General features: G+C 47.5%; 2 protein-coding genes and 1 pseudogene across 14 annotated transcripts; 1 reads left to right on the forward strand and 2 right to left on the reverse strand.

The window, feature by feature from the left end:
* The first annotated feature begins 2,234 nt into the window (after nucleotides 1–2,234).
* RNF10 (ring finger protein 10) lies at nucleotides 2,235–48,050 on the forward strand. Of its 12 annotated transcripts, none has more exons than XM_063785102.1 (18): nucleotides 2,269–2,908; nucleotides 7,299–7,399; nucleotides 14,459–14,655; nucleotides 20,532–20,731; nucleotides 22,706–22,796; nucleotides 25,293–25,477; nucleotides 25,557–25,693; nucleotides 28,727–28,887; nucleotides 30,951–31,076; nucleotides 31,353–31,629; nucleotides 31,816–31,949; nucleotides 35,940–36,057; nucleotides 36,296–36,397; nucleotides 37,701–37,856; nucleotides 42,387–42,487; nucleotides 46,819–46,876; nucleotides 46,980–47,138; nucleotides 47,752–48,050. In XM_063785102.1, the coding sequence occupies exons 2-18, from the start codon at nucleotides 7,393–7,395 to the stop codon at nucleotides 47,826–47,828; spliced, it is 2,286 nt and encodes a 761-aa protein (XP_063641172.1). In that variant the 5' UTR covers nucleotides 2,269–2,908; nucleotides 7,299–7,392; the 3' UTR covers nucleotides 47,829–48,050. The 12 variants fall into 12 exon arrangements, 7 of the variants coding, with proteins under 7 accessions (XP_001161754.2, XP_054519656.1, XP_063641172.1 ...); XM_063785103.1 differs by having other exon boundaries at nucleotides 2,273–2,908; nucleotides 47,258–48,050; XM_063785101.1 differs by having other exon boundaries at nucleotides 2,296–2,908; nucleotides 31,338–31,629.
* Nucleotides 48,051–50,203: 2,153 nt separating this feature from the next.
* POP5 (POP5 homolog, ribonuclease P/MRP subunit) lies at nucleotides 50,204–52,561 on the reverse strand. 2 transcript variants are annotated; one of them, XM_509430.8, is made up of 5 exons: nucleotides 52,497–52,561; nucleotides 52,269–52,411; nucleotides 50,932–51,081; nucleotides 50,672–50,755; nucleotides 50,204–50,570 (listed from the first exon to the last, which is right to left on the reverse strand). In XM_509430.8, exons 1-5 carry the CDS (start codon nucleotides 52,514–52,516, stop codon nucleotides 50,476–50,478), a joined length of 492 nt encoding a protein of 163 aa, XP_509430.6. In that variant the 5' UTR covers nucleotides 52,517–52,561; the 3' UTR covers nucleotides 50,204–50,475. The 2 variants fall into 2 exon arrangements, with proteins under 2 accessions (XP_509430.6, XP_009424676.4); XM_009426401.4 differs by lacking the exon at nucleotides 50,932–51,081.
* Nucleotides 52,562–65,162: 12,601 nt separating this feature from the next.
* Nucleotides 65,163–69,773, reverse strand: part of LOC101058439 (large ribosomal subunit protein uL5-like) — an 18,621-nt pseudogene continuing 14,010 nt past the window's right edge.

A 69,773-nucleotide genomic window follows, 5' to 3' on the forward strand; every position in this document is an offset into this window, starting at 1 on the left:
TCGAACTCCCAAAAAGTGCTGGGATTACATTGCACCTGACCCACATACATTATTTTCTTTCTTCTTTTTTTTTTTTGAGATGGAGTCTCGCTCTGTTGCCCAGGCTGGAATACAGTGGCGCAGTCTTGGCTCCCTGCAACCTGTGCCTTCTGGGTTCAAGTGATTCTCCTGCCTCAGCCTCCTCAGTAGCTGAGATTACAGGCGCGCACCACCACGCCTGGCTAATTTTTTTGTATTTTTAGTAGAGACGGGGTTTCACTATGTTGGTCAGGCTGGTCTCGATCTCCTGACCTGTTGATCCACCCGGCTCGGCCTCCCAAAGTGCTGGGGTTACAGGTGTGAGCCACCATGCCCGGCCCCATATGCATGATTTTCTAAATCTCAGTCTGTATCTGTAAAATGAGGAACTGCTTGTCTCATAGGTAAGAACATCACTTGTTAGCTATGTGATAATAGGCAAATTATCTGGACTTTTGGAGTCCATTTACTCATCTTTAAATTTTATTTATTTAGGGACGGAGTCTTGTTGTGTTACCCAGGCTGGATTCATACTCTTGGGCTCAAGTGATCATCCCTCCTCAGCCTCCTGAGTAGCTGGGACTACAGGCACACTTAGTCTAAAATTTAGTTATTGAGAAGATTAAATGTGATAATGTTAACAGCTGTTAAATACAATTTATAGGAGCCCATTGTCTTGCACTGAGCTTCAGCACAGTAGACCAAACCAAAACAGAGTTACTCAAGGTAAATTTCTACCCAACCACGCCTAAACGAAATTGTTTATCTGACCTTCTGAGAAATCATCATATCCCCAAACTGGTCAGTTTTACCCCACATAAGGAAGTCCATTCTGCTTAAACCTTTACAAGAAAAGTAATTTTGAAATGACTAATCTGCTTTTTGTTCTCTGTTTCTACTTTTTAAAAAAAAGTTTAGACAGGGTCTCCCTCTCTGTCACTCATACTGGAGTGCACTGGCACGATCGTATCTCACTGCAACCTCCAACTGCTGGGCTCAGGTGATCCTCCCACCTCAGTTTCCTGAGTAGCTAGAACTACAGGTGTGCAGCCACAGCCACTATGCTTGGCTAATTTTTTTTTCTTTCTCTCTTTTAAAGTTAGTTTTATTCAAACTATTTTATTCAGAGCCCAGCTAATTTTTGTATTTTTAATAGGGTCCGGATTTTGCTATGTTGGCCAGGCTGGTCTTGAACTCCTGGCCTCAAGTGATCTGCCCCCGCCTCAGACTCCCAAAGGGCTGGAATTACAGGTGTGAGCCACCACGCCCGGCTGCCCAACTAATTTTTTAAAAAATATTTTTATTCTTTAGAGACAGGGGTCTCGCTATATTCCCCAGGCTGGTCTGGAACTCCTGGCCTCCAAGGATCCTTCCACCTCTGCCTCCCAAAGTGTTGGGATTACACGCATGAACCACTGCCTACTGCCTGTTTCCGCCTCTGTCTCCTGAGTAATGGGGACCACAGGTGCGCACTGCCACGCCAGGCTAAAGAAATAAAGTGATGTACTGTATGAAGAAGTGCCGTAAAGTGATATTAAATGTAAGGTATTGTCATTATTAACGTTATTATTATTATTCCTAATATGAGATAGACTAAAGGCCATAAATCAATTGGTATTAACGCTAGAATAAGAACCATAAATTGGCCGGGCGCGGTGGCTCACGCCTGTAATCCCAGCACTTCGGGAGGCCGAGGTGGGCGGATCACGAGGTCAGGAGATCAAGACCATCCTGGCTAACACGGTGAAACCGTGTCTCTACTAAAAATACGAAAAATTAGCCGGGCGTGGTGGCGGGCGCCTGTGGTCCCAGCTACTCGGGAGGCTGAGGCAGGAGAATGGCGTGAACCCGGGAGGCGGAGCTTGCAGTCAGCCCAGATCGCGCCACTGGACTCTAGCCTGGGCGACAGAGCGACTCCGCCTCAAAAAAAAAAAAAAAAAAGAACCATAAATCAAACGAGTCTATAAAGGAGTTCCACAGGTATTCCAATGTTTGGCTACATTATTATCAGTGTATATTATTATTGTTACTGTATTTTTAGTGTACTAAGTGAAAAACCTGGACTTGGAGCAACTGCAAGTCCCGTTATTTTGAATGCCCTCACAGTGGGGTTGGGGCGGAGGTGGGGGAGGAAATAAAAAAAACAAAACCAAAACAAACAAACAAACAAAAACCAAAAAACAAACCACGAGACCCGGATGTAGGCAAAAACTACATTTCCCAGAATACCTCACCCCCTCTCCACTATATATGCAGTCCATCCGGGTTCTTTGAGATGCTGTTTGGCGACTCGTCGCCATTCCCGGAGCAGGTCGGCTTCGGCCCAGGGGCGAGTATCCGTTGCTGTGTCGGAGACACTAGTCCCCGACACCAAGACAGCCAGCCCTCTCCCCTGCCTCGCGGCGGGAGAGCGTGTCCGGCTGGCCGGCCGGCGGGGCTCGCGCAACCTCCCTCGCCTCCCCTTCCCCCGCAGCCTCCGCCCCGCCAGGCCCGGCCCGGACTCCCGAGCCCCGGCCTCCTCGTCCTCGGTCGCCGCTGCCGCCGGGCTTAACAGCCCCGTCCGCCGCTTCTCTTACTAGTTTGAGAAGCCAAGGAAGGAAACAGGGAAAAATGTCGCCATGAAGGCCGAGAACCGCTGCCGCCGCCGACCCCCGCCGGCCCTGAACGCCATGAGCCTGGGTCCCCGCCGCGCCCGCTCCGCTCCGACTGCCGTCGCCGCCGAGGCCCCCGTTGATGCCGCTGAGCTCCCCCAACGCCGCCGCCACCGCCTCCGACATGGACAAGAACAGCGGCTCCAACAGCTCCTCCGCCTCTTCGGGCAGCAGCAAAGGGCAACAGCCGCCCCGCTCCGCCTCGGCGGGGCCAGCCGGCGAGTCTAAACCCAAGAGCGGTAAGGACGGGCCTGCGGCAGTGGGCGGGGGCGACTGCCCCTGCTGCTGGGGAGAGTCGTTGCTCTCATCGGCTGGGTTACTCGGGGACAGGCTCCACTTTCTTTTATAGCTCCTACCTGCCCTTTTCCATGGCTCTCATTATTTGCAGTTACATTAATGAGCGCTGTGCTGCGTGGTTTACGTGGATCATTTACATTAATACTCAAAACTGCTCGATTAAGCAGGTGCTGTTCTTATCCCCATTTTACATATGATGAGAAAGGGTAAGGTCACCCAGCTAGTATTTGGCTCACAGCAGGCCTTAAGACTTGGTTTGTGTGACTCATCAGTCCACGCTCCTAAAACCACTAAGTTGTTCTACCCTTTAATGTTGAATTAACATTGGATAGTGTTCAAGTTTAGACGGGTGGGTGAGGGCCCAAGGACCTTTCAAACTCAGATCTCTTATTTAATAACCTGGTCCCAGATCCATTCCTCTGTCGAAGAGGAAGTCATCCTTCAGTGGCTATTCATTGTGGGGTTAAGAGCGCAGACTATGAATTCAGTCTTTTTGGGTCCCAGTTTGCCAGACCTTGAGTGAGTGCCCCGAGTTTACTTACTTGTAAAGGTAGGTGGAGGTAATATAATTAAATAAACTTAAAAAACGTATTAAAAACAAAACAAATGAACTAAGGTCTTAGGGTATCTGACGTCTATTTTGCGCCAAATACACATAATGTCTATTGTTGTGTGTTGGACTATAGGATTGTCCTTTAACAGGGAAGGTTTTATTTCTGTAATCAAGTCTGTCAATATTATGACCATGTTGATAATAGCTACCTTTAATTGAGGGCTTACCATGTGCCAAGTACTAGGTGAAGTTTTTACCTCTGTTTTCACTGTGCCAGTCACTGACTTGTCTACCAGGGTGAAATTGTTCATATTTAAAGAAGGAATAAACTGAGCAGGTAGGATGTTAGGAGTTGGCAGAGGCTAGAGTCCCGGTGTTCTTCATTTTATTTCGAAGTTTGTACTAATCTCTCTTTTGTATTTCAGTTACATTAGCAGTAATAGGAAGGTATTTTCAGCGACAGTGGGGATGTTGTGGCAGAGAGGGAAATATTTGAAGTCCCTAAATGTGGAGGTCCAGTTTAAAACTTGTCAAGATTAAAAAAACTGTTTAGAGTGAGACCGGGCGCGGTGGCTCATGCCTGTAATCCGAACACTTTGGGAGGCTGAGGTGGGAGGATAGCTTGAGCCCAGGAGTTTCACACCAGCTTGGGCAAGATAGTAAGACCCTCGTCTCCATAAGAAAAAAAAAAAATTAGCCGAGTGTGGTGGCACACACCTGTAACCCTACCTACTTGGAAGGGTAAGGTGGGAGGATCGCTTAAGCTCAAGGAAGTTGAGGCTGCGGTGAGCTATATCACGATACTGCATACCATCCAGCCTGGGTAACAGAGACCCCCATCTCTTAACAGTAAAAAGAAAACTAAGGCTGACTTAAAACAAACAAAAAAAAACAGAAAATTGTAAGGTCTGCTAACTCGCTCAGAGTTCACCTGCTGGATATGGCAAACTTGTTTACCTGGTGTGAGACCATTGGAGTATGGGTTCTCGGGCCGTGTCAGGAAATGGCATGTATGCAGACTGATTTTGCAGTTCTGCACATGCGTAGCTTTGCCATAGATCCCTCAAAAGATAGAAGGTAACCAGTCCTTTTGGTCAGTGTTGGAACTGGTTTAGAGTGGTCTGTTCAAAGCAATTGATAAGTAAGTTTATTTTTGTACTCTATTCCCAGATATATGTTAAGGATTTGGTTCTCCAACTGTGAATTCTCAACTAATTTTTCTGGGGCTCCTCTTTAAGCCACTAACATACATTCATTAGTCAGTTGCAATAAATGCCTTAAGTTTATTTCTTAGCAGTAGGTGAAAGCTTGTGACAACTTAAAACAAACAAACAGGTATTTAAGGAATTTTACTGCTATGTCCTTCACTTTGAATATGTTGGTTAGTGGAATTAACTCTGATTACCCAACAAGATGATACAGAATTCTATAGTAGTTTGACCAAAGCAAGTATTTGTCGTTGTTAACATTTCAAATGGGCTGGGTGGCTATAATCCCAGCACTTTGGGAGGCTGAGGCAGGCCGATTACTTGAGCCCAGGAGTTCGAGACCCTGTCCTACAAAAAAATAAATGAGCCGGGCGTGGTGGCACGCACCTGTAGTCCCAGCTGTGAAGAGGCTGAGGCAGGGGAGGAGGAAGAGCACTTAAACCCAGAAGTTCAAGGTTGCAGTGAGCCACGATCACTCCACTGCACTCTAGCCTGGGTGGCAGAGCGAGACCCCGTCTCAAAACAAGAAAACTTCTGTAAAAACTCATGTAGGCCGGGTGCGGTGGCTCACGCCTGTAATCCCAGCACTTTGGGAGGCCGAGGCAGGTGGATCATCTGAGTTCAGGAGTTTGAGACCAGCCTGGCCAACATGGTGAAGCCCCGTCTCTACTAAAAGTACAAAAAATTAGTCCGGCGTGGTGGTGCGCACCTGTAATCCCAGCTACTCGGGGCTGAGGCAGGAGAATCCCTTGAAACCGGGAGGCGGAGGTTGCAGTAAGCCAAGATTGCACCATTGCACTCCAGCCCGTCTAAAAAAACAAAAACTCATGTAAAGGCCCTTTGTTAGATTTTACAAATACACATGTGTGCCTTGAGGCAGCATTCTTTTTTTTTGTTTAATGTGTGTGTTAGAAAGCTTGAGCATGTTTGCCACCGCCAGTGTCTGCTTTTCTGGCTTCTGCTGTGCGTGTTCGCTTAGCAAGGAAGGATGGGCTTTGTAGCCAAATCCATGCTTCTTCACTAGCCATAATCCACTGCTTGCATTTAGGAACAAATTAAAAGGCAGAATATGTGGAGATTAAAAGGTTAGGAAACTCTGGATATTGGCTGATTTTTAAAGTTGAAACTAAGCTGCCTTAGGAACGTAACAGCTAAGACCAGTGCTACTACAGCAGATACTCAGGAGCTCTGATGCAGTGACTTCACGATGAGATGGTTGCTCTAACAAAAGGGTACACTCAAGCTCCGCATAATCCCATAAAAAGATTTCTGCAGTATCTCATAAGCTGAACACTTCATATACTTGATTCTGCTGGGAATCATTGAAAGGACCTCTTGAATTACAGAGTACTGAGTTGAGGGGAAAACAAGCGTAAGGTGAAAAGATAGTTTATCTTTTGTCAAGGTGAAAAGAGCAAGACTTTTCAGTATTCAAATATTTAAGTCACTTTTTTCTCCCCCTTTTCTACCTCGTGGAAGAAAGCCCTTTGGTTTCTATTCTGTAAACTGTCATTAATGGCCATTTGCTTCCTAGCTACATGATTAATTTCTTTGAGATTTTGTTCCAGTGGCTGGCTTAAATTTGCCCTTCATTTGTATACAGGAAATATGTAAATTTGGCTACCAGGATTTTCTTGATCTTTCCAGCTAGAGTCGCATACCACAGTTTCTTTGCCTGGGCTAATTGCCCGAACATTTATATAACATTCCTTTTCTTGATTATATTCCTACAGCTTCATTCCAGTAGTGTTAATAGGTATTTCTGAGAACATGCAGCAGTAAATATCCCGTGAATATAGCTCAGAGGAGAGAAGGTGGGTTAGAAAGTGGGGAAAGTCATTTAGAGGGAGCAAAGAAAGAGAGTCAAGAGAGAAGGTAGGCCGTTTATGGGCAGGCAGTGGACTCTGGCCAGGAACCAGGCTCTTGTCCCATCCCCCTGGGCCGATAGAACTGCCAGGGAGGTTAAGGGAAGGTCAGGTATTATGAGGCAGTTATTTTGAGGTTGGTGGTATGAAGCACTGCCCTGGCATTCTTCCTGTTATTCTGGTACCAGAAACCAGGTTACTAGTGGTAATCTGCCTGGAAGAATGCCTCTGAGCTGTAAATGGACCTGGAGATTTTAATGGCTTTGAAAATTGAGGTGATTTGAAGCCTTCAGTAAAACCACTTAGAGAAATTTAAAGAATTTCAGGGCCTGTTGGCTGGATTCCTTGGTTTATATGGCTTCATTGGAAGTCTAGTGGGTGCTCTTGACAGGAACGCTTTGGATTTATTAATGATAGGCTTTCAAATCATAGTAAAACTGTGTGTCAGCCACTATGGTAGGCATTTTACAGAAGTTTTCTTTCTTAATCCTCATGATTCTATGAGGAAGTATGGTAGAATATTAGTCCTGTTTCACAGATAAGAAAATAGAGGCTTAGCAGTGTTAAGAGTGATTTGTCCAAGTAAATTTTTATGAAGTCCTAGGCGGTATTTTTCAATAAGCTTTGTATAATCACACTTAGCAAGCAGATAACTTACTGGCATGTGCATCATTCCTGATACCACCTCTCTCTTCCTTTCATTCAGAATTACTAATTTCAGCTGGATTCAATTTGTTGTCAGTTGATTCTGTAGTAAGGCCATATGTTGCCCCTCTGGAGGTGCTTGTCAACTACTCTGGATGATGGGTAAGCAACTTGCTTGTGATTACAGCATGAATCAGCAGCAGAAACTTGCTGACTGGTATTCTGACCTCTAGGCTGAGCCACCTGTTAGAACTAGAGCTAGAAATGAGGATGCCAAGTAATTTAACTGTGAAAAACTTGTGGCCCTTAATTTGGTAATGGGGGGAGGCTGAGATATACCTACTGCTACTTGGTGGAGACCTTTCCATTAGGGAAATGTGGAACAACTGAGAAGCTGGGTTAAGTTTTTAAGTCATTTATTTGTCGACTCTGGAGCCTGAGTTTAGTGGTCTTGTCCATTTTGGAATGTGTCTTGACGGTAGTTCTTGGCAGTTGTTCTCAGTGGTGGCTGTGCATCAGAATCTCCTCAGGAACTTTTTTTTTTCCCTCAAGACAGTCTTGCTCTGGCACCCAGGCTGGAGTTCAGTGGCACGATCTCAGCTCACTTTAACCTCTGCCTTCCAGGTTTAAGCAATTCTTCTGCCTCAGCCTCCTGAGTAGCGGGATTGCAGGTGTCCACCACCACACCGGCCTAATTTTTGTATTTTTAGTAGAGATGGGTTTCACCATGTTGGCCAGGCTGGTCTCAAACTCCTGACCTCATGAGGAACTTTAAAAAAAAAAAATAGGGGTGTGTGGGGCCCCTTCCTAGGAATTTATTATCTTTTTTTTTTTGTAGAGATGGGGGTCTCACCATGTTGCCCAGGCTGGTCTCAAATTCCTGGCTTCAAATGATCCTCCCACCTTAGCCTCTCAAAGTGCTGGGGTTACAGGCATAAGCCACTGTGCCTGGCCTTTTTCTGATTCTTTAAGCCTAGATTGAACCCGTGGGTCCTGGGCATTCATAATTTAAAAAGTCTGTGCAAGTGATTCTGGTGTGCAGCCAGGATTGAGAACCACCACTCTTGAGATTTAAAACTTCACCCATAGTTCCTTCTCCCAGGAACTTGATATTTTTTCTGTTTTCCAAAATCTAAAGTGGATCATCTTATCACTCCTGTTCTACCCTCGAGTTTTTCCCATGTATATCCTGGCAAGTTGTCCACAAAACATTTCAAAAATAATACTCTGAATTTTATCTCTGGGTCCCAGGCCTCATGGTACCTTCAACCTTTAGCTGCCTTTTGCCTGGGTCTAGAGATAAGAGCCAGTCTCTCACTTGACATATCTGTCTTCATACCCTTAGGTAACTGGAAGACGAGAAACGAGTTGATTTTGGCAACTAAAATCACTAATCATGATGTGGTCAGTTGTTATGTGTTTTGGAAATGAGCAGTTTACTGTCTATCAGTGAGCATTTCTGTAAGCATTATGAAACTGTTTCCTTGCCAGTGTGGTAATAAGTGAAGAAATGAAGACAGCCTTCTTGCTGAGTGCCAGTTTACTTTCTTTTTTTCTTTCTTTCTTTTTTTTTGAGACAGAGTTTTGCTCTTGTTGCCCGGGCTGGAGTGTAGTGTTGCAGTCTTGGCCTTGCCACAACCTCCACCTCCCGGGTTCAAGCTATTCTCCTGCCTCAGCCCCCGGAGTAGCTGGGATTACAGGCATGCGCCACCATGCCCAGCTAATTTTTTGTATTTTTAGTAGAGACAGGGTTTCTCCATGTTGGTCAGGCTGGTCTTGAACTCCCGACCTCAGGTGATCCGCCCGCCTTGGCCTCCCAAAGCGTTGGGATTATAGGCATGAGCCACCGTGTCTGGCCAGTTTACTTTCTTAATAAGCCCTTGCCATGTAGAATCTGGCTTTACCTAAATCTATGCAAACCGTGAGGTGCATCTTGAAAGCAGCAGTTAGGGTCAAACAGGTAGGGTCCAGGATCATCTGAAACAGTCTTGGATAATGAGGTTGGAGGATATGTGTTTTCTTTATATACCTATCCTCGTAGAATCTCCTTTGCTTGAGGTGATGTGAAATGGAGTTAAGGAAAGCAAAGCAAGAGAATGTGGCTGAGTTAGCTGGGGTTCTGCATCCCCTGAGTTTTCCTTTTTTTTTTTTTTTTTTTTGGAGACGGAGTCTCACTCTGTCGCCCAGACTGGAATGTAGTGGTGCGATCTCCGCTCACTGCAAGCCCCGCCTCCCGGGTTCACGCCATTCTCCTGCCTCAGCCTCCCGAGCAGCTGGAACTACAGGCGCCCGCCACCACGCCTGGCTAATTTTTTGTATTTTTAGTAGAGATGGGGTTTCACCATGTTAGCCAGGATGGTCTCTATCTCCTGACTTCGTGATCCACCTGCCTTGGCCTCCCAAAGTGCTGGGATTACAAGCATGAGCCATCGTGCCTGGCTTTTTTTTTTTTTTAGAGACAAGCTCTCGCTCTGTCACTTAGGCTGGCATGCAGTGGTGCAAACATAACTGACTGAAACCTTGAACTCCTTGGCTTAAGAGATCCTTGAACTCTTGAACCACTGTGCCTGGTTTATCTTTTTCTTTTTTTTTTGAGATGGAGTCTCACTGTGTCTCCCAGGCTGGAGTGCAGTGGCGCAATCTTGGCTCACTGCAAGCTCCGCCTCCCAGGTTCACACTGTTCTCCTGCCTCAGCCTCCTGAGTAGCTGGGACTACAGGCTCCCGCCACCACGCCTGGTTAATTTTTTGTATTTTTAGTAGAGACGGGGTTTCACCATGTTAGCCAGGATGGTCTTGATCTCCTGACCTCGTGATCCGCCCGCCTCAGCCTCCCAAAGTGCTGGGATTACAGGCGTGAGCCACCGTGCCTGGCCTTTTTCTTTTTTTGAGACAGAGGCTCACTCTGTAGCCCAGGGTGGAGAGCAGTGGTGCCATCATCCTTGAACTCTTGAACCACTATGCCTGGTGTATCTTTTTCTTTTTTTGAGACAGAGGCTCACTCTGTAGCCCAGGGTGGAGAGCAGTGGTGCCATCATAGCACACTGCAGCCTCAACCTTGGCTTAAGCAATCCTTCCAACTCAGCCTCTCAGCTAGGACTGCAGGTGTGTGCCACCACATTGGGCTAATTTTTAAATTTTTTGTAGAGATGGGGTCTTGCTATGTTGCCCAGGCTGGTCGCAAACTCGTGGACTCAAGTGATCCTCTTGCTTTGGCTTCCCAAAGTGTTGCGATAACCGGCATGAGCCACCAAGTCCAGCGCTGAAACTTTGCTTTCTAATTGTTACTACTAGTGCCATGTTTGACACTAACTGTTGCTAACTGAAGTAATAGGTAAAAGTTTAGTTTTTAAGTTCTAACTTTATTTATTTGTTTTTTGAGACAGAGTCTCACTCTGCTGCCCAGGCTGGAGTGCAGTGGCATGATTTCAGCTCACTGCAACCTCTGCCTCCCGGGTTCAAATGATTCTCATGCCTTAGCCTCCCAAGTAGCTGGGATTACAGGCGTGTGGCACCACACCTGGCTAATGTTTGTATTTCTAGTAAAGATGGGGCTTCACCATGTTGGCCAGGCTGGTCTCGAACTTCTGGCCTCATGTGATCTGCCTGCCTTGGCCTCCCAAAGTGCTGGGATTACAGGCATGAGCCACCATGCCTGGCCTTAAATTGTAACTAAGGTAAGGGTCACTGTCCGTAAGCAGGATTTAAGGGTAACTGGTAGGAGTGAACCTAGCCTGTTTCTGTGACTGTTCTGTTTACATTGCTGCCATTTCACATGGTTTAGATTGACTCCCAGGTTTTAGGTGGTCAGGTTTGGAGAGAATGACATCTCATTTATACAGTGAGGTTGACAGACTATGGGCGTGAAGTGGTTGCTTTCAAAATTTGGTCTCTGATTTATTAACTTACATTTTCTTCTTTCTGAGGCATTGTTTAACCTTGAATTTATTTAGCCTGCTATAAAAAGCTGGTGATTGTACTTACCAAGAAATAATTTTTTCTAAGTTTAAAAAAATTACTCAGATAATATTACAGGTCTGCAGACAGGTACTTTTGTATAGTTATATCAGAATCTTAGAGGGTGAGGCCTGAGCATAGGAATTCCGTAAAAGCTCATCTGTGTGATTCCTATGAACTGGCAAGATTGAGAATCATTGTAGTAAGATAAAAGTGGGGCCAGACCCCATGGCTCATGCTTATAATCCCAGCACTTTGGGAGGCTGAGGTGGGAAGATCACCTGAGCCTGGAGGATCGCCTGAGCCCAGGAGTTTGAGACCAGCCTGGGCAACATAGTGAGACCCCCGTCTGCACAAAAAAATTAAAAAATTAGGTCAGGCCTGATGGCTCACGCCTGTAATCCCAGCACTTTGGGAGGCTGAGGCTGGTGGATCGCTTGAGCTCAGGAGTTTGAGACCCGTCTGGGCAACATGGCAAAACCCCGTCTATATCAAAAATATAAATTAAGCCAAGAATGGTGTATATGCCTGGAGTCCCAGCTACTTGGGGGGCTGAGGCAGGAGGATTGCTTGAACCCAGGAGATGGAGGCTGCAGTAAGCCGAGATCATGCCACTGCACTCCAGCCTGGGTGACAAAAGTAAGATCCTGTCTCAAAATAAATTTAAAAATTAGCTGGGTGTGGTGGTGCACACCTGCAGTCCTAGCTGGGAGGCTGAGTTGGAAAGATGCTAAGCTGAGGTTGAGGCTGCAGTGTGCTATGATGGCACCACTGCTTTCCACCCTGGGGGAATAAAACATGCTGGGCGTGGTGGCTCATGCCTGTAATCCCAGTACTTTGGGAGGCCGAGGTGAGTGGATCACCCGAGGTCAGGAGGTCGAGACCAGCCTGGCCAATGTGGCGAAACCCCATCTCTACTAAAAATACAGAATTAGCCAGGCGTGGTGGCTCATGCCTGTAATCCTAGCTACTTGGGAGGCCAAGGCAGGAGAATTGCTGGAACCCGGGAGGTAGAGGTTGCAGTGAGCCGAGATTGCGCCACTGCACTCCAGCCTGGGCAATAGAGTGAGACTGTTAAAAACAAAAAAAAAGATAAACCAGGCATGGTGGTTCATGCCTTTAATCCTAACAGTTTGGAAGGCCGAGGCAGGATTGCTTGAGTCCAGGAGTTGGAAACCAATCAGGGTAACAAAGTGAGACCCCAACTCTACAAAAAAAAAAAAAAAAAAAATTGGCTGGGAGTGTTGGCTCATGCCTATAATACCAGCACTTTGGGAGGCCGAGCAGATGGATCACTTGAGCTCTGGAGTTTAAGACCAGCCTGGGCAACAAAGGCAAACCTCGTCTCTACAAAAAACACAAAAATCAGCTGGACATGGTGATGAGTGCCTGTAGTCTCAGCTGCTCAGGAGGCTGAAGTGGGAGGGTGGCTTGAGCCTGAGAAGTGGAGGTTGTAGTGAACGAGATTGTGCCACTGCACTCTAGCCTGGGTGACAGAGCAAAACCTTGTCTCTAAATAAATAAAGTGCATAAGTAATTATTATGTTGTTAGAGTATAAATAAATCAGTGTAACGGTTCTAGAAAGCAACCTAGGGATGTGTAAATGGCTTTAATGACCATATTTTATCTGTCAGTTCCACTTTTTGAGAATTTGACATAATCACATAAGCCTCTGTGTAAAGAGACTCCCAATGGTATTATATTAAACTAACAAAAAATTAGAAGCCACCTAAATATACAACAGTGGGGGATTGGTTACATTATTCTGTAAGTATGTGGCCAAGAAGGGTACAGCAATTAATCATGCTTCTGAAGACTAGGGATGCATAAAAATGCTCACAGAGTAGTAAGCAGAAAACAATATATCTTCTATGCTTGTCATTTTATATAAGATTTGTGACACGTATGTAAAATGGAGATTAAAAGGAAAACACTGTTAATGAGTTAGTGCTCTGTGGGTACTGGCAACTTTAAATTATTCTACACTATTTTCAGAATTGAACACATATTATAATTGAAGAGAAAAACAAGAAACATTTTTATTTTTTATTTTTTGAGACGGAGTCTCGCCCTGTCGCCCAGGCTGGAGTGCAGTGGCACGATCTCAGCTCACTGCAAGCTCTGCCTCCCGGGGTTCATGCCGTTCTCCTGCCTCAGCCTCCCGAGTAGCTGGGACTACAGGTGCCCGCCACCATGCCCGGCTAATTTTTTTTTTTTTTTTTTTTTGTATTTTTAGTAGAGACAGGATTTCACTGTGTTAGCCAGGATGGTCTCAATCTCCTGACCTCGTGATCTGCCCACCTCGGCCTCCCAAAGTGCTGGGATTACAGGCATGAGCCACCGCGCCTGGCCATTTTTAAAAAGGATATGACTCAATCTGATCCAATGTGCTTTTATTTATTTAATTAAATTTTTTTTTGAGATAATCTTGCTCTTTGCCCAGGCTAGAGTGCGGTGGCACGATCTCGGCTCACTGCAACCTCTGCCTCCCAGGTTCAAGCAGTTCTCCTGCCTCAGCCTCCCAAGTATCTGGGATTATAGGTGCCCGCCACCATGCACGGCTAATTTTTTGTATTTTTAATAGACATGGGGTTTCACCATGTTGGCCAGGCTGGTCTCAAACTCCTGACCTCAGGTGATCCACCTGCCTCGGCCTCCCAAAGTGCTGGGATTACAGGCGTGAGCCATTGCGCCCAGCCCCCAGTATGCTTTTAGAGCTCAACTTCTTTTGTTCTGTCAATTTAACAGCTTCTGAATTTGACCTCTAGAGCTTCTGTAAACACGGTTTTGCTGTTAATGCCTTTTGAATATATTTGCTAAGGCCTAGGACAACCCCTTGTAGTATAGAATCTGGTTATGTTATAGTAATTTAAAAAGGAATCTCTTCTGTCCTGTTACCAGGTAAAATACTTTTCCTTAATACAGAATGGCTGTTTCATTTCCTGTAACTTTATCTGACTGAACTTTTACAAGGACAGTGGTTAAGCTGTGTAAAGTAAAGACATTATGGATTGAGAATCCATGTGGTTTGATCTATGCTGTGTTTGTTTTGAGAGAGGGGACCCGTTAGGCTTCATTATTGCAAGAAAAAAACACTCTACTATGTGTTGTCTTGCTCAAAGCACTCATGCTCTGGCCCAAACCCAGATTCCTGAAGGTGGTCAAAGGGCCTATTCACCCTTATTTTTTGCTGGGAGGTGGAGGGCAGTTGGCTAAGTGAATGTATCAGCTTCTTAAGACGTTCTTTTGTGTTTCTTGCTTTCAGATGGAAAGAACTCCAGTGGATCCAAGCGTTATAATCGCAAACGTGAACTTTCCTACCCCAAAAATGAAAGTTTTAACAACCAGTCCCGTCGCTCCAGTTCACAGAAAAGCAAGACTTTTAACAAGATGCCTCCTCAAAGGGGCGGCGGCAGCAGCAAACTCTTTAGCTCTTCTTTTAATGGTGGAAGACGAGATGAGGTATGGAATTTGAGAATGTCCTTTCTAGAGCATAAGCATGAGATCTGATCCCATCCCCCGTCCCCCAGTTTATCAGTAGTTGAGAAGGGGAACAAGAGGTAGAGGAATAGATAATCAAAGCAGTCTTGAGTAGGCGAGAGGGTTAACCAGGTTTGAAACCTTGCCTCCTTTTTTCCCCTGAAGGTTATGAAAATTTCTTTGGAGGAAGGAAAATTTCCTTTATGACAAATTTGGGGTTCCTTAATTTGTATGGTCTTTCTGTTATCACTCTTGAATTAGAGGTACTTTTTGGAATATTTAGGTAATAAAATGACATTAATGACATTTGCCTTTGTAATCTAGCAAAATGTAAAATGCACATATCTATAGTCTCAAATTTTTTTAGGAGTTTCTTAGCTATGCTTCTGTAAGTGCATAAAGATATTTATGTACAAGGGTATTCACTGCTTTGTTTGTAGTTGCGAAATTGGGAAATAACCTAAATGCCTATCTACAAGAGACTGATAGAGTAAATTACGTTTCATACCATGCAATTATGATAGAATAAGACAGATAAAAAAATATAGACTGAGGGAAGTAAAGGGATAGAGAGTAACAAGGAAAACAGTTTTAGAAGGTGCTTTAAAGACACCTTCTCTGAGGAGGTGGATTTTGAGAGAGACCTAAAAGAAGCAAGGGAGCACACTATATGGTTGTTTTAAGATGGTCTTGCTCTGTTTTAAGATGGTCTTGCTCTGTAGTACATTGGCATGATCATGGCTCACTGCAGCCTTGACCTCCTGGGCTCAAGTGATCCTCCCACCTCAGCTTTGAGTAGCTGGAAATACAGGTGCATGCCACCATGCCTGGCTAATTTTTTTCTTTTTCTTTTGTAGAGAGTGGATCTCACTATGTTGTCTAGGCTGCTCTTGAACTCCTGGCCTTAAGCAATCCTCTCATCTTGGCCTCCCAAAGTGCTGGGATTACAGGCGTGAGCCACCACACCTGGCCATGTTACATGGTTTTGAGGCAGAGTGTCTTAGCCTGAAGGAATAGCACATGCAAGGGACGGGAGGTGGTAGTGCGTTTATTGGTTTGAGGTAAAGCAAGTAGGCTACCGTAAGTGGAGGAGGAGAGGTAGGAAATGTACCCAAAGACTAGGAAAGGGATCAGATCATGTGGGGCTTTGAAGGACTTTGGCTTTTGTTCAGAGAGATGAGAAGCCATTGAAAGGTTTAAGGAGAAAAGTAAGGTAACCTGATGCGGAGTTTTAAAGGGGAAGAGTGGAAGCAGGAAGACTAAGAGACTACAAAGATATTCTTGGTGAGAGTGATGGAAGCTTTGAAAGAGGGTGAGTGATGGAGGTGGTGAGAGACGTTAAGATTTGAGATATTACTTCCATATAGAGCCAAGACTTTTTGTTAGATGTGGGGTCTGAGCAGAGAAAAGGATGAGTAATGTTTTTGGCATAAGCCCAATTCAGGTACCTTTTGCTGGAATGGAGAACATTCTTTGAAGAAGAGCACAAAGTTGTTTTGGGAGAGGGGAATAGGGTTGAGATAAAGAACTTCAGTTTGGAAATGTTATATGTACATTGAAATTCCTATTTGATAAATATAAGCAGAATATAAGTAGAGGTAGGTAGTTAACTGTGAATCAGCAGTCAAGGAAGAGACCCAGGTTAGAGAGCTGTCAGCATACAGTTGGTGCTTAAAGCTGTGGAACTAAGTGAGATAGATTAAGGAGTGAGTGTTCCAAAAACGGATTAGGTTCAAGAACTGAACCTCTGAGTCTGGATAAGAAACCAGCAGAAGAGAGCACAGTCAGGGCGGGAGGAAAATTGCTGAAAGGTGTTGCAGAAGGTGATCACTTTTGTCAAGTGTTGCTGATAGGTTAAGAATAGGACTGAAAGTTGACCATTCGATTTGAAAATGGCATGTAGATTGGAGAGAATAGGAGGATGGGAAGAAGAAACGCAAATTTACACAGTACTTTTCAGTGGCTTTGCCCTAAAGGGGAGCAGAGATGTGAGGCGGTGCTTGAAGGGAATATGAGCTTGAGGGATTTTTTTTTCTTTCTTTTTTTTTTTTTGAGATGGAGTCTCGCTCTGTCCCCCCAGGCTGGAGAGCAGTGGCGCAATCTCGGCTCACTGCAACCTCCGCTCTTGGGTTCACGCCATTCTCCTGCCTCAGTCTCCCGAGTAGCTGGGACTACAGCTGGGACTATTAGCCCACCACCACGCCCGGCTAATTTTTTTTGTATTTTTAGTAGAGACGGGGTTTCACGGTGTTAGCCACGGTGGTCTCGATCTCCTGACCTTGTGATCCACCCGCTTTGGCCTCCCAAAGTGCTGGGATTACAGGCGTGAGCCACCGCGCCCGGCTGAGGGATTTTAAGATTAGGGAAATGATAGCATGTCTGTGCTCATGGGATGGTTCTGGTGAGAGGCAAAGTGATGTGGGGAAAAGGGAGAGAATTGCTGAGCAATGTCCTTGAGTCCTTGAGATCTAGTGAGAAGTGGAGCAGTTGTCTTAGATAGGAACTCTACCAGTTCATCCCTAGTAACAAAAGGAAGGCCTGGTGATGGAGGTGGGTTCGGAGGTAGTTGGAATTCTTTTCTGATTGTTCTAATTTTCTCAATGGAATATCTAAGGTGAGCCAAGAGGAGATTTGGAAGCCTGAGGAGTGAAGGAGTTGTCTGGGAAAGTGAGGGAATGAATGGACTGCAGAAGCGTACTAGGATTGTAGTACTTCCAGGCACATGAGGGTCTACTGTGGTGAGGCTGGTTGCTGTGGTTGTATTTGTTAGCCCTGTTTGTCTGCTCCAGGGCTGATGTGGAATAGGAAAAGAGTTGAATTAATCAGGGGAAGGTTTTGCCAGGTGAATACAGCAGATATATGAAGAAGTGGGTGATGGGGCCGGGCGCAGTGGCTCACAGCTGTAATCCCAGCACTTTGGGAGGCCAAGGAGGGTGGATCTCCTAAGGCCAGGAGTTTGAGACGGGCCTGGCTAACGTGGCAAAACTCTGTCTCTACTAAAAATACAAAAATTAACCGGGCATGATGGCAGGTGCCTGTAATTCCAGTTACTTAGGAGGCTGAGGCAGGAGAATTGCTTGAACCCAGAAGGTGAAAGGTGCAGTGACCTGAGATCACACCACTGCACTCCAGCTTGGGTGACCGAGCAAGACTCCATCTCCAAATAAATAAGTGAATAAATAAATAATAAATAAAAATTTAAAAAAGAAGTGGGCAGTGGACCACAGGATCTAAGCCAAATCTGAGGGGTTGGATCATTGATTTGGAGGTCCTAGTGGGGGTAAAGAATTGTTGGAGTCAGGACTAAACCTGGGGAAGGAGTGTATTCCTGTCTGGACAACAGAATGCTCAAAGTTAAGATAGTGGAAGAGGTTGTGGTTGTTGGTCTAGACTATAGAACACTCCTGTCTAATAGATCAAGCCATGTGTGTAATCATACATTTTCTAGCTGCCTGCGCTAGAGAAGTAAAAAGTCCATTTTAATATGTTTAATATATTAAATTCAATATATCTAAAATCTAAAAGTTTACCACGTGGTACAGCCACATTTCAAGTGCTTAGTAGCTACATGTAGCTACTGGCTGCTGTGTTGGACATTACAGCTGTAGAAGGGAAACCTGTAGGTGTGGTTGGCTGAGATGGGAGGGGCAAGCTAATTGGAAGAGAGGAGGTCAAGGACCTGGAGTTCAGGGTATTGCGAGGATAATCAGGAAGTATGAGTGGCGTCAGAGAAAGTGACAGTGGGCCAGCTAGGACAAGCTGAAGATGATCAAAGGTTGAGAATGTGGAGGATTTTGTTGACTGAGCACAAGCTCTTAGATCTAAGTTTGGGGCATTAAGGGTGGAAGACCGTTTGATTAAAGAGATCAGAGCCATGTGGAGATGAAAAATAAGGGATGACCTGGAAGTCCTGGGCTTCCTGTGTTGCACAAGCAAACAGAATGTGGAGAATGTGGCGTTTTTTTGTTTTTTGTTTGCTTTTTTTTTTTTTTTGGACGAAGTCTCGCTTTGTCGTCCAGGCTAGAGTGCAGTGGCGTGATCTCGGCTCACTGCCAGCTCTGCCTCCTGGATTCACGGCATTCTCCTGCCTCAGCCTCCCGAGTAGCTGGGACTATAGGTGCCCGCCACCATGCCCAGCTAATTTTTTGTATTTTTAGTAGAGACAGGGTTTCACTGTGTTAGCCAGGATGGTCTTGATCTCCTGACCTTGTGATCCGCCCGCCTCAGCCTCCCAAAGTGCTGGGATTACAGGCATGAGCCACCGCACCCGGCCCAGAATGCGGCGTTATCTTTAAGCTTGGTTGTTAATATAAAAAAGGAAGTTATCTGACTGGATGGTATACCACCAGTTGTATTTAATTATTTTTAATTTATTATTTTTGAGACAGGGTCTTGTGGTGTCGCCCAGGCTGGAGTGCAGTGGCATGATCGTGGCCCACTGCAGCCTTGACCTACTGGGCTCAAATTATCCTCCCACCTCAGCCTTCCAAGTAGATGGGACCACAGGCATGCATCACTAAGCCTGGCTAATTTTTAAATTTTTTGTAGAGACATGGGATCACTGTGTTGTCTAGACTGGTCTCAAACTCCTGGCCTCAAATGATCCTCCCTCCTTGGCCTCCTAAAGCACTGGGATTATAGATGTGAGCCACTGCGCCCATCCTAGTGTTTTTTTTTTTTTTTTGAAATGGAGTTTTGCTCTTGATGCCAGGCTGGAGTGCAATGGTGTGATCTTGGCTCACTGCAACCTCTGCCTCTCGGGTTCAAGCGATTCTCCTGCCTCAGCCTCCCGAGTAGCTGGTATTTCAGGCACCTGCCACTGTACCCGGCTAATTTTTTTTTTTTTTTTCAGTAGAGATGGGGTTTCACCATATTGCCCAGGCTGGTCTCGAACTCCTCACCTCAGGTGATCCGCCTACCTCAGCCTCCCAAAGAGCTGGGATTACAGGCATGAGCTACTATTCCTGGTCACCCATCCTGATTTTATTTTTAAATTTTAGATTTTATTTTTTAGACACAGAATCTCACCCTGTTGCCCAGGCTGGAGTGCAGTGGCTATTCGCAGGTGTATCATAGTGCACTGCAACCTTGAATTCCTGGGCTCAAGTGCCCCTCTTCAGCCTCCTGAGTGGCTGAGAGTGCAGGTGTGCATTACCATTGCCTAGCTTTGTATTTATTTTTAAAGACTGTATTAGTCCATTCTCTCATTGCTATTAAGAACTACCTGAGACTGGGTAATTTATGAAAAAGAGAGGCTTAATTGACTCACAGTTCTGCAGGCTGTACAGGAAACATGGCTGGGGAGCCCTCAGGGAACTTACAGCGGGAGAACGGGAAGCAGGCACATCTTAGGAGGAAGACTGCATAAGAGGAAATGCTACATACTTTTTTTTTTTTTGAGCTGAGGTCGCGCCACTGCACTCCAGCCTGGGCGACAGAGTGAGACTCTGTCTCAAAAAAAAAAAAAAAAAAAAAAAAAATTCCTCTTCCTGGCCGGGCGAGGTGGCTCATGCCTGTAATCCCAGCACTTTGGGAGGCTGAGGTGAGTGGATCACCTGAGGTCAAGAGTTGGAGACCAGCATGGTCTCTACTAAAAATACAAAAATCAGCTGGGTGTGGTTTAATCCCACACACCTGTAATCCCAGCTACTCAGGAGGCTGAGGCAGGAGAGTCACTTGAACCTGGGAGGCAGAGGTTGCAGTGAGCCAAGATCGTGCCATTGCACTCCAGCCTGGATGACAGAGTAAGACTCCATCTCAAAAAAAAAAACTGTGTAAAAGGAGGGTTATTTTTGGGTTTCTGCTATAAATCAGTGTCATCCTAATCTGAAATACTGATTCATTCTCATTCTCTCTAGGTAGCAGAGGCTCAACGGGCAGAGTTTAGCCCTGCCCAGTTCTCTGGTCCTAAGAAGATCAACCTGAACCACTTGTTGAATTTCACTTTTGAACCCCGTGGCCAGACGGGTCACTTTGAAGGCAGTGGACATGGTAGCTGGGGAAAGAGGAACAAGTGGGGACATAAGCCTTTTAACAAGGAACTCTTTTTACAGGCCAAGTGAGTATTGCTACCCCTCAGAGGAAAGGGAAAGTAGGACTCTCCGGATAGCTGTGGTGCCTCTGTGAGAGGCTTTTTTTAAGCTATTGTGGGAAAGAAGCAGAAAGGGAATTGGTCTCATTCTTTTTCTGTTCACCACTGCCCCGCCCTTCCTTTCTTTTACCCACTTTCCAGGTGGATGTTTTTGGTACTTAATATAATGCTTAAATAACTGTTAGTATCATGATAAGGTAGAAAACATGTTTGGAATTGGACCTAGATTTGAATCTTGTTTCGGCCTTTGACCTTAAGTAACTTAACAGCTTTGAGATTTAGCCTCTCCTTTATAAGGAAGAGGAAAGTTTTTTTTTTTTTTTTTTTTTTGAGGTGTAGTCTCGCTCTGTCACCCAGGCTAGAGTGCAGTGGCGTGATCTCGGCTCACTGCAACCTCTGCCTCCCGGGTTTAAGTGATTTTTTTGCCTCAGCCTCCCGAATAGCTGGGACTACAGGTGCATATCACCACCCCCGTCTAATTTTTGTATTTTTTTTTTTTTGATAGGGATGGGGTTTCACCATATTGGCCAGGCTGGTCTCAAACTCCTGACCTCGTGATCCACCTGCCTCGGCCTCCCAAAGTGCTGGGATTACAAGCATGAGCCACCATGCCCAGCCAGGAAGAGGAATTCTTTTTTTTTTTTTTTTTTTTTTGAGACAGAGTCTTGCTCTGTCACCCAGGCTGGAGTGCAGTGGCACGATCTCAGCTCGCTGCAAGCTCCGCCTCCCGGAGCTTCATGCCATTCTCCTGCCTCAGCCTCCCGAGTAGCTGGGACTACAGGCGCCCACCACCTGGCTAATTTTGTTTTTGTATTTTTAGTAGAGATAGTGTTGCACCATATTAGCCAGGATGGTCTTGATCTCCTGACTTCATGATCCACCCGCCGCGGCCTCCCAAAGTGCTGGGATTACAGGCGTGAGCCACCGCGCCCAACCAGGAAGAGAAAATTTCTTAAGAGACAATTGAATGACAAGTTGAAGTGCTTGGCATACATTTGCTCAAATATGATCCCCTTTTGTTTCCTTTTGTGTGGCCTTAGTCATAATTGAAGATTCGACTTTGGATCTAGACTGAAGTAACCGTTTTGTACTTTATGTGAACTGATGAACCGGTTTCAAATACTAATGACAGTCTTCTGTTTTTTTTTTTTTTTTGGTGACGGAGTCTCCCTCTGTCGCCCAGGCTGGAGTGTAGTGGTGTGATCTCGGCTCCCTGCAGCTTCTGCCTCTCAGGTTCAAGTGACTCCTAAGTAGCTGGGACTACAGGCGCGTGTCACCATGCCCGGCTAATTTTTTTTGTATTTTTAGTAGAGACGGGGTTTCACCGTGTTAGCCAGGATGGTCTTGATCTCCTGACCTCGTGATTCACCTGCCTCGGCCTCCCAAAGTGCTGGGATTACAGGTGTGAGCCACCACGCCTGGCCTAATTTTTCTATTTTTAGTAGAGATGGGGTTTCACCCTGTGGGCCAGGCTGGTCTCTAACTCCTGACCTCAAGTGATCCACCCACCTTGGCCTCCCCAAGTGCTGGGATTACAAGTGTGAGCCACTGTGCCTGGCCGAGAACAGTCTTTTCAACTGCCTTGAAGACTAGCCATTTTCTGGGGTTCTAAGGGGTGAGAGAGGAAATCTGGCTTACTGCTGTTTGATGGAGTCACAGTCTAGGTTAATTTTAGTTCAAGGGATGCCTTCGGGGAATTTGGCTGGACTTGGAAGCAGAAGAAAACAGTTCATGGATTTAGACTTCTGCCTGCTGAGTCTTTGGGTTCTTTCCAGAGCTGGAGCTCAGAACTGAGGCTGAGGTCCTAGTGCAGTGCCTCATGAACCAGGGCTGCTAATGGCCTGCATTTGATTTCTAAGTGAATAGATGACAATTTCTGCTGAGGGTTTATTGGTAGATCCTGACAGTCTAGCTTTTTCCTGTCTTCTTTCCTATTTCTAGCTGCCAATTTGTGGTGTCTGAAGACCAAGACTACACAGCTCATTTTGCTGATCCTGATACATTAGTTAACTGGGACTTTGTGGAACAAGTGGTGAGTAGCTCAGCCAAGCCCATAAGCTATGAATGGGAGCACTAAATAAAGGCACTGTGGTGACGCAGCAGCTGTTGGCTGTGTGCACTGCTTGATACCCTTTTCTGCCTGGCCTTTCTATAGATGTTTCCCAGAGGTCAGTTCCTGGTTCTTCCTGGAGTCCATTTTGTGACTAATTGGCCTGTTGGGATGGTGTATGAAAGGCTCTGATCTGAAGATGTGTAAGCTGGGAAGTAGTAACCCCTTACCCTCCTGACCTGGGTTGGGCTCATTACAGGGCCATTGCTTCATTGGCAGCCATTCGTAGCAATCACTATCAAAGTAGGCCTCAGCCTTGTGGCAGGGAGGCACATGAATGAGCCACACAGTTGTACTTTTCTTTTTTGAGAAAGAGTCTCACTCTGTTGCCCAGGCTGGAGTACAGTGGTGTGATCTTGGCTCACTGCAACCTCTGCCTCCAGGGTTCAAGCAATTCTCATGCCTCAGCCTCCTGAGTAGCTGGGATTACAGGCACCCGCCACCACGCCTGGCTAATTTTTGTATTTTTAGTAGAGACGGGGTTTCACCTTGTTGGCCAGGCTGTTTTTGAACTCCTGACTGCAAGTGATCCACCCACCTTGGCCTCCCAAAGTGTTGGGGTTACAGGCGTGAGCCACTCTATCTGGCCCAGTTGTACTTTTTTTTTTTTGAGACGGAGTTTCGCTCTTGTTGCCCAGGCTGGAGTACAGTGGTGCAATCTTGGCTCACTGCAACCTCTGCCTGCCAGGTTCAAGCGATTCTCCTGCCTCAGCCTCCCGAGTAACTGGGACTACAGGCATGCACCACCACTCCCAGCTAATTTTTTTTTGTATTTTTTTTTAGTAGAGATGGGGTTTCTCCATGTTGGTCAGGCTGGTCTTGAATTCCTGACCTCAGGTGATCCTCCCGACTTGGCCTCCCAAAGTGGTGGGATTACAGGCATGAGCCATCGTAACTGGCCTCTTTTTTTTTTTTTTTTTTTTTTTTTTTTTTTGAGACAGTCTTGCTCTGTCGCCCCAGCTGGAGTGCAGTGGCGCGATGTTGGCTCACTTGTAACCTCCACCTCTTGGGTTCAAGCAATTCTCATGCCCCAGCCTCCTGAGTAGCTGGGATTACAGGCGTGCACCACTATGCCTGGCTAATTTTTGTATTTTCATTAGAGACGGGGTTCCACCGTGTTGTCCAGGCTTGTCTCAAACTCCCAGCTTCAAGTGATCAACCTGTCTCGGCCTCCCAAAGTGTTGGGATTACAGGCGTGAGCCACCACGCCCAGCTTCAGTTGCACTTTCAAAGCCACTGATGTGTTTTCTACTGAAGTTATAAACTCTAGGTATCCCCTTGTTGGTCCTAGTAGGGTATCTGTTGAAGAATAATAATTTCAAAATGATGGGCACTTTTTCTTTATGAGCAGGGGCTTTTGACCTTAAAGCTTGAACTCTCGCCGGGCGCGGTGGCTCACGCCTATAATCCCAGCACTTTGGGAGGCTGAGGCGGGCGGATCACGGGGTCAGGAGATCGAGACCATCCTGGCTAACACGGTGAAACCCCGTCTCTACTAAAAAAAAAAATTAGCCCGGCGCAGTGGCGGGTGCCTGTAGTCCCAGCTACTCGGGAGGCTGAGGCAGGAGAATGGCGTGAACCCGGGAGATGGAGCTTGCAGTGAGCCGAGATGGCGCCACTGCACTCCAGCCTGGGTGACAGAGTGAGACTCCGTCTCAAAAAAAAAAAAAAAAAAAAAAAAAAAAAAAAGCTTGAACTCTCACTACTGTGAAAATGTATAAAATCATCTGAGAATGACATAGAAAGCATAAAAACTTAAGTTTTATTAAAAAAAAATGAAGTCTTTTTAATGCGTTCTTTGTTGGAAGTTACTGGTAGATTACTTCTAGACCCTTTTTAGGCCTTTATGCATACATATTAAGTTTTTTAATAAATGGGAATATAGTGATTTGTCACTTTTTTCTATTTAATGTAGAACCCCCAACATACCTGTTGTGTATTAGTTTTATTATATTTAACGGTTATTATGGTTTCCTTGATGCTTTGCTTAAAGAGCTATCATACAAAGCCAGGCGCGGTGGCTCACGCCGGTAATCCCAGGACTTTGGGAGGCCGAGGCGGGCGGATCACAAGGTCAGGAGATCGAGACCATCCTGGCTAACACGGTGAAACCCCATCTCTACTAAAAAATTAGCTGAGCGTGGTGGCAGGCGCCTGTAGTCCCAGCTACTCCGGAGGCTGAGGCAGGAGAATGGCGTGAACCGAGGAGGTGGAGCGTCTCAAAAAAAAAAAAAAAAAGAAAAAAATTATCATACATGTACCTACATTGTAAACAATTTTAGGAAGATATGTTGAGTATAAGGATGTACGGGGATAGAGATGAGAGAGATGGGGATGAGAGAGTAGAGAGGCCTAAAACTTTGACAGTCCCTAATCAATTCTTCAAGCAGTGAACCTTCTGGTGGCATTTTGTTTCAGCGCATTTGTAGCCATGAAGTGCCATCTTGCCCAATATGCCTCTATCCACCTACTGCAGCCAAGATAACCCGTTGTGGACACATCTTCTGCTGGGCATGCATCCTGCACTATCTTTCACTGAGTGAGAAGACGTGGAGTAAATGTCCCATCTGTTACAGTTCTGTGCATAAGAAGGATCTCAAGAGGTGAGATTGAGACATTTACTCAGTTATATCCCAATCTCTTCACTCCTTGCCCTGCTACATATAAGTGTCCATGTTTCAGTGTTGTTGCCACAGAGTCACATCAGTATGTTGTTGGTGATACCATTACGATGCAGCTGATGAAGAGGGAGAAAGGGGTGTTGGTGGCTTTGCCCAAATCCAAATGGATGAATGTAGACCATCCCATTCATCTAGGAGGTGAGTTCTTTAAATTTTGGGGACAAATAATCCTGGGTACATTCTTTAAGGTGATTGAATATATCTAAGCATCAGAAAGTGAAGCCTTTGGGCAGGGCACATCTGGCATGTTCATATTAGTCATAGGATTCCAGTAGGTTAGGGTGGGGTTTGTAGAGAGTAGATTAATTATTGGTTTCAAGTTTGTTTAATCTATACATCCTAATTTTTCATTTTGCAAGGTTTTATTACATAGTGTCTTTCACTGTGCCCAGTCTTAGAGGTTCTGTGGTCAGCCAGTCTTGGTGCCTGTCGTCAAGAAACTCAGTAGTCCGATAGAAGAGACAGACTGGTAGACTGGCCATTAGGATAAAGAGTGTGATAAGTGCTCACAATGAATGCCAGAGATGTATTCCCTGTGTTTCATGCAGAAATGAGCATTTGATTAAAATAGCATTTCAGTCTCTGGGGAAAAGATAGATTTCTCAATAAATGGTATTGAAACAATTGATTCTCCCTAAGGAAAAAATAAAATTAGATTCCTATTTCATAACATTCATGAAATTAATTCCAGATAGATTGAAGAAGTAAATGTAAAAAATCCAAAAGTTTTAACCTTTTTATTTAAAAGAAAATATAGGACAATTTCTTTATAAATCCTCAGATGTGCATCTGTCTGAAGGATTGTGTGTTCTCATTTGGGTGGTAAATGTGTGTGTGTAATATTTTTTTCCTAGTGATTTTGACTGTTTAAATGTTTAACAACTTAAAACATTAAAAATGTGTATTAATTAAAAAAAAAATCCTCAGATATGGGTGGATTTTTGAACCAGGCTGAAATGATAGATGCTGTAAAAGACTGATTAATTTTATTTTTATTTTATTTATATATATATAATATAATATGTATATATATATATTTTTTTGAGACAGAGTCTGGCTCTGTCACCCAGTCTGGAGTGCAGTGGCATGATCTTGGCTCACTGCAACCTCTGCCTCCCGGGTTTGAGCGATTCTCGTGCCTCAGCCTCCCGAGTAGCTGGGACTACAGGTGCCTGCCACCATGCCTGGCTGATTTTTTTTGTATTTTTAGTAGAGACGGGGTTTCACCATGTTGGCAGGCTAGTCTCGAACTCCCGAGCTCAAGTGATCTGCCCACCTTACCTCCCAAAGTGCTGGGATTACAGGCGTGAGCCGCTGTGACCGGCCAAGAAAACCACTTTTAGTGTCCACAGAATTTTCGTTAATGAACATACCATCATGTCATTAACCCTTTATTTGAGATGGAATCTCACTTTGTCGCCCGGGCTGGAGTGCAGTGGCAATAATTACTTTTAATTAATTAAATTCATTAAAATAATTAAAATTAATTACTTTAATTAATTAAATTAATTTAACTTTTAATTTAAAATTATATTTTTTTATTTTAAAAAATTAACTGGGCATGCTGGTATAGTTAATTTTTTATTTTTATTTTTAGCAGAGATGAGGTCTTGCTATGTTGATAGGCTGGTCTTGAACTACTCTTTTTTTATTTTTTGAGCCGGAGTCTTGCTCTGTTTCCCAGGCTGGAGTGCAATGGTGTGATCTCGGCTCACTGCAACCTCCACCTCCTCGGTTCAAACGATTTTCCTTCCTCAGCTTCCTGAGTAGCTGGCATTTCAGGCACCTGCCACCACGCCTGGCTAATTTTTGTTTTTTTTTGTGTGTGTGTTGTGCTTTTTTTGTTTTTGTTTTTGTTTTGAGATGGAGTCTCACTCTGTTGCCAGGCTGGAGTGCAGTGGTGCAATCCCGGCTCACTGCAATCTCCGCCTCCCAGGTTCAAGAGATTCTACTGCCTCAGCGTCCTGAGTAGCTGAGATTACAGGCACGCACCACCACACCTGGCTAGTTTTTGTATTTTTAGTAGAGACGGGGTTTCACCATGTTGGCCAGCATGGTCTCAATCTCTTGATCTTGTGATCCGCCTACCTCAGCCTCCCAAAGTGCTGGGATTACAGGTGTGAGCCACTGTGCTCCGCCTGGTGTTATTTTTTTTTAATTTTATTTTTTGAGGCAGAGTTTTGCATTTGTTGCCCAGGCTGGAGTGCAATGGTGCGATCTTGGCTCACTGAAACCTCTGCCTCCTGGGTTCAAGTGATTTTCTTACTCCAGCCTCCCTAGTAGCTGGGATTATAGGCGTCCGTCACCACGCCCAGCTAATTTTTTGTATTTTTAATAGAAACAGGGTGTCTCTATGTTGGCCAGGCTGGTTTCGAACTCCTAACTTCAGGCGATCCACCTGCCTCAGCCTCCCAAAGTGCTGAACGTGAGCCACCACACCCAGCTGGCTTGGTCTTAAACTTCTAAACTCAAGCAATCTTCCTGTCTTGGCCTCTCAAAGTACTGGGATTATAGGTGTGAGCCACTGCGCTGGTCCACCATTTCTTTATTCTTTATTGTTGAGCTTTTCTTTTTCTGTGTGTGTTTTTTTTTTGTTTTGTTTTTTTTTTTTTTTGAGACAGAGTTTCGCTTTTGTTGCCCAAGCTGGAATGCAGTGGCATGATCTTGGCTCACTGCGACCTCTGCCTCCTGGGTTCAAGCGATTCTCCTGCCTCAGCCTCCCAAGTAGCTGGGATTACAGGCATGCCGTACCACGCCCGACTAATTTTTTTGTATCTTTAGTAGAGACGGGGTTTCACCATGTTGGTCAGGCTGGTCTCGAACTCTTGATCTCAAGTGATCCACCCGCCTTGACCTCCCAAAGTGCTGGGATTACAGGTGTGAGCCATGGTGCCTGGCTGGTTTGAGCTTTTCTGATATTACATACAATGCTGTAATAATAAACGCGTGACTAACGTTTTGACTACATCTCTGGGTTTCTTAGATTTCTTATATCAAGAGCAGAGCTACAGACCTTATTTTAAGACCATTGTTAAATTATTTTCTAGGAAATCATGCTAAATTACCCCATTTTCACCCCAGAGAAAAGGCTGTATTTGAAAATTCCTATTTAGCTACACCATCATGAGCTTTGAATGTTGCATTTCTTTGATCTTGCTGGCATTCTTATAGATGAACAGCACAGCCAGTACTCCAAGTTGCTGCTGGCCTCTAAGGAGCAGGTGCTGCACCGGGTAGTTCTGGAGGAGAAAGTAGCACTAGAGCAGCAGCTGGCAGAGGAGAAGCACACTCCCGAGTCCTGCTTTATTGAGGCAGCTATCCAGGAGCTCAAGGTGAGAGGATGCATTGGAGATGCTAAACCTTTTCACTTTCTCGGCGTTCTGTGGTGAAAACCAGAAATGCTAAACCTTTTCACTCTGTCGGGGGTGAGATGATGGACGCTGGGGATTAAGTTAGTTCCATTCCACATTTAAGACAATAAGCAGAGAATGGCTAAAAAAGCCAATTTGTTTTGGGCTTTGTTTGATGACAGTAGAGAAGGTTTAACCTAGGGCTTTTAAAGCTCTTTCTAGAGCTGAAAGGAACAAGTCAAAATGATTTTATAACTAATTGTGACAGTGGAGTTTTTTAGATTAGCTATGTTCTTAAAGCAAGTTAGAGTTCTTTGTTTTCTGGGAAAATACTCAAGATTCTATTCTAGAGGTGTTTTGAAAGACATTGTGGAGAAAGTATTATGGCCTGCCCAGTATGCCTTAGGAGTACCTGAAACGGCAAGAATTACACAAGAACAGAATTCCCTGGGTCTTTTATCTTCCACAACAGAGATTCTTGAAGCATCACAACCACTGGTTGTTAGGTCCCACTTTGAGATATTGATTGCATAGGTTAAACTCAGTAGGCTCAGTAATTGGCATATAACAAGTTCTAGGGTGATTCTGATGGCTGCTCATCCCCAGACCACACTCCTGGAACCACTGATCTAGCTTAGAGCAATAGAAGCCCATATTTATTGAGTGATCAGCATTTGATAGGACCTGTGCTATACACATTTATCTCACTTAAGCTTCTAGTGTGGTAGATAGAACTATCCCCTTTCATGGATGAGGAAACTGAATCCTGGGTTGGGTAATTTGCTAGTAAGGGATGCAGCTGGTATTTGAATTCCCTTCTCCCTGACTCCCAAGGGCTCCTTGGGTAGAGTCCTGTATATTTAACTTTTGCTTTCTTTCTATAATACGTTGCAGCCGTATTTGTTCAAATGCCATTACAGGCATAAGAAAGGCTACATAGAATTAGAGCTGTCCAGGCTGAGGTGGAGTTAGCTAAACCCTTCCTACTACTCTGGACCTCTGTCTGAGCATAGTTTGTAAAAACTAGGTTAGTTTCATGTTCTTAGATTTCTGTTCTGGAAGTTTTTTGTATAGTGTTGTTAGTGTCAGATTCTGTTTTATTTATTTTTTTTAACTTTTAAGTTCAGGGGTACAAATGCAGGTTGTTACATGGTAAACCTGTGTCATGGGGGTTTGTTATACAGATTTTCACCCAGGTATTAAGCTTAGTACCCATTAGTTATTTTTCCTGATCCCCTCCCTCCTCCCACTCTCCACCCTCTGATAGGCCTCAGTGTGTGTTCCCCTCTATGTGTCCATGTTTCATCATTTAGCTCCCACTTAGAAGTGAGAACATGCATGCGATATTTGGTTTTTCTTTTTCTTTCTTTTTTTTTTTTTTTTTTTTTTTTTGAGACAGAGTTTTGCTCTCGTTGCCCAGGCTGGAGTGCAGTGGCGTGATCTCGGCTCATCACAACCTCTGCCTCCAAGGTTCAAGTGATTCTCCTGCCTCAGCCTCCTGAGTAGCAGGAATTACAGGCATGCCCCACCATGCCTGGGTTATTTTGTATTTTTAGTAGAGATGGGGTTTCTCCATGTTGGTCAGGGTGGTCTTGAACTTCCAACCTCAGGTGATCCGCCCACCTCAGTCTCCCAAAGTGCTGGGATTACAGGCATGAGCCACCACACCTGGCCATATGTGTCTTTACAGTAGAATGATTTATATTCCTTTGGCTATATACCCAGTAATGGGATTGCTGGGTGAAATTGTATTTCTGTCTTTAGGTCTTTGAGGAATCACCACACTGTCTTCCACAATGATTGAACTAATTTACACTCCCCAGTGTCAGATTCTAAGCAGATTCCAATCCTTAGTGGGTATTGCATGCTTTTTGCTTCCTGTTTCCCTCAAAGTTGAGATATTTAAGCACCTAATTTCTTCCCATTGGGTCTCATTGCCTTTTAACTTTTGGTCCTGTTGAGAGGCCATTCTAAGCCCTTGCCCTTCAAGCTAAGTGTGTGTCTGGAAACTTAACCTTCTCTGGTGTTCTCCCTGGCCACGTTAGACTCGGGAAGAGGCTCTGTCGGGATTGGCTGGAAGCAGAAGGGAGGTCACTGGTGTTGTGGCTGCTCTGGAACAACTGGTGCTGATGGCTCCCTTGGCGAAGGAGTCTGTTTTTCAACCCAGGAAGGTTAGTGTGTTCCTGTTACTAAGTGGCTGCCGTTCCTCAAATGCTGTCATTGAGCTGGTAGGCATTACTGTGAGATCTAAACCTTCTCAAGAGAAGAGGGGACAATGAGTATTTTCTGTATGCTTGTTATTAGTTCTTTCCTAAGGGGTGTTAAATCAGTGAACACGACAGCTAAGATAAACATCTAGGGAGCTTGGCTCTTAGGTCTGCATTTGCCACATTGCTTTCGGAAAGCAGGAGATATACTTTCTGTTGACTTAGAGTTTGCTGCAACAGGGTGTGCTGGAGTATCTGTCTGCCTTCGATGAAGAAACCACGGAAGTGTGTTCTCTGGACACTCCTTCTAGACCTCTTGCTCTCCCTCTGGTAGAAGAGGAGGAAGCAGTGTCTGAACCAGAGCCTGAGGGGTTGCCAGAGGCCTGTGATGACTTGGAGTTAGCAGATGACAATCTTAAAGAGGGGACCATTTGCCCTGAGTCCAGCCAGCAGGAACCCATCACCAAGTCAGGCTTCACACGCCTCAGCAGCTCTCCTTGTTACTACTTTTACCAAGGTGAGGGTGCCGGAAGAGAGGGCTGGGTTGCCGCAGAGGTGTTTCAGAGGTGACCCGGTGCTCTAAGCAGAGGAGCGCCACTAGATCCTGTGGCTTGGGTGGCTTGAGCCCTTGGGCATGGGGAGGGGTGGGGAGCCTTCTGGGGACTGGCCAAGACTGGTGTGTGATAGAGCCCCTTGTCCTCAGCGGAAGATGGACAGCATATGTTCCTGCACCCTGTGAATGTGCGCTGCCTCGTGCGGGAGTACGGCAGCCTGGAGAGGAGCCCCGAGAAGATCTCAGCAACTGTGGTGGAGATTGCTGGCTACTCCATGTCTGAGGTGAGGCCTTCCTGTAGAAATGGAGGGTCAGGCAGCAGTATTAACCTAATCTCTTTGAGGTAGGCCTAGCCATCCTAAGTTCACAAACCTTCAAGGCCTTTAGTTTTTGTATTTTTTTTTTTTTTTATTGTATACCTTTCTTTTTTTTTTTTTTTTTCTTTTTTATTGATCATTCTAGGGTGTTTCTCGCAGAGGGGGATTTGGCAGGGTCACAGGACAATAGTGGAGGGAAGGTCAGCAGATAAACAAGTGAACAAAGTTCTCTGGTTTTCCTAGGCAGAGGACCCTGCGGCCTTCCGCAGTGTTTGTGTCCCTGGGTACTTGAGATTAGGGAGTGGTGATGACTCTTAACGAACATGCTGCCTTCAAGCATCTGTTTAACAAAGCACATCTTGCACCGCCCTTAATCCATTCATCCCTGAGTGGATACAGCACATGTTTCAGAGAGCACAGGGTTGGGGGTAAGGTCACAGATCAACAGGATCCCAAAGCAGAAGAATTTTTCTTAGTACAGAACAAAATGAAAAGTCTCCCATGTCTACCTCTTTCTACACAGACACGGCAACCATCCGATTTCTCAATCTTTTCCCCACCTTTCCCCCCTTTCTATTCCACAAAACCGCCATTGTCTTCATGGCCCGTTCTCAATGAGCTGTTGAGTACACCTCCCAGATGGGGTGGTGGCCGGGCAGAGGAGCTCCTCACTTCCCAGTAGGGGCGGCCGGGCAGAAGCGCCCCTCACCTCCCGGATGGGGCGGCTAGCCGGGCGGGGGGCTGACCCCCCCCACCTCCCTCCCGGACGGGGCGGCTGGCCGGGTGGGGGGCTGACCCCCCACCTCCCTCCTGGACAGGGCGGCTGGCCAGGCAGAGGGGCTCCTCACTTCCCAGTAGGGGCGGCCGGGCAGAGGCGCCCCTCACTTCCCGGACGGGGCGGCTGGCCAGGCGGGGGGCTAACCCCCCCACCTCCCTCCCGGACGGGGCGGCTGGCCGGGCAGAGGGACTCCTCACTTCCCGGTAGGGGCGGCCGGGCAGAGGCGCCCCTCACCTCCCGGACAGGGCGGCTGGCCGGGCGGGGGGCTGACCCCCCCACCTCCCTCCCGGACGGGGCGGCTGGCCGGGCGGGGGGCTGACCCCCCCACCTCCCTCCCGGACGGGGCGGCTGGCCGGGCGGGGGGCTGACCCCCCCACCTCCCTCCCGGACGGGGCGGCTGGCCGGGCGGGGGGCTGACCCCCCCACCTCCCTCCCGGACGGGGCGGCTGGCCGGGCGGGGGGCTGACCCCCCCACCTCCCTCCCGGACGGGGCGGCTGGCCGGGCGGGGGGCTGACCCCCCCACCTCCCTCCCGGACGGGGCGGCTGGCCGGGCGGGGGGCTGACCCCCCCACCTCCCTCCCGGACGGGGCGGCTGGCCGGGCGGGGGGCTGACCCCCCCACCTCCCTCCCGGACGGGGCGGCTGGCCGGGCGGGGGGCTGACCCCCCCCACCTCCCTCCCGGACGGGGCGGCTGGCCGGGCAGAGGGGCTCCTCACTTCCCAGAAGGGGCGGCTGGGCAGAGGCGCCCCTCACCTCCCGGACGGGGCGGCTGGCCAGGCGGGGGGCTAACCCCCCCACCTCCCTCCTGGACGGGGCGGCTGGCCGGGCGTGGGGCTGACCCCCCCACCTCCCTCCCAGACAGAGCGGCTGGCTGGGCAGAGGGGCTCCTCACTTCCCAGTAGGGGAGGCCGGGCAGAGGCGCCCCCCCACCTCCTGGACAGGGCGGCTGGCCGGGTGGGGGGCTGATCCCCCCACCTCCCTCCCGGACGGGGCGGCTGGCCAGGCGGGGGGCTGATCCCCCCACCTCCCTCCCGGACGGGGCGGCTGGCCGGGCGGGGGGCTGACCCCCCCACCTCCCTCCCGGATGGGGCGGCTGGCCGGGCGGGGGGCTGACCCCCCCACCTCCCTCCCGGACGAGGCGGCTGGCCGGGCAGAGGGGCTCCTCACTTCCCGGACGGGGCGGCTGGCCGGGCGGGGGGCTGACCCCCCCACCTCCCTCCTGGACGAGGAGGGAGGATGCTCCTCACTTCTCCGACGGGGTGGCTGCCGGGCGGAGGGGCTCCTCACTTCTCAGACGGGGCGGTTGCCAGGCAGAGGGTCTCCTCACTTCTCAGACAGGGCGGCCGGGCAGAGACACTCCTCACATCCCGGACGGGGCGGCAGGGCAGAGGTGCTCCCCACATCTCAGATGATGGGCGGCCGGGCAGAGACGCTCCTCACTTCCCAGATGTGATGGCGGCCGGGAAGAGGCGCTCCTCACTTCCTAGATGGGATGGCGGCCGGGCAGAGACGCTCCTCACTTTCCAGACTGGGCAGCCAGGCAGAGGGGCTCCTCACATCCCAGACGATGGGCGGTCAGGCGGAGACGCTCCTCACTTCCCAGACGGGGTGGCTGCCAGGCAGAGGCTGCAATCTCGGCACTTAGGGAGGCCAAGGCAGGCGGCTGGGAGGTGGTTGTAGCGAGCCGAGATCACGCCACTGCACTCCAGCCTGGGCGCCATTGAGCACTAAGTTAACGAGACTCCGTCTGCAATCCCGGCACCTCGGGAGGCCGAGGCTGGCGGATCACTCGCGGTTAGGAGCTGGAGACCAGCCCAGCCCAGCCGACACATCGAAACCCCGTCTCCACCAAAAAAATATGAAAACCAGTCAGGCGTGGCGGCGCGCGCCTGCAATCGCAGGCACTCGGCAGGCTGAGGCAGGAGAATCGGGCAGGGAGGTTGCAGTGAGCTGAGATGGCAGCAGTACCGTCCAGCTTCGGCTCGGCATCAGAGGGAGACCGTGGAAAGAGGGGAGAGGGGGGAGGGGAGAGGGGAGAGGGAGCTCTATCTACCACACCACATCTCAGCTATTTTTGGCTTTTTATTTTTATTTTTATTTTTTTGTTGAGACGGGGTCTCACTCTCTCACCCAGGCTGGAGTGCCTAGTTTTTGTATTTTTAGTCTTTCTGTCAGTGATGGTGCTGTGAATTCTTTGTAAGTGAAGTGTCCCCTCAGCATGCCAGGGTTCTGTTAAATCAGTTAGTGCTGTTCCCTGCTTCTCTGGTTCATTGATTGTAGTTTGGGGATGTAGATATTTCTTTTATTCAAGATGGAGTTTATTTTTGTTTCTTATCCTCCTTATTGCTTGGGAGAAATGTCACAAATTTGTTGTAAGATTTAAAATTAGACTCTTTGAGTACTATAAATTTTTCATCAAACATATGCAGAAAAAGAATAGAAATGAAAATAAATGGGCTGGATGTGGTAGCTCACACCTGTAATCCCAGCACTTTTGGGAGGCCTACTCAGGCAGATTGCTTGAGGCTAGGAGTTTCAGACCAGCCAGGGCATTTCTACAAAAAATACAAAAAAAAATTAGCTGGGTGTGATGATGTGCACCTGTTGTCCCAGCTCCTCAGGAAGCTGAGGCAGAAGGATCACCTGAGCTGGGGAGATCAAGTCTGCAGTGAGCTGGCCTGGGCAACAGAGCAAGACCATGTCTCAGAAAAAAAAAAAAAAATTGGGCTTCATTTTCTACTATTACAGGCCAAGTGTCTTTCAATAGGGAGATCTGCTTTATCTTCCTTCCCAGTTATTAATTCTGTCAGTGGTTCCCAGGTTTTTTTCTGTTCTGTTTTTCTGCCAACAAATAACTTTATCTTCGCTGTTCGTCCCCCTCAGCTGTGGGCCCTTGAAAAAATCAGAAACAGCTGATGGGCTTTAGATTATTTGTTGCTGGACTCAGTTCACTCCTTTGCAGTACAAACCAAAAATAACTGGATTTGGTTGCTTATTCCACCTTGCTGTAGGTTGACAGTTTCTCTTTGGCTTTTCAAAATGAGGATAATTGAGCACTACTGTTTCCAGCCCCAGTGCTGGCTGTGTTATGTATATAGTGTTGGATATCGGGGTTAGGACCCCCTGCTTTCAGAGTTAGGCTTGCTTTTGTTGAGTATTGGTCCTTTTTCCAATGTAGGATGTTCGACAGCGTCACAGATATCTCTCTCACTTGCCACTCACCTGTGAGTTCAGCATCTGTGAACTGGCTTTGCAACCTCCTGTGGTCTCTAAGGAAACCCTAGAGATGTTCTCAGGTGAGAATGCCCCTGCTCTGCTTCTCTTTATAGTAGGGTTCAGGGATTCTTGTGGCTAGACACCCAGTGGGGGAGGAAACTTATGGAACTGTATCATGAGTCTTAGTACCTCCTAAACATTTCATCTGTTCATCTAGTCCAGCTGGGCCTACTGTTGTGGGCTTAGCTGCTAATACTGGGAGGAGGTAATGACCATGTTGTCCTGGGTGTACCTCTTTACAACCTGACCAATCTGCAGATGACATTGAGAAGAGGAAACGTCAGCGCCAAAAGAAGGCTCGGGAGGAACGCCGCCGAGAGCGCAGGATTGAGATAGAGGAGAACAAGAAACAGGGCAAGTGTAAGTTCAGGAACTTTCATCTTTGACTAGCACTGCTGTACATCATTGTATAGAACTCTGTGTCTGGGACCCGGGAGCCAGACCTTAGCCACTTGTTTTCTTCAACTTTTAAATGTGAATCATGAGAGCACCTCCTTAATAGGCTTGCTTGCAAATATAATGAGTTAATATGGGTCAAAGTGCCTAGCACATAGTAAGGATTAAGAGGAAATTCAGCCTTGGTAATAGTGGGTGATATACACCTGTTCCAGAGATGGGAATTGGGGCTTCGCTAAGAATGCTGGGGGCCATCGTTCCCCATGCTCTCTGGATCACTGACCTTACCTCTGACTCTTTATTAAAGGGACCAGCTATACACAGCAAGTCTGCCAGGTAGGTCTGATAAGATGGAAACTTTGATAGACTAGGAAATGCAGGAAGTTGGATTTAAGATATGTTTCGTAGCAGTAAGCACAGCCTTTTGATCTGGTTCTCCAAAATAAGTTTCATTGAATCCAGGGGATTAGTGTGACCTGAGGTCCCATTATCCACTAGAACACAAGGAACTGAGTCCTTGGCCCAGAAAAGGACTTCGGTGTTTTGACTCCATATGGCATGGAAACATACATTTTATATCTCAAGTGGGACAAGTGTATAATTGGGGTCCCAACACCGTGTAGGTGTTTGGCACATGTCCTGAACTTTGAGAAAACTGATATTTCAGGAATAGGATTTTTTGTTTTAACCTTTTTATTATGGAAATATCAAGACAAGTAGAACAATGTAATTAATCTGCATGTTTGTTACCCCGCCTCAATTATGAATAGTTAGAACAAGGTTAACTATATTAAAGACATTATAGAAGGACAGTTATTGTAAATTTGGGTTTTAGCTTCTGTCTGCATCCTCTAGACCTTTGGGGGTACGCATGTGTGATGTCCTCAACTGTTGGAAACTATTTGAAAAATTCAGGCCAGGTGTGGTGGCTCACGTCTATAATCCCAACACTTTGGGAGGCCAAGGTGGGCAGATCACTTGAGCTCAGGAGTTCAAGACCAGGCTGGGCAACATGGTGAAACCCCATCTCTTTAAAAATTCAAAAAATTAGCTGGGTGTGGTGGCACGTGCCTGTGGTCCCGGCTACTTGGGAGGCTGAGGTGGGAGGATCGCTTGAGCCTGGGAGGCAGAGGATGCAGTGAACAGAGATCGTACCACTACACTCCAGCCTGGGTGACAGAGTGAGACCCCATCTCAAAAAAAAAAAAAAAAAAAAAAAAAATTGAATTCTGTAAATGGGTTTACAAGGGTTATCTTTCCTTTGCAGACCCAGAAGTCCACATTCCCCTCGAGAATCTACAGCAGTTTCCTGCCTTCAATTCTTATACCTGCTCCTCTGATTCTGGTTTGGGTCCCACCAGCACCGAGGGCCATGGGGCCCTCTCCATTTCTCCTCTCAGCAGAAGTCCAGGTTCCCATGCAGGTAAACAGGTGAAATTTAATGAATTCACCCATCAGTTAGACCTTATGCAAAGCTTTGGTGTCTGAGTTTACAACCCCGGCCTACTCAGCACGGTGTGGACTTAAGGGGCATAACCTTACTTTGGTAGTCCTGAGGTACATCAAATTCTTTTATTCATCTTTCCCACTTGCTATACTGACTGCTTTACCCTGCCAGCTTCTAAGCACCTCAAGGAGCTCTTTAGGCAGGATAGTTGAAAATGGAGTCTTCCCTTTGACCCACCTATTTTTGTTTCTAGTTTTTGTTTGAGATACTCCCCTGTATGCCTAAACATCTTTGTACATGTCTCTTTATTGTAGCATCGTTTTAATAGCTCAAAAAAAAAAAAAACAGTTTAGAAAGCCTACCAATAAGAAAATGACTAAATTATAGTATTTATACTGTAAAATGTTTCACACCAGAAGGCCGGGCTTGGTGGCTTATGCCTGTAATCCCAGCACTTTGGGAGGCCAAGGCTGGTGGATCACGAGGTCAGGAATTCAAGACCAGCCTGACCAACACAGTGAAACCCTGTCTCTACTGAAAATACAAAAATTAGCAGGGCATGGTGGCAGGTGCCTGTAGTCCCAGCTACTTGGGAGGCTGAGGCAACAGAATTGCTTGAACCTGGGAGGCGGAGGTCTCAGTGAGACAAGGTTGCGTCACTGCATTCCAGCCTGGGCGACAGAGCGAGACTTTGTCTCAAAAAAAAAAAAAAAAATCACACCTGTTAAAGAAGGGAATGTAGTTCTTCTATTCACGTACTAATGGGAAGATAAAAGTAATTTGTAGAACAAGAATAAATGTTCGTGGGTTTAAAAAAAACACCACCACCACCACAAAACTAAAGCATTTCATTATGGGTGTGTGTGTGTGTGTGTGTGTGTGTGTGTATGTGTATATATATATGTAAATGTATAGAAAAACTTCTGTTAGAAGGCAGGGGAGGAAATAAAAAAATATTAAATGTATAGAAAAGAATTGAAGGCCAGGCACGGTGGCTCACACCTGTAATCTCAGCACTTTGGGAGGCCAAGGTGGGCAGATTCCCTTGAGCTCAGGAGTTCAAGACCAACCAAATTTTGTCTCTACAAAAAATACGAAATTTAGCCAGGTGTGGTAGTGTGTACCTGTAGTCCCAGCTACTTGGGAGGCTGAGATGGGGGGATGGCTTGAGCCTAGGAGGCAAAGGTTGCAGTGAGCCCAGATTGGGCCACTGCACTCTAGCCTGGGCAACACAGCCAGACCCTCTCAAAAAAAAAGAAAAATACTGAGACAGATGTGTTCCAAATTGGTAGTAGTGTTACATTCTAAGGAATGAGACTGGATTGAAATGTTCAAATGGGCCTTTAGCCTTCAAAAAGTTTGTCTTATATATAAAGAATGTTTAAAGTGTTATGAAATTAAACATTTATTAAAGAGTTACTATAATTTCAGAGAACTATCTTTTGTGATCTTCATCTGCCTGGCACATGGTTTATTAATTTCTTTTTTTTTTTTTTTTTTTTTTTTTTGAGACGGAGTCTCGCTCTGTCGCCCAGGCTGGAGTGCAGTGGCGCGATCTCGGCTCACTGCAAGCTCCGCCTCCCGGGTTCACGCCATTCTCCTGCCTCAGCCTCCCGAGTAGCTGGGACTACAGGCGCCCGCTACCACGCCCGGCTAATTTTTTGTATTTTTAGTAGAGACGGGGTTTCACCGTATTAGCCAGGATGGTCTCGATCTCCTGACCTCGTGATCCACCCGCCTCGGCCTCCCAAAGTGCTGGGATTACAGGCGTGAGCCACCGCGCCCAGCCTTTTTTTTTTTTTTTTGAGATGGAGTCTAGCTCTGTCACCCAGGCTGGAGTGCACTGGTGCAATCTCAGCTAACTGCAACCTCTGCCTCCCGGGTTCAAGCAATTCTCCTGCCTCAGCCTCATGAGTAGCTGGGATTACAGGTGTGCGTCACCATGCCTGGCTAATTTTTGTATTTTTAATAGAGACAGGGTCTCTCCATGTTGGCCAGGCTGGTCTCGAACTCCTGGCCTCAAGTGTTCTGTCTGCCTCAACCTCCCAAAGTGCTGGGATTGCAGGTGGGAGCTACTGTGCCCAGCCTGTTTGTTTTTAAGAGATAGGGTCTTGCTCAGTGCTGTGATGCATTCATTAGCTCACTGCAGTCTTGAACTCCTGGGCTCAAGTGATCCTCCTGCCTGAGCCTCCCAGAGTGCTGGGATTCCAGGTGTGAGCCACTGTACCTGGCCAAGAGAGATACTTTTTGATGCTTACGTCTGATTTCTCAGGCATTCTTGTTTTGTTTTGTTTTGTTTTAGATGGAGTTTCGCTCTTGTTGCCCAGGCTGGAGTGCAATAGTGCAATCTCGGCTTACTGCAACCTTTGCCTCCTGGGTTCAAGCGATTCTCCTGCCTCAGCCTCCAAGTAGTTTGGATTACAGGCATATGCCACCACGCCTGGCTAATTTTGTATTTTTAGTAGAGACAGGGTTTCTCCATGTTGGTCAGGCTAGTCTCAAACTCCTGACCTCAGGTGATCCACCAGCTGACCTCAGGTAATCCACCTGCCTTGGCCTCCCAAAGTCCTGGGATTACAGGCATGAGCCACTGTGCCTGGCCTCTGTCGGGCATTCTTAACAAAGTGTCCATCATTGGAATATTTAAAACTTGTGGTGACCATTTTGTTCATATGCATATCATTTTGCAGATTAGGAACCTGTGGCTGAGGCAGGTACTTAGTGGCAAGAACTGGGATTAGAACCTGGTTCTTGAGGACTGCACTACTGTGACGCTCTTCTGCTTAACTGAAAAAGGAGCATACGAAGGACTGTGGCAGATCATTAAATACATTATTTGTGATATGCATCTTTTTTTTTTTTTTTTTTTTTTGAGACAGGGTCTTGCTCTGTCGCCCAAACTGGAGTGCAGTGGCACAAGGCACAATCTCGGCTCACTGCAACCTCTGCGTCCCAGGTTGAAGCAATTCTTGTGCCTCAGCCTCCCGAGTAGCTGGGATTACAGGCAGCACCACCATACCCTGCTAATTTTTGTATTTTTAGTAGAGATGGGGTTTCGCCATGTTGGCCAGGTTGGTCTCAAACTCATGGCTTCAAGTGATCTGCCTGCTTCGGCCTCCCAGTGTGCTGGGATTATAGGCCTGAGCCACTGTGCCCAGCCTATCTGTGATACCGAGATTGTGTTTTCACATACTGTCTTTTCTGAAAGCTGCTTTTTGTTTTGTTTTGTTTTGGATGGAGTCTGTCTCTCTGTCGCCCGGGCTGGAGTGCAGTGGTGCGATTTTGGCTCACTGCAACTTCCCCCTCGCGGGTTCAAGCGATTCTCCTGCCCCAGCCTCCCGAGTAGCTGTGTAGCGTGCCACCATGCCTGGCTAATTTTTTGTGTTTTTAGTAGAGATGGGGTTTCACCGTGTTAGCCAGGATGGTCTCGATCTCCTGAGCTCGTGATCTGCCTGCCTCAGCCTCCCAAAGTGCTGGGATTACAGGCGTGAGCCACCACACCCAGCCTTTTTTTTTTTTTTTTAAGATGGAGTTTTGCTCTATCACCCAGGCTGGAGCACAGTGGCACGATCTTGGTTCACTGCAGCCTCCACTTCCAAGGTTCAAGTGATTGTCCTGCCTCAGCCTCCCAAGTAGCTGGGATTACAGGTGCCCGCCACCATGCCCAGCTAATTTTGTATTTTTAGTAGGGATGGGGTTTTGCCATGTTGGCCAGCCTGGTCTTGAACTCCTGACCTCAGGTGATCCACCCACCTCAGCCTCCCAAAGTGCTGGGATTACAGCGTGAGCCACCGCACCCGGCTTTTCTGAAAGTTTAAGCTTTTAATGTATTTAAGCAAGAGCAATTGGTTGGTCCTAGTAATAAGAGTACTGACCATGTGAGGGCCTGCTGCTGGGGGAGAGAATAGGGCCCCTCTCGTCCAACACTGTTCAGGGCAGTGGATAGACTCATCTGTGGGAAGTGTTCAGCTCTAGTCAGAATGGATAGAGAAGTGTATTACGTAGGGAGTATTGGGGAAAAGTTTGCATCCTTGTGCTGGATCTTGTTGATGTGTCTTGGATTCTAATTGGATACTCCCAGGTCATAGTGTCTACTATTGGGAATGTAAACGCTGAGCTGATTAAATTTTATCTTTTTCTTGGAGCTATTTCATCCTTGTAAAACCAGTCCCTGATAGTACCTATCCTTGAGAGCCAGCCTTTGTGGAAAGTATAGCATTTCAAAAGCAAAGACTTTTCTTACAGTTGGAGTAGATTCTACCATGACTTCTAGAGTTACTGTAACGATGAAGCTCTTCCCTCTTCCTATACCGGTCACTGATTTCACTGGTGATATTGTTGGCTTTTTAAGAACATGGAAGAGTTGAAAGTTGGATCAATGTTTGCTTTTTTTTTGAGGGGATGATTTGTAATTTTCCAGACCTGACTCAGGGCTCACTCATCTCTCTTGTTAAGGACACCCCTTGGAACGTGACGAATATAATCAGGTCTCTGGTTCCCTTTCAGACTTTCTGCTGACCCCTCTGTCACCCACTGCCAGTCAGGGCAGTCCCTCATTCTGCGTTGGGAGTCTGGAAGAAGACTCTCCCTTCCCTTCCTTTGCCCAGGTAAATCCTTTGCTTGTGAAGCAGCCCAGGGGTATTTAACATGAACTCTGCTGCTCATTATTGTGGGAACCTCCTCCAGGGATTGTTACCTCGCATTCTAATACGGCTGGACAAATTGAGTCATCTGATGGGTAGGAGGGAAGTTAACTGCCTGTCGGAGCTTTATGCAGCATGGAGTTGGTTGAGGGCAGATTATGTCATGGACGTCCGCTCTGTTGGAAAAGGAGAGACTTAACAGGCTAATGTTGCACTGACTCTAATAATCATGGGAGGCATTCCTAAGAGGAAAGCTCATGGATTTAGTCCTCAGATGTTACTGTAGACGTACCCAGGAAAGAGGCCAAGAATAGCTGAGGCAGAATCAGAGTTTAGAATATTTTAAAAATCATTTGATAACTTGTGTACTGGATACTATTGTAGGGGCTGGGGATACAGCATCAGTTTTAACTGGTCTCTGGTTCTAGGACCTCTGATTCAGGTGGTATTTATCTGTTACATAAAATGAGCCATTTCTCTTCACTTTGAGAGGGGAAGATTGTCTTGGTTATACTGCACCTAGCCAAAGCAGCTTCCTTGGAGCTGGGTGGGGGAACGATAGGCTAGTGAGGCTTGCTGTGAAACCACTTTGTTAATCTCTAAGATAACAAGCTAATACTCAGCATTCCTGCATTCAGATAAGTGAGGAAGATGGATGGACAGCTTGACATGTGCCCTTGTAAGAAGTCCGTATAAACTTCTTTGAGGCTAGTGCAGAATCATTATCTTGACAGTTCTTTTTTTTTTTTTTTTCCCCCCCGAGACGGAGTCTCCCTGTCCCCCAGGCTGGAGTTCCGTGGCGCGATCTCGGCTTGCTGTAAGCTCCGCCTCCCGGGTTCACGCCATTCTCCTGCCTCAGCCTCCCGAGTAGCTGGGACTATAGGCGCCTGCCACCACGTCCGGCTAATTTTTTGTATTTTTAGTAGAGACAGGGTTTCACCGTATTAGCCAGTAGGGTCTCAATCTCCTGACCTCGTGATCCGCCTGCCTCAGCCTCCCAAAGAGCTGGGATTACAGGCATGAGCCACCATGCCCGGCCATTGACAGTTCTTTAGAGCAGTTGATACGGATCTTTCTTATGTAATTACAGCAGTTTGTACTGAGAAATAAGCAAGAATTGAGCTTTGGTAAGGAGGGTTCCGAAGTCAAGGAACATGAAATAATTGTGGAGGTGAGGTGAGAAGAGAGGGGGATCCTGAAAATTAACTGCTGGACTTAGAGATGATTAACAAGTGGCTCCCAGGAGTTATGCCAAATACTTGTTTTGTTTTGTTTTGAGTTGAAGTCTTGCTCCTGTCCCCAAGGCTGGAGTGCAATGGCGTGATCTCGGCTCACTGCAACCACCGCCTCCCGGGTTCAAGCAATTCTCCTGCCTCAGCCTCCCGGGTAGCTGGGGTTGGGTTACAGGCGCCTGCCACCATGCCCGGCTAATTTTTGTATTTTTAGTAGAGACAGGGTTTTACCATGTTGGCCAGGCTGGTCTAGAACTCTTGACCTCAGGCGATCCACCTGCCTCAGCCTCCCAAAGTGCTGGGATTACAGACATGAACCACTGCGCCTGGCCTTTTTTTTTTTTAAAAAACTAGGCTGTATTGCTATTGCTTTTTTCCTTTTAACTTTATTTTGAAATACAGAGTTGAAAGAATAGTATTATGAACACTTAAACTTTTGACCTAGATTCACTAATTGTTATTATTTTGCTGTTATATATTTGCTTTCTCTTTTTTCTGTGTTGAAAAGAAGTTGCAGATATCCTGAATGATACTTTACCGCTAAGTACTTAGGAGATACATGCCAAAGAAAGTGGGATATTCGCCTATAGAACCACAGTGATCACATTAGAGAAATTCCACTGCCACAATAATATCTAATATGGTGCATATTTATATCTTCACATTTGTCTCAGCGTCCTTCATTTTCAACTCAGGGCAGAATCCCGTTACTCCCTGCATTTAGTTGTCAAGTCTCTTTAGTCTCCTTTGATCTATAACCGTTCCTTTGCCCATATCCCCTCTTTTTTTTTTCCCTTCCATGGCCAGTTGTTTTATAGAATATCCTACAGTTTGGACTTGTATGATTTCTCATGAATGGATTCAGGTTAAACATTTAAACATTTTGGTAAGAATAAGACATAGGTGACATTTTGATTACCTTTTAAGAGTAAAACAATTCACATGTCAAACTATTTGGATACTGTCTCAGTCCATTTGTGTGGGTATAAAAGATTACCCGAGGCCGAGTCATTTATCAAAAAAAAAAAAAAAAAGTTTATTTGGCTCATGACTCTGCTGGCTGGAGGACTGGGCATCTGGTGAGTGCCTCAGGCTGCTTCCACTCATGGTACACGAAGTGAAGGGGTCCCTGCTTGTGAAGAGATCACATGGCTAAAGAGGAAGCAAGGAGGGGAGGAGGTGCCAGGCCGTTTTAAACAACCGTGTTCCTGTGCCCAGTTTCAAAATAGCCTTCAGCCAAGCTATTGAAGCAGCCTTTGTGAAACTGGACACACCAGCTACTTCAGATCCCTTCTGTGGTAAGGGCAGAGGCTGGAGTGCCCAGAGTTGTCAAACACACATGTACTGCCATTCCCACTTGGATCCAGTGGCAGACATCACTCATCAGCTCTTTCAGGAATGAATGCGAGAATAGGTCTCCCATCCCCCAGGAAGGGCATTAATCTGTTCATGAGGGGTCCACCCCCATGACCCATACACCTCCCATTAGGTCCCCACTTCCAGCATTGGGGATCAGATTTTAACATGAGGCTTGGGTGGGTCAAATGTCTAAACCGTAGGAGACCCAAACTCCTAGAGACAAAGGGAGAAGTTCACCAAAGTGGAACATAATGAAGAAAGGTTATTTAATGAAATCGGCATCTGCCAACACAAACTCATCTTGAGTAATAGGCGTTCCTCACTTTGGAATATATGATTTAAGGACAAGGCATCCCTGCTTGAACCCCATGGGGTTTGTCTCTTGATATTTTTCCAGGAATAAAATGTTCCCTGCCTTTTAAGTGGCATATTTGCAGTTGGGGCTCATAGTGGCCTTCAGCAGTTACAAAGCTGGCCTTGGCCAAGTGGAATGAAAATTCCTCAGGGGCATGAGGATTGTTCTGATTTTATTGTTCTTGCAGGAATTTTACTGGCCTGTGGTTGGATCTGAAAGTTAATGATGAAGGAGCTATTGGAAAAGCAGACTAAAAGGTAGTGAGGGGCTGTTGAAGCGGTGTCAGGAGAGAGTTTAGTTAGTTTTCATGGCTTTAGGTAACTGAAGTTTAGTAGCCATGTGGTTTAAAACTGGAGGGTACTTGGCTGGGCACGGTGTCTCATGCCTGTAATCCCAGCACTTTGGGAGGCCAAGGCGGGCGGATCACCTGAGGTCAGGAGTTCGAGACCAGCCTGACCAACATGGAGAAACCCCGTCTTTACTAAAAATACAAAAATTAGCCGGGCGTGGTGGTGCATGCCTATAATCCCAGCTACTCAGGAGGATGAGGCAGGAGAATCACTTGAAGCTGGGAGGCAGAGGTTGTGGTAAGCCAAGATTTGCGCCATTGCACTCCAGCCTGGGCAACAAGAGCGAAACTCCATCTCGAACAAAACAAAAAAAACTGGAGGGTACTAGGCCGGGCACAGTGACTCACGCCTGTAATCCCAGCACTTTGGGAGGCCAAGGTGAGGGATTAACTGAGGTCAAGAGTTCAGGACCAGCCTGGCCAACATGGTGAAACCCCGTCTCTACTAAAAAAAAAAAATCCAAAAATTAGCCAGGCAGGTGCCTGTAATCCCAGCTACTTGGGAGGCTGAGACAGAATTGCTTGAACCTGGGAGGCACAGGTCACAGTGAGCCAATATTGTGCCATTGCACGCCAGCCTGGGCAACAAGAGCTAAACTGTCTAAAAAACAAAAACTAGAGGGTACTACTCACTGCTTCCTCCAACAGCTCGATGTTTTTAGGGGTCCCAGGAAGGGCAGAAAAACTTAACCAGAAAGTCGGAATTCCCAATTTGAGGGTCTCAGTAAGAATCTCTTGTGCCTTCTGTGCAGTGTTCTTTACCCATTTCCTAAGGAACAAACAGCTTATGGTTTACTACCTTGTGGGTTTCATTGCCATTTCCATTAGCCAGGATATAGAGGACATGACTAGAACAGTGTGTTAAGGAGAGAAGTACCTGGAAAATCTTTTCAAAGGTGATAGTTGGTTCTGTGCCTCTCCAGTCAGTCAAGGTAGGTCTGAAAAAGAAGTTGGACCAGCTACTTAAATTCTCTCCCCCACTTCTTTCCCACTTTGGCAGATGCTGAGGGTTGGAAAAGCAAAAGCAGATGTGTGGCCCAAAACTGCTCCAAAGAAAGGTGAGGATGGTCCACTGGTGAAGGGGGAGTTTGGCTTCTTTCCATAAAAGGCTGTTTCTAGAAAAAGAGTTGTTTCTGTAGTTTTAACACTGGTATTTTTTAGATGAGAACAGCTTAGTTCCTCCTGCCCCTGTGGACAGCGACGGGGAGAGTGATAATTCAGACCGTGTTCCTGTGCCCAGTTTTCAGAATTCCTTCAGCCAAGCTATTGAAGCAGCCTTCATGAAACTGGACACACCAGCTACTTCAGACCTCCTCTCTGGTAAGGGCAGAGGCTGGAGTGCCCAGGGTTGTCAAACATACTACACATGTACTGCCATTCCCGCCTGGATTCAGTGGCAGACATCACTAATTAGGCTCTTTCCCTTCTGAACCCTTCAGCACACTCTAGTGTGTCAGATAGGACCTATTTGCCACCCCAGAGAAATTGATGACGCCTGAAAGTGAAATTCTGAGGAACTCTTCCAAGATACAGTGGGGTGTACAACCTGTATCCTTTAGAATCTTGAATTGGTACAGGGTGGCTAATTAGATGGAGAAGTCAGTCTCGAAGCCTGTTGCACTCTGTTCATGACTAGACAAGAATCACATACGTATGGCGTGCTATGTGCCTAGCACTGTGCTAATTCTCCCAACAACCACGTTAAATGGGTGTACCTCACGTTACAGATGGGGAAACTGAGGTCCAGGGGGGTAAAAGTGATTTGCCCAAAGACACCCACTTGGTGTATACCAAGACTGGTATTGGCATCTAGGCAGTCTAATTCCAGAGCCTCCACTCTTAGCTCCCACTCTGTGACTCTCAGTAATGAAAACTGGCCAGGGGACAAGGGATGGCATTTTAAGTTAAGCTGTCTTTCTGTGTCTCCCTTTAGAAGAGAAAGGAGGAAAGAAAAGAAAAAAACAGAAACAGAAGCTCCTGTTCAGCACCTCAGTCGTCCACACCAAGTGACACTACTCGCCCGGGCTACCTTCTCCATCTGGTTTTTGTTTTTGGTTTTTTTTCCCCCATGCTTTTGTTTGGCTGCTGTAATTTTTAAGTATTTGAGTTTGAACAGATTAGCTCTGGGGGGAGGGGGTTTCCACAATGTGAGGGGGAACCAAGAAAATTTTAAATACAGTGTATTTTCCAGCTTCCTGTCTTTACACCAAAATAAAGTATTGACACAAGAGATCTCTTCCTGCCAAGGTTTTTAGTTCATTGCCAGTTTAGTCTTTTTGACCCATGTGTAATTAATTTTTCTCAACCCAAAGTAAGATTGAGTCCCCTTTGAGATGCATTAGAGCAGTCCAACCCAGAATGGCACACACTGCTCTGCTGTAGCATCATGTCAGGGCTTCCTGGACTCAGTACACCTCTCAGTTTGTCTTTTAAAAAACAGCTGAATCTTTACTACCTATTTAGTTCTCCTTGTTAAAGAAACGGGTGGGAATAAAATGGATTTAGGACACCCAGTTTGAATTGCAGTTTTTTTTTTTTCTGACACATGGCCAGGCTGTGGTGCCATCTTAATGGAGTAGGCTGTCCTTGGCACTTGCATGTGTGAAAGGAGGGTTTTGCCTCTTCTTGAGCATGGCTTGAGTTGGTAAGGAAAGCTGTAACTCACAAAGCCCTGAGACCTGCTACCCCTAAGATCGAGCTTGTTTTCAGTGACTGGCTTGAGTCATAGGAGGAGGAGTCTGGTACAGCTGCAGGAGAGCAGGGCCATCTGAAGCGGTAGCATTGCCACCATCTCCCTCTCATCTAGAGCAGTTTTCTTATGCCTTGATTTGAGCTGAATTTGATGTGAATTCTTTTGCTGCTTAATAAAGTGACCTCTAGGTGCATTAGAATGCGAAGGCAAATAGTTGCAATAAATCACCTGCACAAGCAATGTGAGCTTTTTGTTTTGTTAAGTTCATTACAGGTAAGCTAGACAAGTTATTTCTTGAATAGGTTAACGTGACAGCTACTATGATATTGTAGGCTGTCTTTTCTGGTGTCAGGTTTAAATGGTTCTAGAGCTGGGCTTAGCTTTAACCTGCCATTTTAAAAGAAATCCTATCAGGAAATTTCCTGGATGGATGAGGGTGTTCTGGCCTCCAGATGAGGGGGCATGTTGAAGCCAGAATCACCAGTGTTTCTGTTAAATGTGTATGGTACTTTCAGTCTCATCCATTGTATTATGGAGAAAACAGATCCCAGAAATGTCAGTAGGTAGCAGATCAAACCTGGATCACAAGTCTCCCGCCGTTCCTACTTCCTGTGAGTATGGCAGTCTGACTTGTCTTCAGGGCGCCTTGTATTCAAGGCGCAATAAAGAAGAGCGGAACTACAAAAACTACCTTAAGTTCCTTAAGTGGACAGCTGCTACATGACCATGCAGTAATGTCAGATGAGGCCAGCACCCGCGCCCCCCCAACTGCAAAGGTTGCATTTTTTATTTGAGACAGAGTCTCGCTCTAGCCCAGGCTTCAGTACAGTGGTGGGATCTCAGCTCACTGCAAGCTCTGCCTCCCGGGTTCACGCCATTCTCCTGCCTCAGCCTCCTGAGTACCTGAGATTACAGGCACCCGCCACCATGCCCAGCTAATTTTTTGTATTTTTAGTGGAGACAGGGTTTCTCTGCGTTAGACGGGATGGTCTTGATCTCCTGATCTTGTGATCTGCCCGCCTCAGCCTCCCAAAGTGCTGGGATTACAGGTGTGAGCCACTGCGCCTGGCCCAAAGTTGTATTTTTTAAGTTACCTGATTAACTATTGGCAAGGAATCTGGTATCTGTAAGACCCTGTGGTTCAGTACTGAGATGGGCTGTAGATCTCTGCCAGTTCAGTTGCTGTGTCTCAACTAATATTTCTATTCCAAATGACTTGGCTTGCTTAGGGCCCATCATGGGGCCGGGGGTACAAAGCTTCAGGTAGAAGGCTAAGTATTGAAAATTTAGGCCAGGCACAGTGGCTCACCCTTTAATCCCAGCACTTTTGGAGGCCAAGGTAGGCCGATCACTTGAGGCCAGGAGTTCAACAGCAGCCTGGCCAACATGGCAAAACCCCGTCTCTACTAAAAATACAAAAATTAGCCAGACGTGGTGGTGCACGTCTGTAATCCCAGCTACTTGGAAGGCTGAGGTGGGAGAATTGCTTGAACCCAGGAGGCGGAGGTTGCAGTGAGCCGATACTGGGCCACTACACTCCAGCCTGGGTGATAGACTGAGACTGTCTCAAAAAAAAAAAGTTTAACTAGTACCACATAGGGAGTCAGTCTTCCCACCAAGGCTAGGGATAGAGAACAGAGACTTGGCCAAGCATGGACTCCATAAGCCCTTTTTGTAATATAAGTATGCTAAATGCCACGGAAACCGATACATTTATTAAATCTACTCTTAGCCAAGCAATAAAGATGTCTACAGAGTTCACAACCTGCAACACTTCACCAGGGAATGCTAGGTAAAGGCAACTTCAGTTTAACTGAGTACTCCATTTCAAGTGGGTAATGTCCGCTGGTTGGCAGCTATCCAGTTTGGAAAACTGTGGAAGATGCTGTTGCTACCCAGATTGTTCTGTTCAACAAGTGGGCCTGAAGCCTGAGCAGTGTAGCCAGCTGTGTGGGGAGTAGAGGTTCACTCCATTGCTTCTGCAGCCTCCTCACCTGACTCTTCCTCCTCCTCTAGTAAGCAGCTTCTTGTCACAGACTTCTGGATAGCTTCCCGCTCTCCTGGAGAAGGCAGATAACAGGGATGAAAGATATCTTTGGGAGTGATTTCTTCAGCTTAAGGTCAGTCACTGCTCAGTGGGCACTGGGCTAGTGTTGCTTACCTTCATCAGTGCAGTTCTGCAACAAGATCAACAGTTGTCTCCTGTTGTACTGAATTAGGAACTTCTGACATGTTCTTATTGTACCTGGCATATGAGTTACTGTGGTCAACAGCTTGTGAAAGGTCTCGACCTTACAGACTTTCAGAGGTAGGGGGAAGTGTCTTGTTAGCGGGACAGCAGCAAGACCCACCCACCAGTCTAGACTGAACTGTGAACGTGTCACCAATTGAAAATCAGTAGCCATACCACCTCACTCCTACCTCCCACATGTAATGTGTTGAAAAAGCATGGGTAACGGTGTCCTTTGTTCTCCAAGTATGTGATGAAGGGAAGAGCTGACCACACAAGCTGATAGAATTCTTTTCTGCATCGAAGTAGCACTATTCCAGTATAGGCATTGAGGTATCGAACTACAACAGGAAAGAAAAATCATTTTGGAAAACTTTTGCTGTGTGTGGTGGCTCACGCCTGTAATCCCAGCACTTTGGGAGGCTGAGGTGGGCAGATCACTTTAAGTCAGGAGTTCGAGGCCAGCCTGGCCAACATGATGAAACCCCGTCTCTACTAAAAATACAAAAATTAGCTGGGTGTGGTGGTGCGCACCTGTAATTCCAGCCACTCAGGAGGCTGAGGCATGAGAATCACCTGAACCCAGGAGGCAGAGGCAGCAATGACCCCCGATCTCGCTGCTGCACTCCAGCAGCCTGGGCAACAGCCAGACTGTCTCGAAAAAAGGAAAACTTTGGAGTAACAGAGCCTACTATGTGCCAAAAGTATGTTGTAGGCAAGTGGCACGTAGATCAGCGAGTAAAAGAGAAAAGCCAAAACACCCACTGTGTTGCACACCACTCAGAACTGGTGAATGAATTTAGAATTGAAAATGCTTTCTAATTCACTAGTTAATTCAATAAATAGGAGCAGGTAGGAGGCGATCCGTTTTAATTTAGGAAAAACCCCCACAAAACCCTTGCCTGAAAAACAGGCTGTTTTACTGCATTTGGGCTCCGTAATTATTGTAGCAGTCAGCTCTCAGTCTCACCTGACTTAGGAGAGTTAAGTCTATCTGCATTTAACTCTCCAGAAGTCAATCTCAAACAAGGTAAAAGTGGGAACTAATTTAAGTGGTGTGAAAGAAGGGCCCCTCTGTCCTAGCTCATCCTGTATTTACATATATTGACAATCATGTGTTCTGTACTTTACCAACTATTTAAGGGCTTTCCCGGGGTACTTTTGACAATTTTTTTCCATGTGATGTTAATGTAATCGGTCATATAATAGCTCTTACTAGGAAGTATACACAGCTTCCCTCATTTAATTCTCTACCCTATCAAATACAATCACAACCAATTACAGAAATTACCTGTCAAGCAGGTAAAAAGAGGCTTCTAGCTCAAAGCCCCACTGCCTTCGGGCCCCTCCTTTTAGCGCTCTGCTAATTTCGGACTCTCGCTTGGGGTTCCAGGCGCTTAAAGAGATACCTTACAAAAAACGGTGCACGGGCTTGGCCACTCGTGCCCCTTCTTTCTTCCTCCGGCGCCTGCCCCCTCCACATCCCGCCATCCTCCCGGGTTCCCCTCTTTCCCCAGCGCCCTTGCACCCGCGAAGCCGATGGAGCAGGCGGCTGCGCCGAAAGTTCCGTGCACCCTGGCGATCGTGTCCCGTACGAGGCTGCTCAGAACTCGGTCATCGAGGCTTAGGCGGCAGCGGGGGTCGTCAGACACCAGTTCGCAGAGCAGGTACCTGCGGCAGGCGAGAGGAAGGTGGACACTAGCGGGGCCGCGAGGACCCAGCAAGGCACTGGGAGGGTCTGGAACGGAATGCTTACCTGTGCTTGAACCGCACCATGGCTGCCTCCGCGCTCTCCGGTCCGGCGTGCAAACCGGATGTGAGTTCTGCCCGCTGCCAATGGGAAGCTTGCTTCCGCAGCCTTTCAGCCATTCAGAGAAGGAGACAGGATATTAGGGCGGAGCTAGAAAGTTGAGAGGCCGAAGTCTGTCAGCTCCCTCAAGCCCCGCCCAACTGCGTTTGTAAGCGCGCATGCGTCCTGCGGAGGGTCACTGACTAGTTTGAGGGCTGAACCCCGGGATGGAGCGGCTTGCAGCTGTAATGGATGGTTCTGTTGCACACTGAAGTTTACAATAGTGTGTAGGATGCAGCCGCTACCCTTGGGGCCCTGGGAACCTTGCACCACAGTTATGTATGCGAGTATATTCTCTCCCCAAGGTGAACGGTGGAGCTTTTGAGGGCAAGACCCTGCACCTCACAGCCCAGGGATTGACAAACGGGAAATCGGACTTTTATTTTCAGGTTTGAGCTCAGTTTAATTCTTCCATACAGCTAAATATGCTATTGCTGTTTGGGCCTTTCAGCAATCTTAGGGAGGCGAGTGTGCCGTCTCGTTTTTTGCTCGCAGAAACAATACGTGGTCATTGTATTTTCCATTTCCGTTTACCTTTTTTTTTTTTAACAGAAAAGCACAAAGAAGCAAATAAATTATAATCCCAGCACTGAGAGAGAATAACTGTTGTCGTGTAGTGTGTTTTCTTCTGTCATTTTCCCCCTGCGCCAGTGGTTCTCAAAGTGCCGTCTGGGGACCACTGAGATTTCCTAAATTCACTCGATTTGGGAGTCCCCGAAGTCAAAATTACTTTCATAATAATGCTAAGATGTTACTTGTCTTTTTCATTCTCTCTGAGTGAACAGTCAAGTTTTCCAGAGGCTGCTTGACGTGATGACGTCACTGCTCTAGGAATTGTGTATTGTTTTTTAAACGTTTCTCAACTTTAATGTCCATAGTAAATATAACCCACAAAACTAAAAGCTCTTGGGCATCCTCAGTAACGTGTGTAAAGGGGTCCTGAGACAGAGAAAACAGCTTGAGAACTATGCCCTCTGTTAAATTATGCTTTTTTCTTTTATTTTTAAGTATTTAAAAAAAAGTCTTATGGGGTATTACATAAAGTACATATTCTTAAGTGTACATCTCAATGAATTTTTACATATGGATAGACTTCTATAACCACCTCCAAGATTAAAATAAAGAGCATTTCCAGTATCCCAGAAGGTTCCCTGAGCCCTCTTCCAGTCAAATTGCTTACTGCTATCAGCCACTATTACCACTTCTACCCTGCTAGATTAATTTTGCCTGTTCTTAAACTTTATATAAATGCAGCCAGGAGGCTGGCTGCAACCTCTGCCTCCTGAGTTCAAGCGATTCTCCTGCCTCAGCCTCCCGAGTAGCTGGGATTACAGGCACCTGCCACCACGACCAGCTAATTTTTGTATTTATTTATTTAGTTTTTTGAGACGGAGTCTCACTCTGTTGCCCAAGCTGGAGCATGATCTCAGCTCACTGCAACCTCTGCCTCCTGGATTCAGGCGATTCTCCTGCCTCAGCCTCCCAAGTAGCTGGGACTACAGGTGTGTGCCACCACAACTGGATAATTTTTGTATTTTTAGTAGGGACAGGGTTTCCCCATGTTGGCCAGGCTGGTCTTGAACTCCTGACCTCAGGTGATCCACCCACCTCGGCCTCCCAAAGTGCTGGGATTACAGGCGTGAGCTACCACGCCTGGCCATTTGGCTATATTTTCATGTCAGCTCTTCAGCGACAATACTGTTTTTTTAGCTGTGCAGTATTGCATTGTTTGGACGTACCATTGTGAAGTTGGTCAGTATCCCTTTGGTAGACGTTTACATTATTTCTAGGTTTTCTTGTTATACCCAATACTTTGATGCATGGCTTTGTAGCTTAGTCTTTATGCCCATCCCTGATTATTTGTAGAAGTGTCTTGGCCTTGGCTGGTCCTGTGAGGCCCGTAATGGGGGCAGCTTTCACAACCTATTTTTGCAAGATCTGGAATGAGTTCTGAATTTTCCCATCTCCCACTCTTCTTGGCCACCTTAAAGGAGGGATGTGGGGGAAGGTAGGGAAGAAAAGAATATGAAGAGGGAACGCCGTGGCCATGCCAAGGGACCAGTGACAGTGACGGCACTCCCCACCCAAGAACAACTTTTCACCAGAAAGTGTCTGCGGCATCCTCCTTTGGCCAACAGGGGGCGCCAGAGGCCCGCAGTGCGCGGAGAGAGCAAGACACCCCCAACTCCTGAGCGCTCCACCCCTCATAGAAATTTCACTCCTAACACTTCCCAGCCTTCATTTCAATAGCAATGCTTCGCCCATTTTATAGATGCAGTTGGGGCTCAGACCAAAGCCTCGTATCCAGTTAGGAGCAGGATCAGAATTCGAACCCAAAGCCAGCTGACTCCTTGTTCTGGTCAACACGGTTGGTGCTCTCCCGTGCAGGGTTTCACTCGTCCATTTAGTGTAATAAGATGGAGAGACGACAGATGGAGGTTCGATTCGCTACTCCGTCATTTACTGGCCCGGCCAGGTGCTGTCAGGAGGGTTAATTCATGTCTCAGATCTTAGTTTCCTCATCTGTGCAATGGGATAACAATGGTTCCTCCCTCGTGGGTGGATATGAAGTTTAAGCGGGGTCATGTGGACAAAATGCCTGGCACAGCGAGTGCATAGTAAGCCCTTTTTTTTGTTTTTGTTTTTTTTTTGTTTGTTTGTTTTTTGAGACTGATTTTTAAGACTGTCTTAAAAACAAGAAAAGAAAAAAGAAAATATAGCCAAACAACAGGAATTTTTTGAGACAGTTTTTTGCTCTGTCGCCCAGGCTGGAGTGCAGTGACGCGATGTCGGCTCACTGCAGCCTCTGCCTCCCGGGTTCAAGCAATTCTCCTGCCTCAGCCTCCAGAGTAGCTGGGATTAAGGCGCCTGCCACGACGCCCGGCTAATTTTGTATTTTTAGTAGAGATTTCACCATGTTGGACAGGCTGGTCTCAAACTCCTGACTTCAAGTGATCCGCCCGCCTCGGCCTCCCAAAGTGTTGGGATTACAGGCGTGTGCCACCGCCCCCGGCAAGTAAACGCTGTTCTGAACAAATGATTTACTTCTCCCCCACAGGCACAGCCCCGGGAGGAAGCACATTGGCACGGCCCGCGGCCTCCCAGTCTTGGACCAGGCCCGGCCCCTTCTGGCCCAGGAGGGTGCAGACGCCGGCGGTGGCCGGGCGGGCGGGCTGGCGCGGTGGCGGCGCGGCGGGCTCCCCGCGGTAATTAGCGCGCGCCGGCTCGGGCTGCGCCAGCCGCTAATTACAAGTCTCCTAATGAGGCCGGCGGCTGTTTGCAATCACCCGGGTCCCCGCTGCGCGGCGCGGGAGGCTGCGGGGGAATCCGCCCGCGGAGGCATGGAGGAGGAGCGGCCGTCTTCCCCTGGGCCCGGAGATCCGCTGGACGGCGGCAGGGGTGTGCCCCGGCCGCGAAGGGGCAGCGGCGGGGGCTCACACCCCAACCCCTCCTCGGTTCTCTCCCCAGCCGGGCCGCAGAGCCATTATCCTCCCCAGTTGAGGAAGCCAACGAGGCTCTGAGAGGTGAGCTCACCCAGGTGCGACATCACAACTCACCCAGGTGCACAATAGAGCCCAATCCACGTCTGTCTGACCCCAGCCTGTGCCCTTAGCCGAGTCAGGTATCCCCTGGATCAATGGGGTGGTCACTGTTATTACTGTTAGCATTATTACAGTCGTCCTGGGACTTCTCAGATTCTTTTTTTTTTTTTTTTGAGATGGAGTCTCCCTCTGCCGCCCAGGCTGGAGTGCAGTGGCGCGATCTCAGCTCACTGCAACCTCTGCCTCCCGGGTTCAAGCGATTCTCCTGGCTCAGCCTCCCCAGTAGCTGGGACTACGGGCACGTGCCGCCTCGCCTGGCTAATTTTTTGTATTTTTAGTAGAGACAGGGTTTTACCGTGTTAGCCAGGATGCTCTCCATCTCCTGACCTCGTGATCCACCCACCTTGGCCTCCCAAAGTGCTAGGATTACAGGCGTGAGCCACCGCGACCGGCCTGTCTTTTTTTTTTTTTTCTGAGACAGGATCTCACTCTGTCCCACAGGCTTGAGGGCAGTAGCTCCATCTTGGCTCACCGCAACCTCTGCCTCCTAGGTTCAAGCGATTCTCCTGCCTCAGCCTCCTGAGTAGCTGGGACTACAGGTGCCCACCACTATACCTGGCTATTTTTTGTATTTTTAGCAGAGACGGGGTTTTGCCATGTTGGCCGGGCTGGTCTCGAACTCCTGGCCTCATGTGATCTGCCTGCCTCGGCCTCCCAAAGTGCTGGGATTACAGGTGTGAGCCACCGTGTCCAGCCAGGATCACTGTCTTTATTCTTCATCCGTGTCTCCTGGGTGATCATTAATTGGGCTCTCCCAGTGTGCTGGCCACTGTCTTTTCTGGGTTTGATTGATTGAGTCCTCACATCAGCCTCATGAAGTTAGGACCCATTATCCTCTGAGACACAGGGAGGAAAATGGCTTGCCCAAGTTGACACAGTAAATTTGGGTGGACATCTGTCTTACCCTAAAACCCGTGCTCTTAACCCCTTGCTCTCTACTCTGTATTCTGGGACCTAGAAAGATGCTGAGGAAGGAGAGCGCAACTGGGGTACCATTCTGAGGTGACTTTGGCATCTGAGGGGTTTCTGTCAGAGCCCAGACGCTGCTGTTGTGGATGGTGGCAAAGGGAAACTGTATCTGCTCCAGCATTTTATTAAGCAGCCACTGCTCGTAAGAGGCTCCTACTCCTCGAATCTTAACCAATTTTCTGTAAAACCCTTATGGGGACAATCTAGATGAAATTAAACCCTCCATCTGCTTAGCCAGGGGCTTGGGAAGCCGCCGCATCCTCCAGGTTGCTGGGACAGATGCAGCCCTCCCTGGACTTCAGTCAAAACATTGCATCTTGCTCCTCCTTTGTCCTCGCTGCCCTGTGAACCTCTTTCCCTGTCCCTGCCTGCTGTGAGAATTCGCTCATCCAAAAATTAATTGAAATTACAAGGGCTCTACTGTTTGACCCAGCAATTTCTCCACCAGCAATTTCTCCCACAGAGATTGTCGCATTTGTGCCAAATGACAGGTGAACGAGGATGTGTCTTGCTTGCAGCATTGTTGGTTATAGCAAAAGGCCACCTCAGTGTTTACCAGAAGGGGTCCACTGTATGTGTGTATTTATCGGACAACTATGGGCCAGGGAATGTTCATTCTAAACACTGCCTAGGCTGGGCGCGGTGGCTCACGTCTGCAATCCCAGCACTTTGGGAGGCCGAGGTGGACGGATCACTTGAGGTCAGGAGTTCGAGACCAGCCTGGCCAATATGGTGAAACCCCATCTCTACTAAAAATACAAAAAACTAGCTGGGCATGGTGGTAGTTGCCTGTAAATCCCAGCTACTCGGGAGGCTGAGGCAGGAGGATCGCTTGAACCCAGGAGGCAGAGGTTGCAGTGAGCTGAGACTGTGCCACTGCACTCCAGCCTGGGCAACAGAGCAAAACTCTGTCTCAAAAAATAAATAAATAAATAAACAAACACTGCCTAGACTGACTCATTTAATCCTGACAACTACCCTATAAAGTAGGTACTTGGTTTTATTAACCCCATTTTACAGATAAGGAAACTGAGGCTCAGGGAGAACAAACTGTTGGCCTAAGCTTCACGTAGCTTGTCCACAGCAGGGCCAGAATTTGGATCAGGCAGTCCATGTTCTTAACCACTGTTCTGTATGGCTTCTCTGCCTTTATTTGCATGGAAAATTTCCAAAGGGTGACCCAAGAAGCTGTTGATGGTGGTTACCTCTGGGGAGAGGAATTCAGGTGTGAAGTAGGAAGGCCTTAGTTTCTACCATGTCCTCTGTTTTTCCATTTTATTTTGCCATATGTTTGTGTGCTGAATGTTTATGTTTCCTCAAATTAATATACGGAAATCCTAACCTTTAAGATGATGGTATTAGGAGGTGGGGCCTTTGGGAGGTGATTAGGTCATAAGAGTTGAACCCTCATGAATAGTATTAGTGCCCTTATAAAAGGGACCCCAGGCTGGGGACTGTGGCCCATGCCTGTAATCCCAGTACTTCAGGAGGCTGAGGTGGGTGGATCACTTGATTCTAGGAATTTAAGACCAGCCTGGGCAACATGGTGAAACCCCGCCTCTCCTAAAAATACAAAAATTAGCTGGGCGTGGTGGTGCATGCCTGTAATCCCAGCTACTCAGGAGGCTGAGGCAGGAGAATCACTTGAGCTTGAGCCTGGGAGGCAGAGGTTGCAGTGAGCTGAGATCACACCGCTGCACTCCAGCCTGGGTGACAGAACAAGGTCCTGTCTCCAAAAAAAAAAAAAAAAGAGGGACCCCAGAGAGTGCTCTCTCCCTCTCCTGCCACATGAGGACACAGAATCTCCTGGCACCTTAATCTTGGACTTCCCAGCCTCCAGAACTGTGAGCAATAAAAGCAATAAATATTTGTTGTTTAAGCCAACCAGTCTGTGGTATTTTTGTTGTAGCATCCTGAAAAGACAAATGGAGATGTGCATATGTTAGTTTCATAATTTAAAGAAGTTACTGGCCACGCACGGTGGCTCATGCCTATAATCCCAGCACTTTGAGAGGCTGAGGCAGGAGGATTGCTTGAGCCCAGGAGTTCAAGACCAGCCTGGGCAACAAAGTGAGACCCCGTCTCTACAAAAAAGTACAAATTAGCCAGGCATGGTGGCACTTGGCTGTAGTCCCAGCTACTTGGGAGTGTGAGGTGGGAGGATTGCTTGAGCCCAGGAGGTTGAGGCTGCAGTGAGCCATGAGTGCACCACTGCACTCCAGCCTGGGTGACAGAGCAAGGCTTTGTCTCAGAAAAAAAAAAAAAAGTAAAAAAAGTTACTGAGCCCCAGTCCCCAAGGTATGTTAACACCAGTCCTTACCTTAGCTTTGGAAGTGGGTACTATCATTATTCCCATCTCAGAGATGAGAGAGCTGAGTTCACAGAGGTAGTCTGCCTGGCCCAATTACAAAGAGGGATGGACTCTTCAAGCTAGTGGTCTTTCTCCTAATTCATATTAGCCCCTGGGCTTGGAGGGTTCAGAGGGGAGAAAAGTGATTAAAAGCATGAACTGGAGCCAGCTGACCTGGGTTCAAGTCTTCATTCAGCCATTACTGGCTGTGTGACCTTGGGCAAGTCACTTTCCCTCTCTGAACCTGTTTCCTTTCTGTGAGGATTAAACAGTTTACATTCATGTCACATGCTTAGAACAAGGCCTGTTTAATCGTGAGCACTCAAGAAATGTCAGGTATTTTTAAAAAATATACATTAAAATGTAATAGAGACAGGGTCTCGCTATGTTGCCCAGGCTGGTCTCAAAGGCCTGGGCTCAAGCAATCCTGCCACCTTGGCTTCCCAAAGTGCTGGGATTACAGGCATGAGCCACTGCGGCTGGCCAGGTATTTTTATAGTACTGTTTTCAATATTGTCCCCAATTTCAAGCTCAGAGTGGTTCCTTCTCCCAGCTAGTGGGTCCAGTCCTCCCCCCAGGGGCAAAGCCCAGCCACCCTGTGCTCCCATCTCCAGCAGGAGCCCCTTGCAATCAGTTCTCCTGGGTTATCCCAGGGCGGTGGCTGTGATCAGAGCTGATCACATTGCCAGAGCTGATCTTAGGAGAAGAGGCAGAGCCACAGGACTGGTGTGGCCCGGATCCAAGGCAAGGCTGTGGCGGGCGGGCGGCCTCCCAGTTCGGGATGTTCCCAGCGCGTTCCCACCGCTCACACTTGGAGGGAGAAGGACCTCAAAATAGCTGCTGCTTCCCCAGCACGGCGCTAGGCCAGGGACAGGAATAGACATCTGGGGGTGGCCGCTGCAGCCTCCCTCAAGGACCCTGGGGGGCTGGAAATAGGCAGAGGCCAGAACCCCACCAATGTGGAGGGGATGGTACAGCTGTCTATGTGCGGTGACCCGCCTGTGACAGTCCAGCCCATGGAGTGTGTTGCCCCAGCTGGGGCTAGCTGGTCAGTGGGTCACCAGCTCCAGCCAGACACTGGCCATGGCCTGGATTGTTAAACCAAAAGGGAGTGTCCTTCAGCACTGGCTCCTGTGATCCTCTCTGGGAAGGTGGGAAAACTAAGGCCCAGAGAAAGGTTCACATGCCTGAGATCATGCAGCTGATCTGTTTGGTGAGCAGCAGCCAGACTGACAGGAAAGGTAGGCCTTGGGGCTTTGAGAGCAGCGTAGGGCGGTGGTTAAAGGGTTGGAGGACTCAGACTGCCTGGTTTAAATCCAGCCTCAGCTACCTATGTCCTGCATGCCCTCAGGCCTCAATTTCATCATCTATAAAATGGGCACAAGGAGAGTACCCACCTCCTTTAATGGTTGTAAAGACTGAGTGAATTATTCTTTGTACTGTTGTTATTGTGTTTTCCCCAGATTCCTTTTTTTGTTGAGACAGGGTCTTGCTCTGTCTTGCAGGCTTTTGTGCAGTGGCATGATCATAGCTCACTGCAACCTTGAACTCCTGGGGCTCAAGTGATCCTCCCATCTTGGCCTCCCATGTAGCTGGGACTATAGGTGCATGCCACCATGACTGGCTAATTTTTATTTCTACTTTTAGTAGAGATGAGGTCTCACTATGTTGCCCAGGCTGGTCTTGAACTCCTGTCCTCAAGTGATCTTCCTGCCTCAGCCTCCCAAAGTGTTGGGATTACAGGCGTGAGCCACGGTGCCCGGCCGTATTATGCTCAGTTTTATAGATGAGCAGAGCGAACATCAGGGAGGTGAAGTCACTCCTCCAGGGTCACATAACTGGGAGGTAACAGAGCTAGGATTTGAAACCCAGTCTGCCTGCCTGCATAGCCCATGGAAGTAACCACTGCATGACATTCTTTATCGGGACACTTTTTTAGACGGAGTCTCACACTGTCGCCCAGGCTGGAGTGGAGTGAGGTGATCCCTGCTCACTGCAACCTCCGCCTCCCGTGTTCAAGCGATTCTCCTGCCTCCGCCTCTCAAGTAGCTGGGATTACAGGCACATGCCACCATACCCGGCTAATTTTTTTGTATTTTTAGTAGAGATGGCGTTTCACCATGTTGGTCAGGCTGGTCTCGAACTCCTGACCTCATGATCTGCCCACCTCGGCCTCCCAAAGTGTTGGGATTACAGGTGTCAGCCACCGCGCCTGGCCGGGATACTTTTTTTTTTTTTTGTGAGTCAGAATCTCACTCTGTCACCCAGGCTGGAGTGCGGTGGTGCAATCATGGCTCACTGCAGCCTTCACTTCCCTGGGCTCAGGTGATCCTCCCACCTCAGCCTCCCAAGTAGCTGGGACTACAGGCATGCACCACCATGCCTGGCTAATTTTTTTTTTTTTTTGTATTTTGTGTAGAGATGGGGTTTTTCCATGTTTCCCAGGCTGATTTCAAACTTCTGAGCTTGGGTCATCTGCCTCCTCAGCCTCCCAAAGTGCTGGAATTACAGGCATGAGCCACTGTGCCTGGCCTGGGACACTCTTTATAGGGGAGACAGACATGTCGTTCACTTGTTACTGCCCAGGCGTTTGGCACTTGGAGGAGGACTCCACTCCCTCGGCCTGGACATTTATGACCTCAGCCCCCAGTGGTCCCTCCCTGACCTCTGCTCCAGGCCTCTCCAAGTGGCCAGGGCCTTCTTGGGAGAAGGGAGGCTCGGGGAACCCCACAGTCCAACCTCACTCATGTACCAGTCTCATGTGAGATGTGAGGTCCCCAGCCTGCATTACAGAATTCCTACCTCCCTTCCACTGGGTTTCCCTGAGTACTTACTGTGCCAGGCCTGCACTAGGCTCTGAGAACAAAAGAGGACTTTGTCCCTGCCCTGATATTGCTCACTAGGTGGTGAGACAGGTTGTTAAAAAGGTAGGCTGGGCGCAGAGGCTCACGCCTGTAATCCCAACACTTTGGGAGGCAGAAGTGGGTGGATCACCTGAGGTCAGGAGTTCAAGACCAGACCGACCAACATGGTGAAACCCTGTCTCTACTATATACAAAAAATCAGTCAGGCATGGTGGCGGGCACCTGTAATCCCAGCTACTCAGGAGGCTGAGGCAGGAGAATCACTGGAACCCGGGAGGCAGAGGTTGCAGTGAGCTGAGATCGCGCCACTGCACTCCAGCCTGGGCAACAAGAGTGAAACTCCGTCTCAACAACAACAACAACAACAACAACAGGCAAGAGCAGCTACTGCTCTTGTAAGAACGGGGGTAAACAGGTGCCTGGAGGAGGCACTTAACTCAGCCCAGGTGGTCAGGGAAGGCTTCCTGGAGCCGGTGGTGTCTGAGCTGAGGCCTGAAGGAGAAAAAGAGCCAGGGGAAGAGAGAGGAGGTAGGAAAGAGTGTTGTAGGAAGAGGGAACTGCTTGTGCTAAGGAAGCGACGTGCTGAGTTCCAGGAACTGTGAGTTGTAGGGGATAGAGGTGTGGGTGAGGGGGACTGGGACTGCAGAGATGGGCAGGGACAGGTCCCTCAGGGCCTTGTTGGGCACACTGAATGCTTGGATACTGAGTGGACGGCTGAGAGAACGAGATCGGGAGCTGGAAGCTTCCCTTTGGCTGCAGGGAAGAATAGACCTCAGGCGGCTGGACTGGAGGTAGGGACCCTGGGGAGGAAGCTGCTGCCTGGAGGGAGAAGAGGGACTTGGATGAGGGTGGTGGGGATAGAGAGAAACGGGTGGCTTTGTAAAGTGTTTACAGGTAGAACTGGTTACCTCTTGCTGCACGATAAATCACCCCAAAACTGTGTGCCTTAAAACAACAACACTGTTTTTTTCTCATGATTCTGTAGGGTGAGAGGGCAGTTCTGCATCACGTGGGGTTGCTGGGATGGCAGGAAGGTCCCAAGTGGCCTCACCCACGTGGCTGGCAGTCATTGTTGGCTGCCGGCTGGGTGCTCAGTTAGGGCTGTTGGTTGGGGGGAGCCTCAGCTTAGTGCATTCACAATGTTGAGCAACCACCACCTCTTCCTAGTTTCACACTTTCCTATCACTCCATACCCATATGGCAATCTCTCCCCATCCTCCCTCCCCCCAGCCGCTGACAACCATGAATCTGCTTTCTGTCTCTATGGGTTTACCTATTCCAGACATTTCAGATCCATGGAATCATACAATATGTGACCTCTGGTGTCTGGCTGCTTTCAGTTAGCATGATGTTGTCAGGGTTCACCCATGTTGTAGCATGCGCCAGCACTTCATTCCTTTTTATGGCTGAATAATATTCCATTGTATGGCTAGACCACAATTTGTTTATCCATTAATCTGTTGATGGATATTTGGCTTGTTTCCACCTTTTGGCTCTTGGGAATAATGCTGCTATGAGCATTGGTGAACAAGGATCTGTTTGAGTCTCTGCTTTCAGTTCTTTAGGAATGGAATTTCTGTGTCATATGGTAACTCTATGTTTAACTTTTTGAGGAACTGCCAAACTGTTTCCCACAGCAGCTGCACCATTTTCCACTCCCAGCCGCAATGGATGAGTGCAATGGACTGAATGTTCATGTCCTCCCCAAAATCATATATTGAGATCCTCACCCATGAAGTGATGGCATTAGGAGGTGGGGCCTTCGGGAAGTAAACAGGCCATGCGAGTGGAGCCCTCATCAGTGGGATGAATGTACTTAGAAAAGGGACCCCAGAGAACACTGTTGCCTTCTCTCCACCATGTGAGGGGACGATGAGAAGTCCACAGCCTTCAACCCAGAAGAAGGCCCTCACCAGAACCCGGCCATGCTGGCCACCGTGACCTCACACTTCCAGGGTCCAAAACTACGAGAAATACAATTCTGGTTTTTGTTGTTGTTGTTTCTTTTTGAAACAGGGTCTCACTCTGTTGCCCAGGCTGGAGTGCAGTGGCAGAGTCTCGGCTCACTGCAACCTCTGTCTCCCGGGTTCAAGCGATTCTCCTTCCTCAGTCTTCTGAGGAGCTGGGATTACAGGCCCCTGCCACCATGCCCGGCTACTTTTTGTATTTTTAGTAGAGATGGGGTTTTCCCATGTTGGCTAGGCTGGTATCAAACTCCTGTCCTCAAAAGATCCACTCTCCTCAGCCTCCCAAAGTGCTGGGATTACAGGCATTAGCCCCCGCGCCTGGCTGAATTTCTGTTGTTTATGAGCCATCCGGTCTACAGTACTTTGTTATAGCTGCCTGGATGGACTAACACAGCAGAAGTGTCTATTTTTCCACATCCTTACCAACACTCGTTATTTTGTTTGTTTGAGATGGAGTCTTGCTCTGTTGCCCAGGCTGGAGTGCAGTGGCACGATCTTGGTTCACTGCAACCTTCACCTCCCAGATTCAAGCGATTCTCCAGCCTCAGCCTCCCCAGTAGCTGGGACTACAGGCGTGCGCCACTACGCCTGGCTAATTTTTATATTTTTAGTAGAGACGGGGTTTCACCATGTTGGCCAGGATGGTCTCGAACTCCTGACCTTAGGCGATTAGCCGGCCTCGGCCTCCCAAAGTGCTGGGATTACAGGCACGAGCCACCGCACCCAGCCAGCACTTGTTATTTCTCTCCCCACTTCTTATTTTATTTTGTTTTACATTTCCCTGAAAACTGTTTATTGGCTTTTTGGATAGAAACGGGAATTTATTTGCGAGGAAGCATGATCCCATCACACTTCTGTTGGAGCCAGTGCATGGTCTCCTCTTTGCTGATTCTGTGTTTGGCCCCAGTGCAGCCTGTCCTGTGCTTCTTGTCTGTGATGCTGAAACCCGGCCTACTCAGCACCGCAGAGAAGTCCAGGCCATAGACACCCACACTTGGGTCATATTTGATACCCAGATTGATGTGTTCCTGGATCCCAAAATCAAAGTTTCCGGTATCTGAGAAGTTATTTTTTCTCAACTCATACTCCCGTACCTCTAGACGCTTCTCCAGGATTTCTTCTGCTTCGGCCTCTTGAACTATGCAGCGGACAGCATTTTCGGCTTTTCATTTTTCCGGATGTCAAACAATATGACAGTGTATCTGGCTTTGGAAAACACAGGGTCCGGGCTGCAAGCTGCTCCAATGCTTTGGCTGCAGGGATTAGTCTCTACTCTCCCCAACACAGATGTCGAGGCAGAGCTTGTGAATGCAAAGTTCCCACGTGGGGTTCTCCTTTTCATCTTCATCCTGTGCCTGATGGAGAACAGGAAGAGCTCTGCCCCCTTTTTAAAAATTAAGGCCATCCTAGTGGGTGATATCTTATTGTGGTTTTGATTTACATTTACTTAATGGCCAATGATGTTGAACATCTTTTTCATATGCTTTCTGGCCATTTGTTTATCTTCTTTGGAGAAATGTCTGTTCACTTACTTGGCTCATTTTTTTTTTGTTGAGACAGAGTCTTGTCCTTGTTGTCCAGGCTGGAGTGCAGTGGCACGATCTCAGCTCACTGCATCCTCTGCCTCCCAGGTTCAAGTGATTCTCCTGCCTCAGTCTCCCGAGTAGCTTGGATTACAGGCACCCACCACTACGCCTGGCTAATTTTTGTATTTTTAGTAGAGACAGGGTTTCGCCATGTTGGCCAGGATGGTTTCAAACGCCTGACCTCGTGATCTGCCCACCTCGGCCTCCCAAAGTGCTGGGGTTACAGGCGTGAGCCACCGTGCCTGGCTCACTTGGCCCATTTTTTAGAAGGGTTGTTTGTCTTTTTGTTGTTGAGTTCTTTATATATTCTGGATACTAAATTCTTATCAGACATATGATGTGCTAATATTGCCTCCCATTCTGCAGGTTGCCTGTTTACTTTCTTGATAATGTTCTTTGATGCAGAAAAGTTTTTACTTTTCATGAAATCCAGTTTGTCTCTTTTTTCTTTTGTTTCTTGTGATTTCAGTGTCAAATTGAAGAATCTGTTGCTAAATCCTAGATCATGAAGATTTATCTCTGTGGTTTATTTTATTTTATTTATTTTATTTTTTCTGAGATGGAGTTCACTCTTATTGCCCAAGCTGAAGTGCAATAATATGATCTCGGCTCACGGCAACCTCCACCTCCCAGGTTCAAGTGATTCTCCTGCCTCAGCCTCCCGAGTAGCTGGGACTACAGGCGTGAGCCACCACACCTGGCCTTATGGTTTCTTTTAATTTTTCTATGGTATTAGCTCCTACCTTTATGTCATTGATCTATTTTTTGTTGTTGTGTGTTTGTTTTTGAGACAGGGTCTCACTCTGTCGCCCAGGCTGGAGTGCAGTGCTACAATCTTGACTCACTGCAGTCTCCACCTCCCGGTACAAGTGACTCTTGTGCCTCAGTCACCCAAGTAGCTGGGACCACAGGTGTGTGCCACCATGCCTGGGCAGTTTTTGTACTTTTACTAGAGACGGGGTTTCACCATGTTGGCCAGGCTGGTCTCAAATTCCTAACCTCAGGTGATCTGCCCGTCTCGGCCTCCCAAAGTGCTGGGATTACAGGCATGAACCACCGTGCCCAGCCTCAATCTCCACCTCTTGATGGGAGGTCAGCATGCCCTTATAGGGTGGCGGGGGAATGGTTGGGGGCCGTCTTTGGAGAGAGTCTCCTACAGGAAGTTTTGGTAATAAGTTGGCTGTAAGGGGTTGGAGAGAAGAAGAACAGAAAAAGGCAGGCAGGGTATCATCCACATTTCTGGGTTGAGCCACTGGGCAGTTAGAGAAGCCTGGGGAGAAGCAAGAATGAGGTGAAGGAAATCAGTCATGGACATATTGAGTTTGAGCTCCCGTAGGCATCCAGGCCCCAGGAGCCCTGGGAATCAAATAAATGATAAACAAAACATGGAAGGGTACTTACAAGGGCTTATTTAACAAATATATTCAATAAATATTTATGGAACACTTTATGCTAATACTACCTAACATTTATGTGGTGCTAGCCATGGGTCAGGTACTTTGCATTTAAAAAAAAATTGAGTTATGGCCGGGTGCAGTGGCTCACACCTGTAATCCCAGCATTTGGGGAGGCCGAGGCGGGCGGATCACAAGGTCAGGAGATCGAGACCATCTTGGCTAACACAGTGAAACCCCGTCTCTACTAAAAATACAAAAAATTAGCTGGGTGCGGTGGCGGGTGCCTGTAGTCCCAGCTACTCCGGAGGCTGAGGCAGAAGAATGGCGTGAACCCGGGAGGCGGAGCTTGCAGTGAGCCGAGATAGTGCCACTGCAGTCCGGCCTGGGCGAAAGAGCAAGACTCTGTTCTCAAAAAAAAAAAAAAAAAAAAAAAAAAAAAAAAAAAAATTGAGTTGTAACATACATACAGTAAAATGCATAAATCTACCGTGGTGGTGGTGTTATTTTTGAGATGGAATCTCAAGAATGAGATTCCAACAGAGTTGCCCAGGCTGGAGGGCAGTGGCATGATCTCGGCTCACCGCAATCTCTGCCTCCCAGGCTCAAGCGATTCTCCTGCCTCAGCCTCCCGAGTAGCTGGGATTACAGGCACCTGCCACCACGCCTGGCTAATTTTTGTATTTTTAGTAGAGATGGGGTTTTGCCATGTTGCCCAGGCTGGTCTTGAACTCCTGTGCTCAAGTCATCCTCCCGCCTCAGCCTCCCAAAGTGCTGGGATTATAGGCATGAGCCCACCCTACAATGTACATTTCATTGAATTTTATATATCACCTTGCAGGTAAAGATATAGAACATTTCCAGCCCCAGAAAGCCCCCTCTCAGCCATGTTATATTTAATTTTCACATTGACCCTATGAGGTAGGTAGTGTGATTATTCCCATTTTTCGGATGATGAAACTGAGACTTAGGTGAAGCGACTTTCCCAAAACCACATGGGGATAGAGTCTGGACTCTAATTTAGGTCTATATGACTAGGAACGTGGATCCCTTTCCAGCCCACCAAGATTTCTCCCTAAGGCCAGACTCTTGACTCTCAGACCCTCTGAGACCAAGCTGGGGAACACCCCATTCCCTCACTGAGCTGGGACTGGACTCAGACCTCTGGGGGGCACCCTGAGGGCAGGAGCTAGGTGGTCCAGCCTCCACTGGAGAATGGGAGCCCCTCATTTGTGGCTCTGTGGGAGGTACAGGGCCAGGGAAGATGTGGATTTAGGGTGAAGAGGGAAGAATGAGACGGGCCCTTCCATGTCCCCATCAGTCAGGGAGGGGGCCACCTGTGGGTGGTGCTGGCCGAGGCTACACCTGCTGCACTCATTTCCCAGCAATGGGCCCCGGGGAAGATCAGCTTTGACCACGCCTCATCGACTTGATAGGGGAGAGGAGGGGAGCCACACCTGTCAGAACGACTTCAGGCCCTGCTTCCCAAGCATCCCTCAGACCTGCCAGGAGGCTCCTGGGAACGTCTCCTGGGCCTCCTTGAGGAGGACAGAGGAGGCTCCTCCCCAACCCCACGTGTCTGCCCCGCGCACCGCTCTGACCTCTTCTATCCTCTCCTCAAGCTAAAACTGACCTCCTCGCTCTTCTCCCAACCTGTGAAGCCCCTACTTGCCTCAGGGCCTTTGCACTCAATGTTCCCTCCATCTGGAACCTTCTGCTTCCTGGATTTTGCATGGCGGATGTCTTCTCATGCGTCCTGGCTCAAATGTCACCTCTTTAGAGGGCTATTCCCTGGACAAGTTGCCCTATTTAGTGCTCTCCTCACCAGCCAGCACAATGGTGCCAGATGGCCTGGATTTGAATCACAGCTCCACCTGCTCCAATGCTGTGTGGCACTGGGCAGGTTACTTAACTTCACTGTTAAGCCACAATTTCCTCAGCTGTAAGGTGGGAGTGGTGATTACAGCCTCATCATGTGGTAGCAAGGATCAAATTATTTAACATCTGTTGGCAATGCCTGACCCATAGCAGATGCTTTACACGTATTAGCTTTTATTCACGTAAATGCTTATCCCATGCTGAAATGATTCTGGGTATTGATTTGTTTACTTGGTTTTTCCATCTCCCCCAATTAAAATGAGCCCCATGAGGCTGAGTGGGGTGGCTCACGCCTGTAATCCCAGTCCTTTGGGAGGCCAAGGTGGTTGGATCACTTGAGGTCAGAAGTTTGAGACCAGCCTGGTCAACACGGTGAAACGCTGTCTCTACTAAAAATACAAAAAATTATCCGGGCATGGTGGCAGACACCTGAATCCAGCTACTCAGGAGGCTGATGCAGGAGAATCACTTGAACCCAGGAGGTGGAGGCTGCAGTGAGCCAAGATCGCACCATTGCATTCCAGCCTGGGCGACAGCGAGATCCCATCTCAAAAAAAAAAAAAAAAAGAAAAAG

This window comes from Pan troglodytes, chromosome 10 (assembly GCF_028858775.2).
Source record: "Pan troglodytes isolate AG18354 chromosome 10, NHGRI_mPanTro3-v2.0_pri, whole genome shotgun sequence".
Taxonomy (NCBI): Eukaryota; Metazoa; Chordata; class Mammalia; order Primates; family Hominidae; genus Pan; species Pan troglodytes.

Bases quoted from the DNA above. Each gene is read 5' to 3' on its own strand.
- RNF10 (XM_009426399.5), top strand. From the start codon at position 2,752: ATGCCGCTGAGCTCCCCCAACGCCGCCGCCACCGCCTCCGACATGGAC. The intron at 25,694-28,726 runs GTGAGTTCTTTA...GCATTCTTATAG, and splicing joins CCATCCCATTCATCTAGGAG to ATGAACAGCACAGCCAGTAC. The intron at 47,139-47,751 runs GTAAGGGCAGAG...GTCTCCCTTTAG, and splicing joins TACTTCAGACCTCCTCTCTG to AAGAGAAAGGAGGAAAGAAA.
- POP5 (XM_509430.8), bottom strand. From the start codon at position 52,516: ATGGTGCGGTTCAAGCACAG. The intron at 50,756-50,931 runs GTAGGAGTGAGG...CTCATATGCCAG, and splicing joins CAACACATTACATGTGGGAG to GTACAATAAGAACATGTCAG. The intron at 50,571-50,671 runs GTAAGCAACACT...TGCCTTCTCCAG, and splicing joins GCAGAACTGCACTGATGAAG to GAGAGCGGGAAGCTATCCAG.